Source organism: Pteronotus mesoamericanus, unplaced genomic scaffold (assembly GCF_021234165.1).
Source record: "Pteronotus mesoamericanus isolate MK-2021 breed Mesoamerican mustached bat unplaced genomic scaffold, CSHL_Meso_final scaffold_174, whole genome shotgun sequence".
Taxonomy (NCBI): Eukaryota; Metazoa; Chordata; class Mammalia; order Chiroptera; family Mormoopidae; genus Pteronotus; species Pteronotus mesoamericanus.
Window position 1 is genome coordinate 27,071,891 of NW_026555309.1, and position 72,089 is coordinate 27,143,979.

The following is a 72,089-nucleotide window of genomic DNA, read 5'->3' on the forward strand; positions in this document are numbered from 1 at the left end:
CTTTCACCCTTATCACTTGACTGGTGAACAAATTCTGTAAGCTTTAGTCAACCTACTTCAATAGTTTCTTCTTCATATTTCAGGTATGCTTCATTGCATGGGGTTCTTGATTTTGTGTGGATGAAATGAGCACAGTGCTATATAATGGACACAAAAAGTACTGACTTGTATAATATATAACCTTTAAACACTAGACTTGGTATTATATATTAGTATATATAATATATACTTTTATATATTAGTATTAGTACATATAAAACTTATATTTTATATAAATATATACCTTGTGTACTATAGTTAGAGGCACTTCAGTATCAAATTGTGAAAAGCCTGGATCTATAATTCTAAAACAAAGAGAAAGTGAAGATTGGGGGAAATGAATCACTCTTCCACAATTAGTCTAGAAATGAGGAATCAACTCTGAACTAGAAAATTATCACTCTTAGTGTCTGCTTTACCAAAGTATCTCACAGGAAAGTAATAGATCAGTTGTTGTACATGAAACTACTTTGCAGCTTTAAGGCATTATTCAAATGTAATTTAGTAAATGTATGCCTTCAAATTAAAACAGAATGAATGAAAGAATTGATAAAGAGCATTATTATATCTATCAGTATATTTTCATTTAGTTTTCTGATTGAAAAGAAAATTTATTTTTTATTATGCTTACCAAGTTTTTTTTATGGTTGCTCAATTACAGTTGTCTCCATTTCCCCCATTACTTTCCCCTGCCCTCCCACCCTCCCCCTCCCTCATTCGTGGGTCTTTGTCCATGGGTCCTTTATACATGTTTCTTGACTTGGCCCGTACCAGTATACTTTCATTTAAATAGTAATCTTGAAAAGATAAGTTAGAAGTAACCCAAGGGAAAAATGTTTGCAAGAAAACTGGATTTATTATATTCAAATTGCTAAAAATCAACTTCATTGAACTGCAGTAAAATTAAATAAGAATCTGTCAGTTACCCTGCTTGGCTAATTACATTTATCGAATGTACTTATATTACCTGCCTAATTCCTAAAGCTTCATTTCACTGACTACTATGAAAACCCAAATATGGCACATTCTATTTTAAAAGGCAGAGAAAAGTTACACTATGTCAAATAACTCTTTAGAGAAATAGCCCAAGGTTATATTGACATGCAGAAAATGAAGTGGAAAATTGAGATAATTATTTAGATAAATCAAGTGAAAAATCGTACTAACCTTTATCCCAATTGTCTGAAAATTCTGGACAATTAAAATGAGTTCTAAAATGCCAGAAGTTGTTTTAAATCTCTAATACAATTTCTGAATAATTTATGCCAAAATAAATTATTATTTAGAAAGAAAAATATTGTATTCACTGTTTGTGGTGCCATAGGCCGTAATTGCTAAGCATAGTTTCCATTTTACTTTTCTACTTTGTTTCTATTGACTTGAGAATATTTTTCCCAGAAAAAAGATCCAATTTAAATATTTTTAAAATCCTTGCCTCTTAGAATCTCGATACTTAAAGGAAGGATAGGGGCAGTTTTACTACTATTAGATCAGACTCATGGACTGCCTTATGTTTTACACTTTGGACTGTGATAATACATAATATATTAGACAGATAAGTGTTTTGTAGACTGAATCAATGAGATTGTGCTTTGAGACAAAAAATACAACACCTTATAGGCAGCCCATCAAACTGGAAAGCAGCTTGAAAATACAGTTCACCCATCATGGTATAGTTTATATATGTGGTAAATTGTGCAAATAGAAACTAAAAGACTACTTCCAAATCATGTTCATTTAACAATAATATCTAATGTACATTAAGTAATATGAGTCTGCTCTAGCACTATTTGCTTTATAGGTATTATGTTGTTGACTCCTTCCAACAACCTGATAAACTAAATTTAATTACAACAAATTTTCACATATGAAAAATAAGACAGATTGATACCTGTTAAAGGGAAAACAAAAACAAAAACAAAACGCTTTCTCTGTTTACAACATTTCTGACATGAAATACATGAGTTTTCCATACTAAGCAATTCTCCAGTTCTCTGTGGATACAATTTGGGTGCCTATCGTTTAATTAATACTGACACCAACTACCCAGGGTTAGTACAGGCACCACAGGCTAAGGGCTCAGTCCCACAAGACTACCCACCACTTTGGAGGCCAATTGAAAGTTGTGGGTCCCTAAGCTATTCACATATCTATCCAATCAGGGGGTCCCATGACACCCTTCTGAGATTTGATAATTTTTTATAAAGGCTAATAGTATTCAGGAAAACATTCTCCTGATTACAACTCAGGAAGAGATGCATAGGGCTGGGTATGGAGAAAGAGCGAAGAGCGTCCATGCCCTCTTTAGGCGCATCCCTCTCCTCAGAGCTTGATGTGTTGCCCTACCTTGGAGCTTCCTGAACTTGTTTGTCGAGGGCTTATATGAAGGTTCCAAAAAGTAGGCACAACTGATTAAATCATTGACAGCTGCTGATTAACTCTGTCCCCAGCTCCCCTCCCCTTGGGTGCCGTGTGTAGGGCTGGAAGTTCCAACCCCCTAACCACAGGGCTGGTTCCTGGGTCGAGCCTCGCCCTGAAGCTACATAGGGCCCCCTTCTGCATTACCTCATTAACACAAACTCAGGGAAGGTTTTAATGGACTTTCTTATGATTAAAAAAACACACCTCTCTAACCCTCATCACTAAGGAAATTCCAAGAGTTTTAGGGGCTCTGTTATAGGAACTGGGAACAAAGACCAAATACAATTCTTATTCTATCGCATTATCACAGCTGTCCAAGATTCATCCAGTACATAAAAGGAGGAACCCTAATAATGTTCATCTAGAGCCTTAAATTCAATTCCACGTGGTTTCTTATGCATGCATAGGAGTTTGGAAGGAGCTAGATGACACCACCAAAATCGTTTTCTTTTGTTTCATGCCTGGAATTAGAATATTTGGAAACTTTACTGAGATAAGAACTTGTGTGCTGGTGTTAGCTTATTTGAAAAGCTACTCTAGAAAGCACAATTGAGGGAGTGGGGCAATGAGAAAGGAAAGGAAGAACAATTTTTTAAGTTGTTTTATTAAACTGACTTTTGCTATGCACAACTAATATCGATACTTAATTCTATTGGATATTCTCCTAAGAACTTTGTTGAATGCATGTCAGACTTTTATCACCAAGACATGGGAAGCCTGAGGCCTTTATCCAGGGAACCCCCACTTTCCCTGGTTGAGGTTTAATCCACAGGCATTAAGTTTTCTGAACCTCTAAGTTGCAACCATGTGTGGTTTAAGCAGCATTCCATGGCTTAGGAGAAAGCCCTGAGGTACAAAAACAAAGCAGTATCAAGGCACAACACTTGAATATGTGATGTTGATAACATGCATGAAGTGGTATCCTCAGCCGGGCTGCAACCAGGTGGACTGAGGGCATCATGTGCACCTGCTATTGTCAAATTTTCAGGATGCTCAAGGGTGACCAGAGAGGAAACTCACAGAGGCACTCTCAGATATTTTAGATTTTTCAAGAGAAAAACAGTGACATTTGTTGGACACTACTTTACAACCTACTTATGTGTGTTATTTTAAAATAGCTACTAAGTTTTTCAGATAGAAATACTTATTAAGATGTTTATTAACTACTTAATAAACAGAGCACCATGAACCAAGGCATTGGGAACCTCTTTGCTACTTTATTATTACCTGTGGTAGACCACCCTGACAAAGCAATAATGACCCCCATCAAAAAATTTGGTTCAGATGTCAAGGCTGATGGTGTCACATAAACAGCAAGAGGGAATGAAAAGTTTTGTTGCATAATAAGGCTTTCTTCAGGGAGCAGGTTGAGTCCAAAAATCACTAGAGAGAGAAAGGACAGAAGGCTGGCTTAAAGTTTTTATGGCATCTGGGGGATGGGAACAGCATGAGTGACCACCTTAGCTTGAATTTGCCACTTGTGCCAAAGGTGGGAGCAACTGGGCTTTTGTTTTATCAGCTTACCCAGATGTGAGACAGAAGGGGAAGAGGGAGTATTGAGGCTTGAAAGCTGTCAGTAGTCAAGTATCAAAAACGTGGAGTCAGACTATCACATTATCTAACTACATAGTACTAAGCAAGGTGGTTCTTCTGTTTGTGTTAGCTATTGCTGTAGTGATTATTAAAAAAAAACACTGTAGTACAAAAGGCCAAGGAAGCTAGTATAAGATTATAAACCTACCTAACAACAACTTTTCTATTCTTGTTTTGCAGTCCAGCCAGGTGTAATTCTGATTCTCACATAAAGAAACTTAGTATATATTGACAATTTAATTTGCCAATTTGCTGTCAAAATCCACAGTAGTGCTGTCTAATAGGACTTTTCATGATGATGGAAATGTTTAATATATACAGTAGTAATTTGTGGCTTTGATTTCTGCATTTTAGTTACCCATGGTCAAAAGTGGTCCAAATATGTTAAATTGCATGGCATTCTGAGGAGCATGATGAAATCTCATGCTGTCCTACTCCACCTGCCCAGGACATGAACCATCTCTTTGTCCAGCGTCTTCAAGCTGTATTCACCAACTACCTGTTAGCTACTTGGTAGCTGGGTTGTTTATCAAGTCAGCTACTGAGGTATCGCAGTGATTGTGTTCAGCTAACTCTTATTTTACTTAGTAATGGCCTTAAAGCCACTCATATAGATTTTATTACAATATAATCTTATATTTGTCCCATTTTATTATTGGCTATTGTTAATCCCTTACTGTCCCTAACTCATAAAATAAACTTTATCATAGGTGTGTATGTATAGGAAAATCATAGTATATAGGGTTCAGCACTAACTTTGTTTTCAGTATCTTAAACTGTATCCCCCACAGATAAACCAGGACTACTGTACTCTGTCCAATATGGTAGCCAATAACCACATACAGCTACTGAGTATTTAAAATATGGTTAAGGGAACTGAGTATCTGATTTTCTTGTTAAATTTTAATGAACTGAAATTTAAGTAGCCACTTGGTGCAGGTGGCTTTCAAATTGAACAATGTCAATAATTCACTCTGGTAGCCAAATTAAGGTTAATTATAAACTTATTTCTATTAACGTTACTATAGGTAGTTAGCTAATTAATAAGAAAGGGACACTAAACTAATTAGATATTGAGCTTAATAAATTGGGGAGTAGAAGCCTATTTGACTCACCAGGAAGCTAGAGCTTCACTCCCCAGTGTATCATAACATTTCTCTGCCAAGGGGATTAATACCCCTCCCTTATCCCTCCAGTACCAGATTTTGGAAGGTGGACAAGGGTGAGGCAAACACATGTGCAATTGAAGTCAAATGGCGCAGGGGTCGGTGCTTGACCATAGAGGCCTGTCAGTTTAGTCTGGGGAACAATGGATTGTCTAGAAGGTGGACCCATCAAAAAGCCCATGAAAGCTTGGGAAGCTGATTAGAGCTTTTGAAAAAGCACTGGTCCACCACAAACCCAAACTAATGTAATCCCAGGGGAACAAAGAAGCTTTCTTTCTCTCTCATATCTATATGACTTGTGACTTGCACTCACCTGTGTGGTCATGCATTCTCTCTCACCTGGGAGCATGCTACCATGTGGGTTTAGCAGCTCCCAGGACCAGCAGCAGATGGTGTGGGCTCCAAAAGACTAAGCTTTAATATGAAGCAGAAACTCAGGACCTTGGCTTTTATTTTGGGCTTGCTGAGGACACCGTTGGACTTTTTTCCATGGTGGGACGAACGGAGATGGGAAGTTGGAAACCCAGGGGGCAGCTTCTATTTTCACCTAAATGAACCATCTTGCTCCACCACAGTCTTCCCTGTGTGGGTCCTTGGATTACTTTCTTTACAATCCCATGGAAGAGCTTGATTTCCACCAACAATGTTACCTAGTGAAAGCGTCAGTTCTGTGAGTCTTTACCTTTCTCATTTCTTGACATCTCCTAGGGTTTAAGACCAAAGGAAGTATTAGTAGAGCTGCTGTTGTAAACTGGCCCTGTGTGCAGATAGTATGCTTATGGATTTAGAGGTCCAACTGTGGGATGATGTGAGGATCAAAACAGAAAATACATGAAAAGAGAAGGTGAATAAGATTATTACAGACAGCAAAAACAAGAGCTCATAGGACTGGATTGCTATCCAGTAAAAAGTACAATTATGCTGTTTCCACATGGAAATCAAAGGAAAGAAAAACGTGCTTGGCTATGTCTTTTAGATACAGAATTGACTAACGGCTAATGATGTTTAAAGAAATCCCGCTGGACATGTTTTCTCCAGGAAAAAAAGAGATTGAATTCATGTTTATTTTCAAATATTTTCTAAAGACTCTATGTGAATAATGTGTAGAAAAAAAATAATACTCTTACCCCTGATGACTCAGTGTATATGAAGTTGCCTGCAAGTATGTCTAATTCATGTTTTGTATGATTATCATTCTGGTAATTTATTACCAAATTCATTTATCATTTCAGGTTTTTTTTCCTTTGAGAAGTACGCAAAACTTTTATTTAAGATGCAATTATTCCTTACCCACCCAAAATGTTTTCCTTACTTTCATCCTCCTTTCTTTATTATTTTTTAAGTAGAAAGAATTTATTCTGAGTGACTATCCATTGTGGATGTATAAAATATGAACATCGGGTCACAAGACAAAGAGAAGCTTTGAAGTGACCATCCTCAATTTCTGCTTTACAGTCTTTATAATCAACTATCTTCCTACTATTTATTCCTAGATCATACCAGAGTGATTTAGTATGTTTGATGTATACTTACTGATTTTAAAATCAGGTGCAAAAGAAATCACTCTAGACTATTCATTTTCAAACTTTTATCTCTTGACCTAGAAACAGCTAAATGTTAAATGAAAGAAGTCCATTTCTTTATGCTCTTCATTTGTACAGTTAAACTTCAGTTCTTGAATACCTTGGGTCTCGAACAATTTGGCTCTTGACCAAGTTGTTCACTGAAAAAATGTCTCCATTACTAGAAAAAACAAAAACAAAAACAAAAACTTCAGGTCTGATTCTCTACCTGAAAACCCTTTCATGCTGATACCTGCATGGTCACTTGCGCATCTCTCAGGCAACAAGTAAAAGAGATATGTTTTCAAACTAATTTCTTTTCTAACATTTTCTGGAACAAATTAAGTTCGAAAACTGAGGTTCCACTGGTACTAAAAAAAAGTTGGTATGCTAGAGCTTTAGAGAGTGTCTGTTAACCCTATGAATGGAGTTTTAAAATGTTTAAACTGCAGTTTTCTGCTGAGCAGATCCAGAACAATAAGTTGACACACTGATAGGCCTTAGTTTCTCCATCTTCCAGCCCGATGTTCCATGGTTTGCAGCAATGTAACTAATGAATGCATACCTCTGTCTTCACATGATCTTCTTTTTGTTTCTTTATTTTTATAGCGTACACATTTTTATTCGCTTTTGGTGGAGGATGACATTGGTCGCATGATAGAAATAGAGTCAATGATTATAATGACTTGCTGTATGGTGGGAAGTAGATAGGTTTTGGCATCAGAATTTCCAGAGTGTGGATGCCTCCACTGTATGCTATTGACTGCATAATTTCACATGGTAAGTTATTTACATATTCTGAGACCTAGCTCTCTCATGTCTAAAATGACAATAATGCCCTGGCAGGGTTGCTCAGTTGGTTAGAGCATCATCCTGATACACCAAGGTTGTGGGTTCAATCCCCACTCAGGGCACCAGAACATATATAAGAATCAACTAATGGATGCATAAATAGATGGAACAACAAATTGATCTCTCTCTGTCTCTCTCTCCCCCCCTCCTTCCTCTCTCTCTCAAAAAGCCAATACATAAAAAAATTAAATGATAATAGCAGTACTCCCTTCTCATGGTATTATTCAGTAAATTACTATTTGGAAAAGCCTCTTTGTTGACACATAACTGGTTGTCAAGTAATGATTGTTTTCCTTTCCCTTTCTCTCTCTTTAGTAAGTATACTACTTGTCTAATAATGTTTTTAGTTACTATACAAAGTAATCAAACTATTGAAACACACTTTTCTATCCCTTGACATCAATAAAGGCTATTTTATTAAAAAAGATTTATATTTGAACTATCATTGCCCTTGCTAAAGAAGAAACATTGGCTAATATACAGAGGAGCCCACCATAAATTTTCAGCTTTGATAGAGATGTAAAATATGACAATTACACTTTAATCAAGTATACAGCATGCAATGAGTGTCAAGAACTATAAATATTAAACACTTCAGTACTTTGTTATATGCTCTATTTATACTTTTTGGGTCAGAAATTTTCAAAAAAGAATATTGCCTCTTTCAATATTGCCTTTTCAAACTTTGTCAGGTTATTATTTTAGAGAAATCTAGAGAGAGCCAGCTGAAAGTAATTGCCTGATTTATTGCTGAGTGGCGGATTTTCACTGAAAATAGTATAAAATTCAAACAAAGCACCTGATTTAGAGAGGATACAAACCTCCCTACTCTTAATGTTTATTTGGAATTTTTTATTATGTATGCATCCAAAATCCTTAAATACACCCAAATTAAGCATTCCTTATTCTAAACAAATTAAAACATTGTTCTGAATTCTATACTTCATATTGTTGATTAAAGCACAGTTTGAAAATAAAATTAGCACGAGCACCGGTTAGCTTCATTTCAGCTTTTTTTACGTGAACATTTTGTTTGTGGTCATGAGCAATTATAAAAACATTCTTTCAGATAATTAGCTAATTTTTAAAGAGAAACCTCCTTTTCTCATGTAAGTTTCAAATCATTATGTTATATAATTACAATGCTCAAAATCATTTTGGGTTAATATGGATAGTACGAAAAAATTTTAGAATACATATTCTTCTTTCTTTCATCACTGAAATACAACTTTGTTATTACTACACTAATTCAGAAATCAGAATGTAAGAATCTTGATTTTAATACACATTTTAAACCAGAAGCAGTTAAAAATTACTTTCTTACAAGGAATAGTACACTTTCATGTGGAGCATTGTAATATTCTAAACTCTTTTTCATGCCTTATCTCTTCTGATCCTTATAGAGACCCTATGATATCTGATTTTACTTGTTTTTATTAAACTTCTATGAGACTATGATAGAAGTATCATAGGACTTTTTTGATTTGTAGAAAGATTGTAAGGATGATCCAGACAGTTCCCATATATCCTGCTCTAAGTTTCTGCTGTTATTAATGTCTTATATTAGTATGATGCATGTTACAATTAACAACCATATCAGTACATTTTTGTAAACTAAATCCATACTTTTTTTAGATTTCCTTAGTAAGGCATACTGTCCTCACCCTGTCTCAGGACCCAGCTACCGCGGCATATTGTTTATCGTCTTGTCTCTTTAAGTGCCGTTAGCTGTGATGGTTTGTCAGTCATCTCTTGTTTTTCATGACCATGACAGGTTTTAGAAGTACTAGTCGTGTATTTTGTAGAATGCTCCACGATGGGCATGTTTTTCTCATGCTAAAACTGAGCTCATAAGGCACTGGGAGGAAGATCAAGAGGGAAGGTGACATTTTCATCACACCTTATCAACTGGGTATGCTATCAGCATGGTTTGTGAATGTTGAAGGTCACCTTGATGACCTGAGGTAGTGTTCATCAGGCTTCTCCAGTGTCAAGTCAGTCTTTTTCTCCCTTTCATTACTGTACACTTTCAATGGGAGTCACTATGCACAGCCCACACCTAAAGAGTTAGGAGTTATGTTCCCCTACTTGAGCGCTCGATACATTATGTAGCACTATTCTGCATGGAAAATTTATTTCTTGTCTGCATTTATAAATTTATCCAATCACTCATTTATGTCAGATTAGATTTATGAATATTTATTTTATACTTTGGTTTATATATAATCTAATACCACATGAATTATTTTTACCTCGTTCTCAAATTTACCACCTTTGGCCATGGGGAGCTTTTAATTGGCTATTGTGCTGCTTTGAAATAGCCCCATGGAAATATTTTTTAAAATTATTTCAGGGGCCTTAAGATGCTTAAACTTCATTTTGTATAAGTCCTGTCCCAGTCCTAAAACAAGCCATCTGTTTCCTTTTATTGGAGAATGACATTAGAAATCAAAATAAGGTCACTAGGTATGCTAGTGGTTAATGGGGTATCTTTTGTTTCAGGCCCTCTCAGCTGAGGGAGGGTTAATGTATCAATGGGGAACCGGTAGTCCCTCATTTCTAATGGAGAAATAATGTATGTGTTTATACACACATATACAAATATTTCTATATGTATCCATTTGTATCTATATTAACCTAAACGAGTTCTTTCTGTCCCCAAATTTAATCTATTACTATATGGATCATTTTATGGTAGCTTCCTCCTCTTGCTTATCTGTGAATTTTAATTCCTTCAGTGAGAAACCTGGATTCTACCACTGGCCCTCCATTTTCTTAACCATTGTATTCCAGTATACAGTATAGCATTACCACAACTGTTAACCTTTGCCCCCATGCAAAATGACTTTACAACCTAAAGTACAGTGCTTATCAGCAATTCCCTTTGCCTTTAGAGTATTAGTATAAATTAAGGGTTACTCTGTTCTGTACAATCCTGTGGGGTTTGACAAATACACAATGTCTTCCATCCACTATTGCAGTATCATAGAGAATAATTTTACCTTCCTAAAAACCCCATAGTCTTTGTCTACTCATCTTTACTTCATCTCTCCTCCACCACTGTTCACCACTGATCATTTTATATCTCTGTATTTTTGTATTTTCCAGTATGTTATATAATTGCAATCATAATATATAGCTGTTTAATACTGGCTCCTTGTCATTTATCAATATGCATTTATCTTCACATATTTTCATACCTTGATGGATTCATTAGTGCTGAGTAATATTCTATTACATGGATGTAACACAGTTTATTAATTAAAAGATGTAACAAAGCTTATTAATGATTAACACAATTTAGTTTTGAAAGATCTCTTGGTTTCTTTCAGGTTTTGTAAATTATGAATAAAAGTGCTATAATTATTTGTATATTAATTTTTTGTGTGAAGATAGGTTTTCAAATTAATTATCAAAGTATGAACACAATTATTGGGTTGCATGGTATTACTAAGCTTGGCTTTGGAAAAAGCTGCCAGAGATTTTTTTCAAAATTACTGTCCCATTTGGTATTCCCATAGCAGTGAATGATGTTATTCATTGTCCCCAGTACCCTGCAGGCTCATCAGCATTTGGCATTGTCATATGTTTGGATTTTAGCTATTCTAGTAGGCGTGTAGTGATATATTATTGTTTTAATTTACTATTTACTGTTGACTGATTACATTGAACGCTTATACACTTTTCATCCATATACAGGCATATATAATGGTGAGGTGTTCAGATCTTTGACATTTTTGTTTGGTTTGTTTGTTTTCTTTTTTTTGTTTGTTTTCTTATTGTTTAGTTTTAAGGGCTCTTTGTATATTTGGATACAAGTCACTTATCAGATATGTGTTTGCAAATACTTTCCCCAGTCACTGGCTTGTCTTTTGATTTATTTTACTATGTCTTTTACAGAGCAGACATTTTAATTTTAAAAAATTCTAATTTATTTTTTCTTTCATAAAACATATGTTTGGTATTTTATCTAAGCATTTATCTAAGCACATAGATTTTCTCCTATGTTTTCTTTTCGAAGTTCTGTAATTTTTAGTTTTGAGTTTAGGCCCATGACTCATTTGTGTTAATATTTTCGTGAAAAGCAAAATCTTTATGTCTAGATTTAGTTGTCTGCAAATGGACTTGAAATTGTTCTAGGACCCGTTGTTTAAAAGACTACCGTTTCCCCATTGATTCATCTTTGCTCCTTTGTCAAAAATCAGTTGATTATATTTAATACCTATTGGCTTGTTCCGAAGATCCATTTCTTTTTGTGTATATGTGTAGTTCATATCTTTCAAGGAATTTACCCCGTTCACCCCTGTTATTACATTTGTGGACACAGAGTTGTTCACGCTTATCTTTTTTTTCATTTTGAGCTACATGAGATCCGTGGTGATGACACACTCTTCAGGAAAAATATTGGTGCGTTGCCTTGTCTCTTTCTCCTTTTTTCCCCCCTTGGTTACCCTAGCTAGACATTTGTCAATACTATTTACACGTTTAAAGAACCAGCTTTTGGTTTTACTGTTGTTCTCTATTTTTTTTTCTTATTTTCATTGATTTCTGCTTTGTTATTATTTCTTTTATTTCTATTTGGTTTAGATTCAAGTTGCTACTATCTCACTAGGTTATAAGATAGAAGTTTAAATTATTTATTTTAGACTTGTTCTTTTTTAATAGATGCGTTTAAATGCAATGCACCCACTGAACATTGTTTTTTAGGCATCACGCAGATTTTTGATATGTTGCATTTTCATATTCAAATAGTAAAAATACATTAAAATTTCACTTAAGATGTCTTCGGGGAGAGTACAGAAACCTTATAACTATAATTTTTAATCCTGGATGACCTTATTATTTTCCAAAATATAACTAATTTATATAGGTATTTCCAAATACCACTTTCAATGTTCATTTTTTTTTTGTCTGAAATACATTTTTTAAAACTTTCCTTTAGTGAGAGTCTGCTGTTTGTGAAATGTCTTTGTCGTTTAGTTTGAAAATGTCTTTGTTTTGTCTTCTTTTTTTGTTCAGCACATTTCCTAGACCTAAGATTCTAACTTACTGGCCATTTTCTTTTATATTGCATTTATCATTTTTTTTCTCTGTGTCTTTTCTTCCTTATGAGAAATTATCCATTATTCCACACATAAACTTTTTTTATTTCCTCTTAACTTTTCTGTTGTCTCTTTGTATCTCTGTACCAGATTTTTGTAATTTCTTCAGCTTTATATTTCATTCACCTAATTTTCTCTTTAGTTGTGTGTAATAGATTACTGAGAGTTTCATAATGCCTCTTTATTCCCCTAGAAGTATTCTTTGACACTTTTTTAATAATCCATTTATCTTTACTCATTTTAAACCTATATTTCTTGAGGCTTACTTATTTTTATTCTCTGTTTTATCAGTCTAATATTAGACTTTGGGTTTACCTATATTTAATTGTTTTTATCATTTTTCATTTATTATAGTTTATTTACTTTTATGTTTTTCCGAGTTTGACAAAACTTCTCATTTTCTTTATAATTTTATCCATGGTACTCTCTTGAACCATGATAAATAGTTTCCCTTAAGTGAATTTGCACTTGCATTTTTTGACTTTTAATTATGATTTTATTTTTATAGAAGAATTAAAATCTCACAGCAAAATTGAGAGTAAGGTATAGAGATTTCTCATGTATACCCTGCTCCCAATACATGCATAGTCTTTTAAATTATTGACATTTCCCACCACAGTAGTACATTTGTTGTAACTGATGAACCTACAATGACCCATTATAATTACCCAAAGATCACAGCTTATATTATGATTTCCATTATGATTCTCTCCTGGTATTGTATATTCTATGAGTTTGAACAATTCATAGTGACATGTATCCATTATTATGGTACCATCCGTAGCATTTTCACTACCATAAAAATCCTCTGTGCTCTGCTGATTCATCCCTACCCTGCTCCCTATTTTGTCTTTATTTTTTTATTACTTGAGTCTACTAGTAGTTTAAGACCAACTTTTAACTGAGCCCTACAGATTACTTAGGCAGTTAAAATTTAAGCTACAGATCCACATGAATGCTGAATAAACTTCCTTCTTTCTTTCTTTCTTCTTTGTCTTTCTCCTTCCTTTTTTTCCTTCCTTCTTCCATCCTTCCATCTTCTTTTCCTTTTCCTTTAACACCAAAGTTTCAATAAAGCAAATTGTCTTTCTCTTTATCTTTGTAGTTCATACTTACACTGAGTGTGTAGTAGTTTGCGGTTCATCTCTTATTGTAACTTCCAATCTGAGATATAAGCTAAATCTTGTCCCCTAAGTCCTGCAAGGCCATACAAATTTTGCTAACATTAACTTAATTTAGTAAATGCTCTAATGTTGAAAGCTCATTTCAAGCTCCATTTATCACCCTAATTTGCTCTAATTTACTTAGTATTTAGAGTATTACTTTTAATTTTTAATATTTATTTTTATACTAATGCGATATTCTGAATTTCAATTTTTTTCTGGGAAAGCTGAACTAAGTAACAAGTTGATATACTATTAGCAACAGAGTGCTTTTACACTCACCTAATCACTTCTTCTTTCTTTCTTTCTTTTTTTCTTTCTTTGTTTCTCCTTTTTGTAAACAATATTGACTTAATATGGCTGAATTTTCCCCATTACTTACACTGTGATGTAGACTTCCTGAATTGAAATCCTAGCTGTGCCATTAACTGTCACAGTAATTTGTTTAATTAAGTAGTTTATTTTTTACGCTCTGATTCCTTCATCTATAAGCTAGAAGTGATAGTAATGCCTTACTTATAGGGTTTGTATTAGGATAAAATGCACTGATGTATTGCATAAAAATATAGCTCTATCACATAGAAAATACTATTTACTTGTTTACTATTATTACTCCTTTAATTGCTTTTAAACTTATGAAATATTTTATCTTTCAGTGTGCTAATAAATACACAAGCATGTCAGGTTGTCTATTCAGGGTTTTACTCCTTGATGTATAAATATTTGATTAGTCCATTCTTCTATACATTTGTTGAATATTTCTTATAAAAATTTTTCTGGGGTTCAAAGTTGTCCTAGGTTATTTAAGTTACAGAATGTGATATCAGATTGCACTTATTTTTTGACTTGGAAATCAAGGGGGACTTCAAACACAATGGAGCAATATCTAAGACATTGTTAGAATTTTAATGCTAAGAACAAAGTTAGCCTCAGATTTTTGACCTATAAACTGAACAAGAGGCAAAATGAAAGTGAGAGGTCCTCAATTCCTGATCTTATTATACCTTACTCCTCCTTATTATCCTTAATGTGTTAAAATAAACACAATTATTTGGAAAGTCATAGTGTAAGACAAAATGTCCCAGGTCTGTGCAGTATTAAATTTGAGAGATAATGACTTTATTGTTACCTTATGTATACTTTCTTTTTAAAGATTTTTTATGTATTTATTTTTCAAGAGAGAGGGAGGGAAAGAGGGAGAAAGAAAGGGAGGTAAACATTGATGTGTGAGAGAAACATGGATCTGTTGTCTCTCCTGGGTTCCCAAACTCAGACGGGACCTGCAACTCAGGCATGTGCCCTAACCACGAATTGAACCAGTGACCTTTAGCTTTGTGGAGCAATGCCCAGCCCAATGAACAAAATCACCCAGGGCCCTTATATACTTTTTCGAACTCTGAAAAAAGAATAGTCTCTTTTTGGCTCATGGTTAGTATTTGAGACAAATAGTCATGATTCATTCCAAATCTAAATTGTACTTCTTAATTAAGTAAATTTTTTTCTCTTAGTTCTGATTTTTCTCTGCTGACCTTTAAAAAGTATGCCAAGACATTACATAATTTAATTATGAGGGCATTCCCTTTCTTGGATATAAGAGTTGACGACACGTTTCACTTCCAAAATCATTCATAAAATCATTTGTCATGCCATATTTGAAAGGCTTGTAAAGATATACTCAATTTCTATGTTTTGAGCATATTTTCTCCTTTTAATCTGTCACTTCAGTAAAAAAAAATATCTTTCTTATATTTTTTCTAGGCTTATAGAATCAGACTGAATAATTCCCCAGAAAATTGTCCATAGTTTGATGATAATAAGGATAAATACTAGGTTTTAAATATGGCAGTTGTTAAAAAATTGACAGCATGCAATTATACTACTTCAATAATCACATGTGGAAATACAAGATGAAGTGATAGCAACATGTGACAGTATGTCCTAGGTGTTTGCTGAGTGCTATTAATTATATAAAAAATATAAAGCATATATAAACATAAAACTATCCAAAATTGAGCCTTTTTATATTTTTTATAATTCTTAGAGTACTTAATTATCCTTAAGATAATTCAACAATTAAGAATTTAAACCCTTTTAGAGTTCTTTCAAATAAATGCCAAAAGAGAAAATTTAGCATATAAAATGAGAATATAGAAAGAGAAAAATATCTAAAATAATAAAAAAGTAGCATAAACATGAATATTCATAAAATTGTTTAAATTATATTTAGAAGGGATAGTGCTTTCTTGTTGATTATAAATAATTTTCAATCACAAAACTGTTTAGAAATGCCTAGATATTTCAGGTGGGTGGAATGAGTAAGTGTTCATTATTCTTGAAAAAAGTCTTGATGTTCATAGTATTGCATTTACACATTAGAATTTGACTATGCATTTAAGTTTCCAAATGATATATCTTCTTTTCAAATTCATTTTCCCAAATGAAAATCTAAGTGTTATTCTATAATACTAAAATACTTTAATTTCAAATAAGATGAATCACTTTTGTTTAAAAATCAATGTGCATGTTCTGAGGGAAATTGTATCATTGCTGCAATTCACACCTGTCAAAAATCACTGATTTCTTTGAAAGAAAAAATAAAGCTGACAGATTGAAGACAATTTCTGTATATAAATATTCAACTTTATTTTTATGTTGACTGTGGATAATCATCTGTTATTTCAAATATTTAAATACATCAGCTTGTGATTATTAAGCACAAGTATGTTAAATATAAATATACAAGAAATGATATCCTTCATAATTCTGAGAAAGCATACATATTTTATTCTTGAAAATAATCTAAAAAATGAATTAATTTGTTATAAGCTCAGTTCTTATATTAGTAAAAATACTAATTTTTGTAATTATTTGTGTTTGTTTAAATGAGAAATCTAGATATTTAAAAAATCTATATGCTAGATATAGCAAAGGAGAATATAAAGAACTTCACTTCAAAAGTGAATTTGGAACTTTTTAATAAAATACTTTCTTAATGCAATGCATCTTTGGTCAAAGAACGCTGTAAACCTATCACCATTTTTTAAAATATAAAATATACTGACAGTTTCCAAAACAAATGGTATTTAGATAACGGATGTGTTTTTACAGTTACTAAGAGTAGACACCCTTGATTTAGACTTTGCCATTAAGAATCATGGAACAAATTCCACAGGGGCTAATAAACCACCGTCGTTTCATGGATACATGCATTTATTCTAATCAATACCTCATGTTGAAACTTTTTACAATGACACCCAATCATAAAACGCTTGGGAAACAATAGGCTTACCACCACACAACTGACAGGCTACTTGTTACATTCATAGTGAGGGACGGAGTGGGCAGCCATCTGTGTCTACACCTTAAGGGCTCTTGCATTTCAGGCGAGGCGCTGCTGACGCCCAAGGCTTCCAGGATGATGAGTAAGTTTTCATAGCTAACACTCAACAGCCTCAGACTTTGAGCTGACTGCTCTTAACACAAAAGGAGAGATTTCTCCTTGCTCCTGGGAAGGGTATAGAGATCATACCGCATGCAGAAGGATAACATTGAAGGTTAAGTTCCTTATCATATTTATTCATGGATCACGGGAAAAATCTTTTTGAAGAGCTGGGTAGAATAGTGTTGCTCCTGTGGATTCAAGATCCCTGTGGATTTGTCCCTGTCAAGAAGCAGGGCTCTGGAAGCCGAGCCAATCGCTTTCTTGGAAACTCAATATCATGTGCTATCTAATATTGTTAAGGGGAAACACGACCTGCGGTTTTCAGGTTTTTGTAATGGACAAATAACAGCAAAGGCAAGAGGAGCTAAGCCAAAGTGAGTGCAGCTGCATCCATATTTCTAAATATGTGCCCACCCAGCACCCAGCAGCATGCCTGCCCACTCCTGACAGATTTAGCCAGTAACATACAACAAACCGCTTTTAGGTTCAGACGGCTTACTCTTTACACAGCGAGCCAAAAGACAAGTAGCGCAACAAAAAACACTCTGTTTTTTGTCTCACACACTGAAAAGGATGAAACTGAAATAAAAGGGGCCAGATGACAATGCAATGCAAGTTGCAGGACACCCGGCCTCTGACGAGCCAATTCCAGCTGTTACTTTACAAACATTGTCTGTAGCCCATAATTATACTCTAAGAAGCATAGGGCAGAAAGTCTCAGATCTCATTGGAACTTGTGAGATTGATAAGACTCTTAGCTTCCCAGGGAATATAAGGTGGTTAGACATTGGCTTCATAGCTGCTTCTCATGAGCTTTCCAGCCTTTTGTGTTGCAGGAGAATCAGAAGATTTTTCACAAAGACTCAAAAAAGCTTTTGTGCAAACCTTTGCCTCTCTGGCCTGTGTGAACACATGCAAAGCCATCAGGGTGCCATGGTGCAATTTCTTTTCCTCTACAATAGGAATAGAATATATATACAAGTATACAATTGAATATATATTCTATTGTATAGAAACTATTTTGAATTGTGTACTTTCTTCCTAGGGCATGATTTTCCTTTTTGCGATATGTCATTCCTTCCTCTATTACCACCACATATGCACACACGTATGCACACAGATATATGAAAACAAAAATAAGGAAATTGGTTGCAAAATACTTAGGATATTAAATACTAAATATGAAATATGAAATGTAGTTAAATATTAAACATACTTAAAACTTCCATGGGGTGAATAATAATTTATCCTATGTAGATTAGTATATATGACCTTAAATCCTCAAGTTTATGAATGCAGACAAATGAAATTATACTAACACGATGCAGTTTTAAGACCAAATCTTGCTGTAATAATTTTTCATCTTCTGTGCCATTATTGAGTAAAAAAAAATGGTCACAATTTTTTCTTCTATCTATTCCTGATTAAAAATAAAACTACCATATGATCCAGCAATTCCAACCATGGTTATATACCCAAAAGAATTGAAATCATGGTCTTGAAAAGATCCCATGTTCATTGCAACGTTATTATTTACAATAGTAAAGATGTGGAAACAATGTAAAGTCCATCAACAGACAAATGAATAAAGAAAATGTATATACATGCAATGGGATATTATTTAGCCTTAAAAAGAAGGAACTTCTACCGTGTGCATTAACATGGATGGACATGCAGACATTATGCTAAGTGAAATACATCAGTCACAGAAGAACAAATACTGTATAATTCCGCCAATGTGAATTATCTAACATAGGCAATTTTACCGAAGCAGGGATTAGAATGGTGATGGCTGGGGAATGGGGGGATGCAGACATGAAGTGGGTATAAAGTTACAGTTATACAAGGTGAGTAAATTATAGATGTCTGCCATACAAAATATATGTATTGTATTCCTGTTTTTAATAATATGTTGTTGCACACTTAAAAGTTCGTTAGATATAGCTCTCATATTAAGTGTCTTACAATAACAATAAAGCAAAAGAACACAAAATAACTTTTGGAGGTGATGAATATTTTTACACCTTGATTGTGGTGATGGTGTGTAGTAAGTGTATGCCTGTGTCCAAATTCTATACATTAAATGTGTACAGTTTTTGGTATAGCATTTATACGTTTAAAAAACTTCAAAAAGTGGGTAACCGAAAGAGGACAAGTCTATTCCTTCCACCTTGTAAATAGGTTCTAAAATTTGGCTAGAGTTTCACTAATTAAACGTATCAGAAGACATAGGGTACTAGAGACCTTGAATGCTTTTTTCTCTCTTTCTTGTAAACTTAATTAACCTAGTAAGGTATGGTCTGATTTGCTGTGTGGTAAAATGTAACTGACACTAACATAGATCCATCCCAATAATAGAAACTCTATCAAGGAAAACCTTTGGGGTATGAAAGGGTTAAATGTATTTGCAGCTAATTATCTGAAAGACTTCCCAGCTTTTCATGTATGTTCAATTAGAGACAGTCTTGTAATTTTCAAAATTAGTCACTCCAAATGAAAAGAAAAGGCTTAACAAGTTTCTTCTTTTGAATGTAAATATTTAGTCTTCATTTTATCTTTTTATTTACATGAATGACACTCCAGTACTGCAGCAATGATCAAAAGAAGTGCAAGAAGTATAGTGGTGATTTTATTAAGATTCATACAATGTACTTGAGTACACTTAATGACTCTAAGCATCTCAAGCTGTGACTTAAATAACAAATGATAGAAATGTCTACTCATTACTCTTTTATTTTACAATGAAAGTCAGTGACCTGCACAAAATAATTTAATGAATTGATGCATGGATTTATTGGTGATGGTATAATTGCTTTTGAATTTTCCCTTTCATAATTTTAATAACAAGATTATACTGGATCTTAAGTGAAAGTGACATATTTGTGTTTTAAATTTTATTACTTAATAATTGCAGATAAAATGTTAAGTGAAACATATAGTATATATACTTTTCTAGGGATTTAATATTTTTAAATTAATTGAATCATTCATTATATGCAATTAAGAACAATATTAAAGTCCTTGGACAAATAGTGCTTTTACTTTCAATATGTGTAACCCATGTAACACTGACAAAAGGCATATATTTGAATATTAAAAACTGTAATATCTTTGGTTACATCTATTATAGATCTATGTATAAACATATATAAATATATATAGATCTATATCTATACTATGAAGATAAATAGAAACTATTTTATTTCTAGTATTTCCACTTTAATATGTACCATGTAATTCTGGCTAATTGGAACACTGTTTAAAAGTATTTAAGAATATGTCTTTTAACTAAGAAACCAGATCTTGTTCTAGGCAATATTAAACATTTCAACAAATAATATACCTAATATTAAATAGTAATTATCTTTTAAAATATAATGATGTATTTCAGTGAAAGTATATATATTTAATATAAAGAATTCAAGTAATACACACATTTACAAAAATGAAATGAAAACAAATAAAATCTACCACTAGAAATATCAAGTGACTATCATTCTAGATATTCCTAGATACACACACAGATCAAAAGATTTTATCTATCTATCTATCCATCCATCTTTCTACCTATCGTCTTTTGCTTCTTTATCTCTCTAAATATACATAAATATAACATATACTTATAAACAAATGTATATGTATATTTGAGTGGGTAGAGGAAATGTATGGTATTTATTCTTAGTTATTTCCAGACCTGTTTTTAATATCCTCTAATGTCTTCTACTTTCAGATTACAAGGAAAATCTAACTTCTCAGTTTGTTTCCCTCCACATTGTGGTAAAAATTTTAGTAAGAGTTTTCAGAATTTTTATTTTTAATTTTATTTATTTCCAACAAATTGGTAGGTTTGTAGGAAGTTATTTTAGAAATCTCAGCATATTTTTTCCACAATCCTCTGGTTCTTTCACAGCCAACATTGTTCAACATGGATGGCATTAGGTCAAGTTCTTTTCATTTATTTTTTATGGATGACTTTTGTAGGTGGGACTGTATACGATTTTATCAAGTATCATCATCAAGAATATTTTAATACACTTTCAAATCAGTTTAAATAATATATAATTGAATTACTTCCTAATAGTCAATCAATATTTATTGAATGTGTACTATTTACAAGGCACAATGGCAATAAAAATGAATAACATAAAGTCTTACTCTAGATAAAAGCATAATCTAGGCTTGTAGTTTCTCAGAATCAAAAAAAAATTGTTTACATAATTAAGAATGTATGGAATGTGTGACTTATAATATGTATTTAGAAGACCATTTGCTTTCTAATTTGGTTCTGAGGTTACTACAACAAATTGCCAATTTATGGTGTTATACTCTTTATTCTTTACATTTTTAATTGTTGTAAATCTTATGGAGAAAACAATGCTTATCTTACTTTGAAGTGGTTTAGTATTACATAGAGAGGAAATCGAACTGAGCAATTGCTGTCAGCCATAGCTAGTTTGACAGCAAAAGTTCTTTCACAAGTGAAGGATTAATTGAATAATTTCTTCCTGTTAGGCAAAAAAGAAATATGAGCAACAGAGTAAAGTAACTGAAATTGAACATCCTACATCCCTATATTATATCCAGCTCATTCTGACTGATGAAATTAAGTGGCAAGGCAAATAGCTAAGCTAAATCTTTAATTTCTGAAACACAACTGGATTTAAAAAAAAAAACAAAAGTTTTTCTCTATTTGAAGCACATTTAGATTTTATTCCTTGAACTTGTATTGATTAGAGAATATATGCCACTTATGAGCTATCTGAGATACCAGAGACATAAATGACTTTCTTTCAATTATTATTCTTAGAAAATTATTTAGTTGAAGACTTGATTATGGATGCAATCACAGAACTTTTAAGAACTATGAGAATGCATCAAAGAACTTGCAAAAACTGTTAAAGGTCTAAGGGTTTACCTTACATGCAAGCTAACAAGTAATCCTGCCACAGATTCGCGGAGGTTGACAGAAGACCTGGGCCCCTGGGTCAGAGGTAAAAGACTTTATTATTCACTCGATAACCAAGCAACACGAGCTTCCTGTTTGTCTTGCCTTCTCCCATTCTCTTGAGTTCTTAGGGGATGACATGGAAAATTAGACCACATAAGTTCATGATTTTTGAGAGTTCTAGTTGCTTAGGATGTCAGTTTTCGGATCTTATAGAAAAATCTCTTATTTTGGTGAAAACCATTTGTAAAATTTTTATTCTTGATGTGCATCATAATGATTCAACAAGTTAACTTTCTCTGTGCAGACTGTATCCATAATATTCACGTCCCCATCAACTATGTAATCTGGTATGTGATATCATAAGAATAAACATAATTTATTTTAATAGGTAAATTTATCCTCATGCAAATAACTTGGAATCTTTAGTGTTGAAATTATTCTTGAGGAGTTTTCCCTGTGTTTATTTATTTATATGTTTAACTAGTTCGTGGGATTGCTTTCTTGTTTTTGGTTTTTTTTTTAATCTTCTAGATGGTTTGTGAGACTCATTTCTTATGAAACATTATATATATGGTTGATTATTCAGGCAGGAGCAAGAGTTTAGAAAGTACAGAGTTTTATTGTTGTCTTTATTGCTTTTTAAAACTGGGTAATAGCTTCCAAATCATCCAAAATTCTTAAATCTGCCCCTGGAATATGAACTTCTAGATTTAATTGTTGGTAAATTCATGGTTATTTGTGGTCTCTTAGTTTCAGATTGACTTTCAAGTTGTTTGTTATGGGAACTTCTTAATATATAAAAATCAAACAAACAGGTCTAAATGCATGAAATAACTTGGACTTGAAAGATGTATTAATAAAAGTGCCAGATGATCACTCTACCAATGCTTCTGAGTCCATCTGTCTTGGTGAAAAAGTTTTAAAAAGAAATTGACCCCAACTCTGTGAAACTGTTTAGAAATATATTGTGGCTTTTTTAAAAAACTGTTTTATTAGAGAATTAAGCAAAATTTAAATCTTTAACTTGTCTTCATTCAGTTATCTCTTTGTATTTGAAAGAACCAGGCAGTAAGAAAAAAAGAAAAGATACGTAATTACTAAGTTCCAAAAAATAGGGCTTTAGAAGGTTTTTAGTCTACATTAAATCAAGCAACTATAGAGTTGTTTAAAATATATTAATTGCATTTTAATATAAGCATTCTATCCATTTTTGTTAGTTCGATCAGGACAATGTTAGGTCTGCCTCTCTCTCCTCTTTTAATGACATCATATCTGAAAACACCGAATGAAGCTGGTGCTCACAAACAATTCAAAAGTGTATAACTCACGCAAAGCATAAGCAAAGCAGGGGAGTTCTTGGCTGAGAGGCCTACCATGTAGTGCTGACTCTGAGAGTCTGATACCCCTGAGGAGGGAGGAGAGGGAGAGAGAGGAAGGCAGAGAAAAAGGAGAAAGAGGGAGGGAAGGCAGGAGCGGGAAGAGAGACTTAATCAATGAGATGTTTATGCTTATACATATGACAGAATATAACAGACAGGAATTATAAAACTGCTAAACAGACTAATTTCCCATAGCCAGTAGGGTTTGGGGGAAAAGGGAGCAGGCAGGACCGGAGACCTTCTATACAAAAGTGTTCCTTGTCCAGACTGGCAGAAGTTTTTTTTTTTTTTTTTTAAGTATATTTTATTGATTATGCTATTACAGTTGTCCCATTTTTTTCTCCCCTGTATTCCCCTCCGCCCCCCCTCCCTCCCCCCCATGTCCAGAGGCAGTACATATAAGTCCTTTGGTCTTTCCATTTCCTATACTGTTCTTTTTTTTTTTTTAATTAATTTATTTACTTTTTAAATACATTTGTCTCTGCCTTCCCCCCACCTCTTTCCCTTGCCCCCCTCAGCTCTCCAGACTGGCAGAAGTTGAGTAGGTGCTGGGGAGTTGGATGGTGTCCTCCCTGGCAGGAAGTAATACGTTTACTAATTTATCAGTGATGTAAGTTTAAAAACATAGAGCCTTCCCTGATTTTCCCCCTGTTACCTCTTTTCTCCAAAAAAGTTATGAGATCCCCTGGCTGATATGTCCTAAATAACTTTCAAATCTGGACGATTCTATCAGTCCCACTTCAATTCCTAAGACTTTGGCTTCCTTGTTAATTTTCTAAACCTTCAGTCTCTCCCCTTCTCCAATTTATAGTTTCCACTATACTTAATTTTTTCCTGAAACAGTTTTTTTATGGTTCTTTTTAAATATATGAACATGTAAAAGTCATTTGCCTACTGCTCTAAAATTTTTTTAAAGACTTCATCTACTTATTTATTTATTTATTTTAGAGAGAGGGGAAGGAAGGTAGAAAGAAAGGGCAAGAAACATCAATGTGTGGCTGCATCTTGCATGCCCCCAACTGGGGACCTGGCCCACAACACAGGCATGTGCCTTGACTGAGAATTGAACCAGCAACCTTTTGGTTTACAGTCTGGCACTCAATCCACTTAGCCATACCAGCCAGGGCATAAACTTCTGATATTTTTTATATCATGTAAAAAATGCATAGTCTGAACTTCTCAGTCTTGAGACTCTAGCCCCAAGAAATTCTTCTGGTCCATCTTCCACACACAACCTTGTACCTCCAGCCACGTAGGACAAACTTCTATTTTCTATAAATGGACATATTTCCACAATTCAAGGCTTGTTTGATTTCCTGGAACATCGTCCTTTTCCCCTGCATTCCATTGCCTACTTTGTTCTTATTAAAGACCCAATGTTTTACATGCCAGAAACTGTCCTAAGTGATTTATATAGACTATTTCATTGAATTCTTAAAATAACACCTTGCATTAGGAACTACTAGTGTCCTGATTTACAGATAATGGGACTTTGACGGTTAAATAATTGTGACACTCCCAACTGGCAAGCTGATCCTTGACTATGTGAACTTAATCACTATGTAACATTGCCTATCCTATAAACTCCTCAAGAGAAGCTAGCAGGAAAACTATATTGCATCCTTATTTAAATTCCTAGCACCATGCCTAGAGCCTCACACAGGGTTGCTCAGTGAATTTTGAATGAATTAGCCAGGTTAAGCAATTGCAGCCTCTATAGTGGGGTAAATCTTTGTCCAAAGGAGTGAGGCCTCTCAGTTAATGTTTACAAACATAGTTTACTTATATGCAAATTAATAACAAAATAGTAATAATATATTGTAATCATATAATAAATAATACACAATACATTCTGTTAGTGAAAGAGTCAAATATTGTGATTTTTAACTAAGCTTTTAGAATTGATTTCTAGCATAGAGTGGGCACTCAAAATAATTTTCATTGGTTTTCTATCTTAACATCATTAAACATATTGTTTCCAAGTATATCTGTATATAGGCCAAGGCAGTCTGATTGCACAGGGATGGGGCAAAAGTAGGTTTATAGTTGTTGGGTATGTGAAATACAGAGTTTATTCTTGTATTCTTTTTAATTAATTATTTATATTACAACTGTAAACCTTCTTTTGCCCATCCCAGTATTGTAATTCAGCATAAACTTGTATCTTTTTCTCAGGCTGGTTGCAAATATTAAGGGGTCTAATACATTTCAAATTTTTGGCATAGTGTTAGGTATAAAGTAAGTACTCAGTTGGAATTATTATTACTTAATTTTTCATAGTAATTAAATTTGATGCTTACTCAATAGAATTGTCACAAGGAGTTAATAACTTTAAAGTATACAGAGAAATAACTTAGCACATAGCCAGTGCTTTTTAGGTGTTAGTGATTATTATCAATTTACTTTCATACTTTTCCCCCTCAGGTTTCCCATTATAATTAATTAAGAATACCCAAAACAAGATTTTTGTTTCTCAGGTAATCTACCTTTTTATTAGGAGTGATCAAACATGAGCCAAGGCTTCATAAGAGCAGTGCTTTTACCAGTCAGTTTATCTTCTTCCTTATTCAATTTTGTCTTTTACTTGTTTTTATAGATTTTTATTTATTTATTTAACAAACAAGCAAACAAACAAAAAAACTTCATGTAGAATTTAGCACTTTCAGTTTGCTTTACCTAATCTTTGTAATATCCTGGGAATCTACACATACATTACAGAATACATCAAAGTATGTTCTACATAGTATCGGGTATCTTACTTTTTTCTTAACTTATATAAAACATTGCACATTTAAGAGCATTTACTTGCAAAAATCTTCTCCCTTCCATTCCATGTAAGTGTCTTATATCAAACTGTGGTAACTGAAAAATGTAATGCTTGTAGAATACGTCGACAATTATTTTAGTGCAGCTTTCTCCAGAAGCAGAGCCTGAGAAATATTCTAGGTCTCCAAATCTAACCTGGACACAGCTACTTCCGTCACGAAATTTGTTAATCAGGATTTAGGGAGCGGCCAGGAGAGTTATTCTAGCTCAGCATTTTAAAAAACAGGGGTGCTATTTAGGAAGGACAATTTCAATAGTGTTCAACCTTGGTTTGAACATTGCTGGAGAGTTGCTTTTTAGGCCCCTGCTGTATAAATGACAGCAGTGCCTCACGTGGTCATTCTGACACCACCACATACACACACACACACACAGCTCATGCCACAAACACTTCCTGGTATCTTCTAATCCAGTAGTCTAGACAACAGTCAATACAAAGATAAACATAGAGTCAAGAGAATGCAGGCCCCATCCTAATAAGTCTAAGCATTCATTAATGGCTAATCATGTATTTATTCTGTGCAACTTTCATTGCTTTAGAATACACAGTCCAGCACAAATAATATACCTTTTTTTATTACAAAATCATAAGCATGTAATTCTGTAACGTAACAATATCACACTCAAGCACACCATGTGACATTTTAGGTGAAATATTCAAATTAAAACTATAAATTATTACACCCATATTATTACCCTACCAACCTCACTCAAGCAGGCGTTACTTCTGCTGGACCCTGTATATAAGTACAAGTATATAAGGGATCATATATTCAGTTTCTATTACTAATCTAACATAAGCTGTTTAATTATTAATTAGAGATAGATTTATTTATGGTATTTTTAGAAAAAAGAATACATTAATTCTAATCAAATATGAATTGTTTTGTTAATATTTAAACTTTCAGTAAGTACCCAAATCTTTATTAATTTATTCTATAACATTAGTGAAAACACTGAGTTGTGGACAAAGATGGAGGGTCAAACCATGTTCTTTTCACCAGTGGATCCAAAAGATGCCAGAATTTTTTATAAAGCACCTCAACCCTACTCAACAACTTAGGTAATTCTTCTGTTGAGGTGAAGATGATTTATTTGTAATGACTGATCACCTGGACTATTAAAGAGCCTCACTATAACCACTTAAAATGCACATGTTGAGGTTAGAAGAGGTAATAGTAAACACTGAAAATTTATCTGTCAGATGTGATTACTTAATACTGTTAATTTAAAATTAGAGTGGTGAACCAGATTCAGCTTGTTTTACTATTTTTTCTTAATATTGAGTGGTCAAAAAATTGCAGTGATTTCTTTCTTATACCAGATACTGTTATCAAAATTATATTATCATGATGTTTGCCTTCTTTTTTGTTAGGTATCCAATACTATAAGCTTTATAATAAACTTTATGTCAAGAGAAATGGCTGGTTATATATAATTCTTAGCAAAATACATGCCATTTCTACCTCCTCTCATACATAAACTCCCCTACATGGTAATTTTATAATGTTTGCCCATTCAAACACAATATATCTTTTATTTCACATAAACATGTCAACAATACCCATGGGTAGTTCTACAATAATTAGAAATGTAAAAATTATTGTGCAAATATGGAACAATGTAATTGAACATTATATACAATCATTTATGTGTATTTTTATCTTCTTAAATATTTTTTTATAAAATGTTAACTTATTCTAAAAGAAGAAACTCAATATTCATGAACTAATAACAGTTTAGCTTCTTTATTTCAGAGATTCCTAAAATAAACAACAAAAAACTGAGATTCATTAAGGACTTGAGTTTCAAGCATGTGAAGGAGCATGCACCATACTGCAAATAGAATCAGAGTTGGATTCATTTCCACATTTGCCTGATTTAAACATCTGGATAATTTTCTCAGACTGTACGATTCCCTTAAATGCATTTAACATATCTGATGTCTTTAAATGCCAGAATAAATGATAGGATCTTTCACTTTATATCTGTATGATTAGTTTTACGTAGACGCAGTCTGATTTCTAACTTCTCTATTCACAATTTTCGAAGAGGATAAATACATTTTCATTGTAGACAACAAAAGCATTATTTTAAGAACTGACATCCATTCTCAGAATAAAGCTACTAAATAGCTTTGCCCACAATATTTTAGCCATCATTATCACCTATCAGTTATTGAGTACCCACAGGCGCTGTGCTAGACATGAATAGAACACTTTTAATGTTTCTTAAGCTTCAGTTAATCTGTACTGATTTATTCGAATGACATATATAGTAAAATACTTCTTATGAAATATGTAATACACCATCTTTCAGGGCTTATTCCAAAAACAAAAACAAAAATAAGTGTTTTTTCAAGTCAGCTGACTCGGAAACATTGTAGAAAGCTAGAAACATAATTGCATTCCTTAACTACCCCTTCATGCTCTGTCACTTTCTAAATGAATTTGGCAGAAAAACAAAATTAACAGCTAAAAAAGACTGAGAGAAGGAAATTCTTGAGAAAAAAAATTAATGTTTTTAAATACTTTCATGGTGAATCTGCAGTCTTTTATTGTTTTTCTTGCTAGGTTGGAAATGGCATCATCAAACCACAAAAATAATTTTAATTTGTAGTAAATTAGGAATGTGTTGTTTTTCTAAAGAATATGTGGAATTAAGATAAGTGAACTCAAAAATCTTTCTTAAGCATTATCAGAGTGCATTTTCTTGGATAATATGACTTTTAGTCATTTTGTTCTACTAAGCAGTTTAACAACAGATATGAGAAAACAAATCTATTCTTTTAAACATTTTATGTTTGAATTTTTGCCATTACTTTGAAAAAATGACCCATTGGCTAAATATGTAGAGAGTGATTATAAACCTTTGTCATAATGAAACAGGAATAAAGAAAATAACAAGGTAAGTTTAATTAGGCATATCTCAATATTACAATATCTTATTCTCCTTAGTTTCTAAGAATACGAGAGATTTGTATTTCTGCACCTTCTTAAACTTAGATATGGTCAACTGACCTCAACTGAGTATTGATGTATAATCAGGAGTGGCACATTTTATTTTCAGGTGGAAGCATTTAATTGGTGGTACCCAGCTTTCCGGCCTGCTCATCTCCTCTTATAATAATAGTGAAAACTCCTGCTGGTATGGAAACTACACTCAGCTGTCCTGGGAAAGTTGCTTAGGCCTGCAGTAAATGTCGCTTGAGGGAAAAAGAAATTGGTTGTTTTAAGCCAGTGATATTTTGGAATTTGTTTCTATGGCTGAACTGAGCTATTCTGATGGATATGAGTACATGTACTAGGTATAGGTTAAAATTGCACATTCTTCACATGAAACATGATAGTTTAGTTTATATTTAACCTGCCAGTGACGACCAGTAAATTTAGAACATCAGAATTGAATGTTTTAATTTATAATGGTATTTCTTTTCTTTTTCTTTTTTAAAAAAATTTATTTATTTATTTATTTATTTATTTAGGTAATAAAAGCCTCACAAAATCAACCCTGAATTGGCTATTAACGTTTTTTAACTATTTGGCTTTAGAGAGCATATTTCCTACAAAATATGTGTGTGTGTGTATTGGGGTGTATCTTTGGTCTTATTTGCCTGTCAACATTGCTCTATCCTTTCTTAAAACCTAATTGAGATCACTTCTTTCTCAGGATTCTGCCACTCCACAGTAATTTTATTTTGTCTTTACAACTGTAATGCATGGTTACATCTTTAATTTCTCAGTCAATTTGTTAAAAGTGTTGAATTTCATTATGTTCATACCTCCAAACTTATCTAAGGGTATTCTAAAAAGTGAAAAACATTAGTCTCTCACATATTTACTTTGTGAATCTCTTCTATTCTATCTTCTGAAATCCATATTTTTGTCCTGAATGACCTCTTGAGGCGTCTTTTTGGTTTTTATTCTTCTATTGTCTTTCCTGGAATGAGAAGTAAGAATCTGTCTCTTACTGGAACTCAAATTAAGTTCGTGTGGCCTAAAAAGCTCTACAATATGTTTTCATTTTCACTGTAATCACTTTTAATTACTCTTTGCCATAACTCTCAATTTTTCTGCTCCTTTCCTGGTTTTACTTTGTTTTACCCACTTGGCAAATTAAAATCATTGCTATATTCTACTATCTCCCTCCTATCATTATACCTTTACCAGCACAACTGTTCTAGGGGGATCCATCTGAACTGACTTCTATTGATGGCACTAGGTTGCCGCATAAGTTCTCCTAAGGATAGTTTATTTCTGAGACTAACTTTCCCTGCCCTGCTCCATCAGATTCACACCATAGACACCTGCAGAGGACGCCTGTTCTCCTTCATAAGGTAGAAAATAGACCGGGTACTATAATCTGTAATTTCTTGGCAGAAATTGTTCCCCACTTTGCAATTTTTTCAACATCACTCTGGCTGAGTAACTTTTTGTTTTTGTGTTTCCCTAATTTCTATAAATTGAGCTAAGATCAATTGCATACTAAGCCAGATTCTTCAATATTTCACCATTTACACTGCAAAACAGACATGGTTAGTTACCTTGCATTCTTTCATGTGACAAAGAAATAAGGTTAATGATCAGTGGCAAAATTCCTGTCAAACAGAAACCATGTTTGGGATATAAAATAAAAAAAAATCTTTCAACCCCAAAACTTCTCCATAAAGGTAGTAAATAAGAAAACACTTCCATTATTGAATAAGCATTAAACCTAAATGTGATGCACATCATAGGTAATGCACTAAAAGATTGTAAAGAAATCTTATCCTCTTATCAAACTGTCTTTGTCTATTTAGGCTACTACAACAAATACGCCATAGATTAGGCAGCTAATTCCCTGACACCTTGCTCCTAGCTGCAAGTTTACCTTCTGTCATGAAGATTGGAAAAGTTTGATTTCCTCTTAATAAACCCCATCAGCAAACACAGATAGTTACCCCAATTACCAGATACTGTTGGGATGAACAATGTGTGACAAATGGCACTGTCAAGCCTTCCTATTTGAAGACTAGTGATGGTTTATCTTAAGAACATGCATTGAAAGGGTTGTATCTGCTTGGCTATTGTTATAAATGGAATGTTTGTGTCCCTCCCTAATTCAAATGTTGAAACCCTTCTCACAGTGAGATGGTTGTAAGAGGCAGAGTCTTTGGCTGATAATTAGGATTAGATGAGGTCAAAGTGGGGAGTCCCTCGTGCGTGGGGTTACTGCTCTCATGACTGAGCTTGTCTACCCGCTTTGCCCAGTGCTATGTGAAAACACAATGGAATGTCAGTGGTCGTCTGCCACCCAGACGGGGGGTCTCATTAGAACTGGCACTCTGCTCGCACTCAGACTTCCAGCTTCCGGAGCTGGGAGAAAACATCTCTGATGCATGTAAACCGCTTCGTCTGCAGTCTCTTCAGACCAAACGGGCTAAGACAGCTCTGTAAGGCAATGAGATTCCTTTCAGCCTCTGAGGGATTGCCAGTGATGTGCAATCACATTCTGGTTTAATGCTGATTCAATAATAAAGCAGTTTTCCGTCTCTACTACTCTTGTGGAGAAGTTTTCTGGTTGGTATAAAAATTTTAAAACATTACATTTCCCCAAGAGGATAAATATTCTATGTCACAGTTTCTTAAGTCAATTCCCCAAGGAGTCATGGTTGGGTTGGTGATATGAAAAGTTGGCATAAGTGGAGCCAGTTTAAAACGTAGTCAAAAAAGGAAAAGGGACGTATGGATGTGGACAACAGTGTGGTAGTTGCTGGGGGCTGGGCGTATAAGGAGACTAAATGGTAATGGAAAAAAATACAATAAAATTCAATGTTTAAAAATGTAGTTAGGGCAGCCATTCCAGAGGAACTGCTTTGGGCATCTCACTCCTTCGGTCTTTTTATATTTATAACATAAAATACATACTGATATTTTAAGACAGTACAAAATAAAAAAATATGAATAGCTTTAGTATATTGATTAGATTCTGAAAGGATAGTATTTTGGATATGCTGGGTACTATGAAATGAATTCCAACTGTTGCTTTTTATTTTTTAATTTGGTCACTTTGAAAAGTCAATTATGTTAAAGCTCCAAATTAGTTGGTGACAGTGTGTGATCTCTGTGGGACCCTGAGAACTTCTCAGAAATCTGTTAGTTTCCCAGCCTTGCTCGCTCTCCAGTGTGCCACGGCAGGTAATTCAAATCCAACTCACTTTTTCAAGTTTCGCCTCCTGCCACCTCCCACTCAGTCTCTCCTAGTCACCACATCTCCATTTCCTCACTGAGAGAGAAAAGTGGTTAGACACTCAGACTGGCAATGCTATCATCCCTTTGTCCTTTCCTTTGCTCACAGTGGAAAAAGACTCTTCCGTCTGTCCTTACCCAGGATCATTTTTTTTGAACTTCTGTCAACCTCCTCAAAACCAATTCTTTTTCCAATACTTCCAATGTCTCCATATTTAGACATTATTACATTTATTATTATAATATAAGAAACATAAGCCATCAATCTCAACTTCTCCTCCAGCTATTGACTAGCTCTATCTTCCCTTTTATGGTCATGAAGTTCACACAAGAAGACGAACTCACCTACCAATTCATGCTCTAGTTTTTGACAGCTGAATTAGCCTTTGACATTATAAAACAGTTACTTCCCAAAGTAATCAAGTACTCCCACGGGCATTTCTCACTTCTTGACTTTCCAGAATAACTTGGGATCACTGACTACCATGTTTTTCTTGGCTTCTGGGATATCAGTCTCCCAACTTGCCTCTGACTCATAGATTCATGATTTTTCACATAAGCATTGTTGATCTTCAGTTTTGTCTTGCTTTCTTTTGGTTTTATGACTTCCTTCTAAGTAATATCATCCCATTTTGCAGTTATAATTAGAATTTATACACTGCTGATTCTGAAATAAATATCTTAAACTCAGATAATAATCCTGTAATTGCGATCCATGCATCCAAGTTATCTCTGGGTCAAGCATTTGTAGCCTACCTATAGCGTAATGTGATTATTCTACCTGGACACTGGGGTGTTGGGGATTGAGGCCAAGACCTCAGACACAAATAATGGTTTCACACTTTTTTCTCCTCACTTATATTCCCATGCCAAGAATTTCACAGAATATGGGGACTTTGGAGGCAATTATTTGAGTATTTTTTTTTTGTCTACTGGGCAAAATAATCTTAATATAACTCCTTTAAACACATTTTTTATTGAGGTGAAATTAACAAAGCATAAAATTAATCATTTTAAAGCGAACAATTCAGAGACATTTAGCAAATTCACAATATTATACACAATCACCTCTATTTCCAAAACATTCTCATCACTTGAAGAAACCCTGTAACAACTGAGTGCCTACCTCCATTCCTCCCCTTTTCCAGATTGTAACAAACCCTAATGCTGACTCTTTTTCTCCTAAATTAATGAAATTAAGAGACAAAGATAATTAAAATGCCTTGGCCCATTTCTTTAATTGAGATTGTATATCCATGTCACAATTTAGTTTTGAAGAATAAATGGAGTAACATACGAAGGGTATCGGGCAAAATACCTGGGACATTGTAGACTCTGAGTAAAGGAATGCTTTTCCTTATCATAGTTTTTAACATCTATTTATTATTGCATATTGAACAGAAGATTCTACTCTTTGCAATACACTGTCACTTTTTAGCTAGGAATATATCACGACATATAAAGATTTTTGCAAAGTATGTAATTTATCCTTTAATGTGGAGGGCAAAAAGGAAGGAGAAGAACAAAGAGGATAAGAATGGAAGGAAAGAAGGGGAGGAAAACAGAAAAGATGATTTGATTTTTACACTAACAAAAGGAAATTCAGGGCCACAGAGTACATAGGCTGAGCCAGACCCAGGGCAGGAGCCTTGATTCACTGGCTTTCAGCTCTACCACTTTCCACTTGGCTACACTGTTGTAATTGAGTCTAGACAAAGGCATCCCTAAAACATAAAAGAATGCTAAAGAGGGTGACTCATGGGGGGAAACTGCAATTTCCCAAAGAACAGTCTCTCAGTCCCTAGAAAGTCACTTTTTAAAGTCAGCACTGCACAGCAGGGAAACCTTTAAGGCCTTCCATTTACTTATAAATGAAAGCCAGAGAAGCAGAATGAGCAGAAAAGACCTGGAAAGTTTGAATGCATAGTAAACAATGAGGCAGTGAAAACCAGGTTTCCTGAGAAAGAGAAGTCCTTGGAAGAATGCCAGGGAATTGAATAATGTGAAATTGGAAGCTATGGAAAAAAAAATCCCTGTGACTTCAACTGAAAATCTATTAGAGAATATAGGTGTGTGTGCATGTGTGTATGTATGTGAGTGCATGTGTGTCTCTTTTTTCTTTAACTGTTAATTCTAACCTTTAGATAATACATATTAGTAAAAGTAAAGTACAACACAGGTAAAAACTGAAGGATTTATATATTTTCTTAAAGAAACAAAAATAAACAAACTGCAAACTAAATTATGAATGCACATGTGTAAAAATAACTAGTATGGTAATGATATTTTAGTAATCACAATTAATGTACTTAAACGTACTGCCTTGAATGCTTTTAATAAAATGGTGATATAAATAAATTATTGTAAAAACTGTTATTCCATTATTTTTGTTTAAGTGTTAGACCATTCTCAGATATTTTAAATTGTCATTTTTTTCCTAAAAATAATGATTGTAGACATAAAAATGATAAAGCAATAGAGCAATAAACTGAAACAGGGAAGGAAGACATTTTCCTCTACTTTTAGGTTATTTCTGTTGGTCTAATAATTAAACCAATATAAAAGAGGTTAACAAAAGAAAATGACCAAATTTCATTTCGTATGTACATACAGGAACTCATATACATGGGTGGTTCAGAGATAGAAAGTTAAAATGAGGTACACATGGCATTCTGAGCCAAGGATGAGGTGAGGTGCCATGGGGCTTTGGAGGGGCGGAGGGCAATTCACAGAGGATAGGAAGGCCAGGTGTTCACTAGTTAGAAGTTAAGCCTGCCATTTAGATAGGTCATTAAAAATTATTTTTGGTAACTGTTATTTAGGCAAGTCCCTTACTTTAAATTCCAGAAGTGAGAGGTAAAACTTTCTGGAGCCTGCAGCATCTCAATTGCTTTCAGTTTAAAATTATCCATGTGCCAAAGTAGTGTATTGTGGGGAGACCTATTCTAAACCCCTTCACCAAGCAATATATATTTTCCTGAAAGAACTTAATAACTTAACTTTTGGATTTGAAAACAAGACTTTTCTGGAAATTTTATTACATGAATTTCACTATTTTTTCATGTTTTTTTCTGGAAGTAGTTTTTTTTTAAAATTACTCTTGATTCCCCAAAAGTATTTCTACTAAATACCTAAGCTCTCAATATCTATCAAATGCTTCTCTTCAAAGCTTTTGTTACAAGATTGTTCTCAGACTCAGGGTAAAGTTTATAGGTTAAATCCATACAGAATGGGGGTGATAGGGTGATAACCTTCTGACTAGTGTAAATGGTGCTAAAAGGTGCTGATCAGCACTTCCTCCATCTCCTCTTTTGGATTCCATGCACAATGTATGAAATTGTGAGTAGTTCCTTAATCAGTTGACATTAGACTTTGAGAATGAACCTAGAGGAAAAGACTGCATATACTTTAAATTATTCCAGCCCTAGAGTATTTTTTATTGCTTCATACTCAGTCACTGAAATGACTCAGACCTTGTTTTGAACTATGGTATACCATTTTTTCTTTACTGTTTCATGTTTCTAAAAATAGTTAAGAGTATCACTAAGAGAAGATTTTCTTTATATCAATTTCATTATGAAATAAAGCTGGACAAATTCATGTCATGTTATCAATGATTGCATTAAAATCCTATTTCTAACCATCAAGCTAGTTTCTCTTTTCCTTCTTAAACTTACCTCACTATTAATTGGTAACCTGGAAATGGAGGAGGATCTCTGGCTTGTTATTTGGAGAGGTTGCCATGCTGAACAATGGTATAGACAAATAGGTACTTAGCTTCCTCAGGAAGGAAGTTTTATTTGGAAGTTGAATTTTAAATTAGAACTAAATTAAATTATCTGAGGACAGGTGTTGGATGCATCTAAAGTTTTCAAAGAACATTTTTAAAGCAACAATAAGCAAATTAAATTCTTTAAAAATATAAGAAGCAAGGGATAACACTATTATGTGTTATATATGTTAAGATTGTTAACTACATAGCCCCCAAAGCACTGATCTCTTCAAATGCCAAACTATTTTTTTAGAAAATGGGGTGAAAGGAAGACATTCATTTTATTGTCACCTATTTCTGAATTTCACAGTCTCTAAATTTCAGTTTTCTTGTTGAGAAATGAATAGAAATCTTCCCATTTTATTCCATTAGATTATTACCTGGAGTTACAAAGCAAGATAGCATTTGATGGTAGGTATAAAAAACATGATCAAGGAATAGGGAAATGGTCACATTATAAAATATATATGAACAATGTACAGACCTTCTTAAAGTAACTTTTGCTTTGCTTTAATAGGCAATGTTTGAATACCTGTCTAAAGACAAATTTACATAGGTCTCATGAAATATACTATAGATTTAGCTTCCTCTCTATTATCATTTTTTTTTACTTCAGCAGAAAATAAAATACAGGCTTTTCCTAGCTTTGCACAAAATGTCATGAAGTATTAAGGCCACTTTGTATAAACTGAACTAAAAGGCTCATTTACTTGGGATAGCCTGGTAACTCAAGAAAATTTTCAGCTTAAATTGCTTGGATAACTGGTTCAATTTTTCATTTTTTATCACAGTTGCACATGTTTAAAAGAGTTTTATTATAACTTACTGTACTTGTCCTTAATTTATTTTAAATTTCAGAAATGATAACAAATTGAGTAAATATTCAATTTTAGGAGTAAAAGCATACTACTGGGTTTCTCATTTATATTAATGATATGTAGGATACTTTGGTTATATTAATGATATGTAGGATACTTTGATTATTTTTGTGTTCTACACAAGTCTTTCTGTAACAAGTATATTTGTAACTTTTGAATAACTGAAAGAAAATCATGAAACTATTGTTAAAACTCCAACTATTAGGTGACTCTTTGTTACCTCTAAATGACGCAAAGACTCCTATATTTTATATATAAAAATTCCTTCATAAAATAGAAAAGTGGAAAGATAGTAAAACAAAAAATCTAGTATTCACTTATGAAGATAAAAAATGAAACTGAGTAAATGGTTCGAAGGCATCTGTTGAAAAAATTAGTACTTTGTTATACATTAAAGTTAAATAAAACTCAGAGGTATGTATTGTGAAGAATTATGTTACTATTTTAGAAGAGATACATAATTATTGGTATTTAACCCTTTGGAGGTCAAGGTAAAAAAATTACAACATAGGTCACATGTATTGAATATCACACACCCTTATGAGACACCTATTATAACCAAATTGGCGGCTTAAACTTTATAGCTTAACATTAGTCATATGCAAATGCACAGCTAGTCCTGACCTTGAACCTATATACCTGATATATGTAACAACACGTAAGAAAAGAGTTTGTTAGTATCTCTCAGATTAGCCAGACCACCACAGCAATGTTAGATCACTAAAAGTGTACATAGGTGGTATTAAATTATTCAATTATTTGACATCAATCAATTTAGAAATCCTATATCCAGTTATTTTTTAATATTCTTTTTGATCCTGTCACATTCAATGAGCTGTTCTTGTTTCTGCATGTCTTATTTTCTCACATCCATGGTTGTGCTCATTTTCTATCCTGAGCCATCCACTGAACTCTTTAGTATTCCCTAAGCTGTAACTAAACTTTCTCTTCTACAAAGTCCATGAGAAAAAGAATTGTATTTAAATTATCTATTTGAGTCTAAGGGGATATGAATAGTTCCTGACATCCAACGGTTGCATGTTGAATGACTTGACACAAACTCTACTCACCCAACTGTTACGTTACTAGATTACTATGCTTAAGATATGTTATAGACCTATCGATACACTTTATCTTGATGATTTCTTACAGTGGAGCTGTGTGGAAGGGAAAATTACTACACTTTATAAATGAGAGCAATTCATCTCTGAAAGACTTACCTAGCTTGGTGTCAGGTCAAGTTATTGTAAAAGCAAGTTGTATACATTTTGCTAAACCCATTCACGAATCCCTCTACTGCAAACTTCCACTGTTTCATAAATAAATGGAAAGTTTAGCTACGACACATTAGCTAAATGTTTTGGGTGACTTTTGAGTACCCTATAGCAATACTGAAGCTAATATAGACAGAAATGGTCTTGTCCTACTTTTTTTATTGTATTTTTTCCATCGCCATTTAGTCCTCTTATACCCCCTGCGTCTATTTTCTATTAAGTGATGATTTGGGAAGACATTTTTTTTTATGTTTAATGAGAACTTTTACTCTCTTGTCACCAATTCTCAACAGGAATTTGCTTAGGATTTAAAGTAGTAATCCTCCAAGTATTGTAGTGAGTAATGTGTTTAGTGGTATGTTCTCCCAGGTGAAATAAACCTGGAAATCAGTTTTATGTGTTCACACAGGTAAGATAGCAAAGATAAGATTTAGAGTATTTCTAACAATAACATCTGTTCTACTTAGTTAAATTAAGACCGGCTTTAGTGTATCAATTATCTTAATAAGCTAAAAGCAAATTCTTGAAAAAGACAAAGTATATCTCACAACCAAAAGGAAGAAAGTATATATATATATATATATAGTGAGCGTGTGTGTGCACACTTATGTTTCACCATACAAGGGGAATATTTGAGTTTTATTAATATAGACAATAAAATTTAAACTGAAGCACCAAAGAAACTTACATTTCCTTCAGAATTCTGTTAAAAATGGAGCATCTGATATAATTTTGGCTTGGCTGTTTGACAATTTCAGCTTTACTAAGATGAAGGCTCCAGAAGGAAAACTTTCTGGACTTCTCCCTGTCAACAAAGTACAACATCTGATGCATTGAAAGTAAGGGGAAAGTTGTGTAAAAAGTTACTTGGTTCATTTTAAGTTCACAACTGGCAAGTTTGACAACTTTTCCAGTCTAAAGGAAAGCGAATTTAACAAAAAAAATTTCAGTGATAGGAATATGATAACATGTCTAGAAACTCTAAAAGAAGAATCAGCTCTAAAAATCAGAATCTCACTTAGTTATTCTAAAGAAAATAAAATTGATAGCTTCTCAATACAAATAAATAAGAAATATAAGAATTTTGATTTTTTCAAAATTCCTTTATATAATTTTAATGACTGTACAAATCCTATGACATTCTTTTATTTGTTTATTGAATTAAACTGTTGAGGGAATAAGCTTTGATAAGAACTAGAGTTCAAAAATGGTATACCCTAGTCCCTGACAAAAAAAAATATGACAGTATTGATATGGATGCTTACAAGTGTATGAAGATTAAACTATGATTATTAAGACAACTTTAATAAAATAATGCCTGCATTACAACAAAAATGTTTTATATTGGCTTTGCTGGGTTATCAGATGTTCATTACAAGATAATGTGAAAGAAATTTCTTGCATAGGGAAAAATATAGATATAGTATTTCAGAAAACTAGCTTGATAGACTGGACCAAAGACTGTGACACAGGGACATGGAAGAAAGTATATATAGATGTTTAGATTGATTATGAAGAAGTCATAAGAAGTCTCTAGAAGTCAGCACACTGTATCTTACAAGCTTTGGAAACATTACTTTTAGTTTCTGTAAGGAGCACGGAGGTGATGTTGTGAAGACTAAATGCATAAAGAGCAGTTAACAATAGTTAGGCTTATAATAAGGTAATGACAGTGGCTATGAATAAAAGAGAGAAGAGAACTACTTTGGATATGTGTGTGTTACAGTCTTTCAGTAGTTACTACCGGAATCAATAGCTTATTTAGAAGCATAAATCCTTCAAAGTTTTTTTTCTTTCTTCTCTTAACATGAAGTATGGAAGCAATTGTTTATAAAGGAATTAATAAATTCTTTTTATTTTGTTTCATCAAAGAAGCAAGACCAATTCCTGCATTAGAAGATGATATAAAATGGAATAATATCTGTTTCTTCTTTGTTCACAGAAAACAAGACAATTGCTGACAAAGTAATGCCTTCAGTCATTTGACATAAAACCTTTTAGATTCAGGTTTTGTATATGACTCATTTTTCCTTTGCTATTCAGTGAAATTGCATAATGATACAAATTTAGTTCTGTACAGCTCAGCAAGATAGTTTAGCATTTAGGAGGGAATGTGGAAGTCAAATTTAAAAATATGGTTATAGACATGTGTAGCTATTTTCTTCCTTCAACTGGTGTTCTTAAAAATGTATATGGCACCTCAATGGCACTGCTCTGGAGGCTGGAAACATAGATGCAGATAAAACTGACCAAACTTCAGCTGCCATGAAGCTTCTTTTCTACTGAGAGGAGACAAAAAAGCACAGAGTGAAAAACTTTATTATGTTAGATGCCAATGAAGAGAACTAACACATGCATGAAGGATAGGATGTGCTGTATTGGGATTTCAGATTTTAAACCTAGAGAACATGGAAAAGCTCGCTGAGAGGATGGCCTTTGGGTACAGGCCTAACAGAGGAGAGGAAGTCATTCATACTCATATTTGGGGATGGAACACTCTGGTTAGAAGAATTAAAGGCAATGCGCTTGAGACAAAATCATTCCTGGGGAATTTGAGAAATAAGTGGAAGACGGAGTGGCTGAAACAAAGTGAACACGAGGGAGGTAGGGGATTAAATAAAAGATATTCAGGGATTGGATCATGTAAGAACTGTAGGCAATTACAAGAACTGCACCTTTTCTTTTGAGTGAAACATGAAGCCCTTGTATGGTTTTGATGTTTGGCATGATTAGATATACATAAAGTGAGAATAAACTGTTGGGAACAGATGATAGGTTGGAAAATCAAAACAATTATGCAGGTGAGAGATCCTGTATAGTACACGGTTCTAGTGAAAACACTAGAATTGCAACACCTAAACCAATTTATTTAAAACTGAGAAGGTCTATTCTTTGGGTGATCACAAAAATGGAATTATTTGAACACTCCTCCCTGTAACTGCCCTACAGTGGTACCCATATAAAATATTCCCATGGTTCTGTTATTTAGCTATGAGAGAATATGACTGTGAGACAGACATTGGTCCATGAAAAGTGATGGATTTGTACTGAGCATCTCTTAAACATCATGGGCTTAACTTCATACTAGAGAACACCTTTGCTGGAAAGACATGCACTGTCATAACTCCATCTCATGTGCATGGCTAAGTCCTTTTATCTGGTTAAACTCTGGCTACAACCATTCAATAGTGTTTCTTAGGTTCCATCTCCACAAAGTTGTTAATTAAAATTTGGGTGTGATTTCCCATAGTTTTGTTTTCTCCTTGAGAGCTGCTCATTGGATATGTCTGACCTAATTATTACTAGCTCAAATATTATATCTTGAGGATAACCAATTTGCCAAGAAATGAAACATTCGCATCACAAGGTGCGCCAATAATGAGGATACTTGCGGTTCATAAACCAGTTTGAAATTCACTTTTTATTTTTCATCTCACAAATTGGGACAATCAACATGAAGGATTTTTGGGATATTTTAATAAACTGCTCCACTTAACTATGCTTAATTAGAGTTTAGTTTTAAGTTGCATTTTCTTATTATCATGGACTCAAAATAATTTTGTAGATTCACTTTGTTCCAAATGGAAGTATCTATTCCAAATCTCAGTCATGCTATTATTGCTTTGCCAAATTTGGGGGTTTATATGCTACTTACTTCTGGTCTTTACCCATTTCATCTCTATCCTGAGGAAACCTTTGAAAGCATCCCTGTATCCCAACATCAATATGTCCCAATACATTTTGTTTAATTTGCTCTTGCTGTTTTCCAGGAAGCCCTGAACACTAGTACTACATTACTGTCAGGGTACATTATAACTATTAGTGAGTATGGCAAAACTTGATCAAGTTTATTTTATTTCAGGATTCTTCAATATGTATTCAATTTAGAACTAATATTCCTAAACTATTTTTTCACTCTACTATTAGACATTCTCAGGTTAATTTGCATTAGCTTTCTTATGAGAAATTTCAGTATTTTCTTTTGTTTCATATGCAGTTTATTTGTGTATATTCAGTATATCAGATAAATATTGTCAAAACAAACTCTGCTCTGAATGGCACTGGTGCCTGAAGTTTTAGAACCATCAATATTCAAATGACATATCATGTTTGCATATCCAACATACCTATGATCTTCATGCCAGGTCTGTTTATTTATTTGTGTGATTAACAAATACTTTCATAGCTTCTAAGATTTTTCTTTTTACGTTTACATTCATGGAAAAGTTAAAACATATTTTTGAGTAGAGAGAATGATGTAATGAACTATCATTAGCTTTAACCAGCATCAGCATTTTGTTGGTTTGGTTTAATCTCTAAGCATATACTTCCACCCCACATTCTTATCTATTATTTTGATTTTATATCCTCCATTACACTATATTATTTATATATATTTCAGTATATAGCCCCTAAAGTATTTTTAAAACCAAGCATAATAGATTATAAGTAAAAACCAATCCTTTCTTAATTTAAGAAAAGAACTGTGTTCAAATTTTCCCATTCCTCATTATCGTAAGAGTTGGCTTGTTAAAATAGATTCACATCAACCGTAGATTTTAATCAATGCTAGACTTTCCTAATAATTCAAGTGATGAAACTGAAAGCTGACATAGAGATAGCTAGCATTCCTCTCTCTTGAAGGTAGTGACATTCATATGTAATTTCCTAAATGTCCCCTCTTCATCAACACACACATTTTAGTTCAAAAGTGCAAGATTATAAATTTACTAACACCAAGTATAGTCAGTATAAATGGGGGTTGGGGTGGAGAGAATGAGAGACAGGTCTTTAGGTTGGTTGCCTCTTACCTATTACTCAGGAGTTATAGGTTAATTAATTATCCAGAGATAAAGAGATTAAAGGATTATATGACTAGCTTTACATCTCTAGGCAGCTAGTCTACTCTCTTTATTTTCCATATTATATATATATGTGGACACACACACACACACACAGGCTAGTTATATCCTGAAAAAGTAGAGGGTTCTGGTAAAGTCAACATTTCCCAAAGAGATAAATCAGAGTTAGTTGTAGGTTACTCTTAATTCTTTCTTTCTGTTCATATATGTCCTTACAGGTATTTCCAAATAAAATCCCAATATTGGAATTGTTGGATTATTTTCTTAAGTTTATCTCTTCCTTTTCTCTAATTTTTCTCTTCTTGCAATTGTAAGTGAGCAGGTATTTGTTATCCCCAAAATATGTCTCTTTGGCATGAGTATTATTTTAGGCTGATTATTTTAAGAATAAAAAGGCTCAGGTAGCTCTGACTGGTGTAGCTCAGTGTATTGAGTGCTGGCCTGTGAACCGAAGTGTGGACAGTTCATTTTCCAGGCAGGGCACATTCCTGGGTTGCAAGCCAAGTCACCAGTAGGGGGCACACGAGAGGCAGCCACACAGTGATGTTCCTCTCCCTCTCCCACATTTCCCTCTCTCTAAAAATAAATAAATAAAATCTTTTAAGATTGGCTCAGAGAGAGCTTTTTACCACCCTCTCACCTGCTTAAAATAATTTGGGTAAAGGACCTGGTCCAGGAAGAGTGCTCAATCACTCAATATATATTTACAAAGAATATGGGCTAAGTATGGCATGGTGAACTGGGGCAAGGTTTGGAGACTGAAGTCCTCTCTGTGTCCCATTGCCACTGTATGACATAGAAAACATTTGGTTATCCAGCTCCATGTGAATTGCCTTTCTTCCCTTTGAAGTCCCAGGCTCCTGTCTCTTCTCCTTAGTTCAGAATGGTTTCTGACCATAAGAATGGTTTGAACATTCACTCTTTCATACACAATTAAAAAATTCAGTGATGCTAAAATAGACATTTTTTTGCTGATTACCTCTTTAGCCATGACTTATTCTCAAATAATTTGTATCTACCTTCCTCAAGATTTAATAATACTACTTCTTGTGAAAACATATTAGTTACAGAACAAATTTTAGTGCATTTTTTAATGTAAGAATAGATCCTTATAAAACAGTTCTGGAATAGTTATTAGTATATTCAGTTATCAAACATTTTTTCCCTGAAAATATTTTTGGATTGTCTGTGGTATATCAATACATCATAAGGTAAATATTTTGTATATTTAAAATATTTTGGAATATGTTTGAAGTAACACATGTACACAGAACGTGTACATGTCATGTGTCTACAGTTTGATTCATTATATCATAGTGAATATACTCCTGTAAATATAACAGAGGTCAGTAAATAACAATATTTACATATTCTCCCCTCTTTCCTTCTTGAAATTTACCTCAGATTTAACACTATAAATTAAGCTTGTTTCTGAACATTTTATAAATTGAATAATAAATATGAATTTTTTGTTTATGGCTTTGGTTTATTTATGATTTTCACTGCATTTTATTATCCCATTTCATGAATTGCTTTAAAAAGTCTAATGTACTGTTGATAGATAGATGGTTTACAATTAGACCTATTATGAACAGTGAGTGTTGTTGCAAATATACTCATACTCATCTCTTGGAGCATATGTGCTTGGCTTTTTGACAGACACATTCTTATGAGTAGAATTGCTGCATATGTTTGACTTTAGTAGATAATGCAAAACATGCTTCAAAATAAGTTGTAACAATTACACTCCTATTAACAATATATGAAAGTTTCATTTTTTTTGCATTATGCCAACACTTTGTATTTTTTTTTAAATTATTCTTTTTCCATTTGTAAGCTTAGCCTCTCTGGAGAGTGTGTAGTTAATCGTATCTACTTATGTGTTTAATTTTTATTTCCTGGAATATTTTTAAATTTTCTTTTTATATACGTGGTACCCATGTTGATACTTTTATCGTGAAGTTCCTGCTTACCTCTCTTATATATTTCATATTTGTATCTTCAATCCATTTGGCTTGATCTGTATGTATGATGTATAGTATGAGTCAAGTTCTACAGTTTTCCACATTAATATTCATTTACCCAGCAGCACCTTTTACGGAAAAGTCTGTTCACTTCTTCATCGGGATGTAACAAAACCATCTTGTCCTAAGTTAAATGCTTGTTCCGGACTTTCTATTTTTTCTATTTGTACGAATAGCCACACTAATTAATTAAGTAATTAATTTCTTTTTCTTTTTCTTTTTAAATCATGTTTATTCTGTTACAGTTGTCTTGATATTTCCTCCTTTGCCCTCCTCCACCCATCCCTTCCTGCCCCCAGTTCCCACAGTCAATTCCCGCTCTGTTGTCCATGTCCATGGGTCATTCATACATGTTCTTTGTCTAGTCCCTTCTCCTTCTTTCCTCCATAGTCCTCTTTCCCTCTCCCCTGTGGTCACTTTCAGTCTGCTCCATGTTTCCTTGCCTGTGGTTTATTTTGCTCATTAGTTTATTTTGTTGACTAGATTCCACTTAAAGGTGAGATCATATGGTATTTTCCTTTCACCAACTGGCTTATTTCACTTAGCATAATACTTTCCAGTTCCATCCACATTGTCGCAAAAGGTAGCAGTTCCTTCTCTTTTTCTTTCTTTTTTTAAAAATGCAGATTGATTTTATTTATTTTTTAAATGTCAAAATCCATTATAAAATATTAAAAAATTTAAACCCATTATAAAGTCTCAGCAATTAAAACATCATGACACCAGCACAGAAATAACCAAGTAGATCAATGAAATAAAAATGAGCATTCTAGAAACAAATGTATATATCTGTCTAACAATGTAATATATGATTAAATTGATACTTCAAATCAAAGGGGAAAATAAGGCTTATTCAACAAATAAAGTGCATGAACCATTATTACTTGAAATAAAGCAAATATAGAGCCCTATTTCACACATTATACAGAAAACATTCAGGTGAGTTAACAGTCAATATGTAAAATCCAAGGAGTTGTAGGAGAAAATACAAAATAATATTCTTCTTACTCTGAGTAAAATATTTAAACTCAGATGCTATAAAGTAAAATATTGACAATATGACTATTTTAAACATTTAAGACTATACAAAAATATACGTATATAAAAAGTTAAAGGATAAGTAATAGAATAGGCAAGTATTTCTAACACATCTAAAAACAAGTTCACATTATTTTAATTATTTTGGATATCTGGCATGGAATGCCTTCCCCTCCTTGTTGAGGGCAAGGATGATTTACTTTTGCTTCTACCAGGTACCTTAGAAAGATTATTGATCCAGCTTCATCTTAATTCAATCTAGGGATGAAGTAATTCAGAACTGAGACTTTCCTTCAGTGTCTAAGGGTTTTACAATCATTTTTCTGAAATTAAATTTTGGTCTTCTTGGAGTCTTGATTTTATCTAAAATGTATCTCAACCTCTCAGCCTTTCTGCCACTTCTCAAATAATCATAGGATATCAGAGATAAAACAATGCCTGAAGGACATCTCTGATTATGGGATACATGGGTATAAGTTCTTCTCATTTTAATGGCATAACTGCTGTTTTGAAGACAGACAGATGTCCTGTAAGAGTGGACATTTATTGCAAGTATCTAAATATGCTATAATCCTGTGGGCTATGGTAGTGATAGAGGTAATGAAAGATGTTCAAAGTTGTCATGCATTTAAAGAGAGAGCTGCCAGAAATGACTGAAAGACTGAGTGAAGAATGGGAGAGGATGAAAGGATTCTGAGTGTCTGGGCAGAGCAAACAGCCAAAATTGGGTAAACAGCGGGAAAAGCAGATGCGGTGGGGCTGAGGTTGGGCATCAGGAGCTCAACTTTAAACATGTGATGTTTGAGGATTTTATGAAATGAGAAATGTTGAAGTGACACTTGCATATAGTAGACTTTATTCTGGGAGGTCGAATTAGAGTGGCCATTTTTATAGCCATACAGCTTGATGGTATTGTCAAGGGGTGAGTGTTGATTGAAAAGAGGGAAGATGTCTAAGGAATGCTTCCTGAGCATTTCTTAAGGAGAAGGGGAGGTGAGAACGAATTTCGGGAAGGAGATTTGAAAAGAGTTCTCTGTGAGGGAGGAAGAAAATCAGATGTGCATTGTATCTTTAATAAAAATAAAGTTTTTGGTTTTATAAGCAATAAGTATTGAGTTTCTCAAAGACTATAAATGGGTCTAATAAAATGAAACTTAAAAATACCCATTACGTAATAAATGTGAAGGCTACTGAAGACCTGGATAAGGAAAGTATGGAGGGATCGTGGGGAAAAAAGTGCCTTATTTAGTGGGGCTAAAAGAAAATAAGAGGAATGGAAACATGACTATAGACAACTGTTTCTGAATTATTGTGTCTTTTCTTTTTTATATGTCTGTTTCTTATGGTCGGCCAGTGATCAGATGCAATATTGTTTTAAGTCTTATTTCACTCTCTTTGGGAAAGTGAATAATTATAAAGTAAACTTTATCAAAAGGAACCAAAATTATAAAACACTGAAGTTAATTTAATGTTCCAGTAAGTGACTTTTCCTTATTTCTCTGTCTTCAGTTTAAAAATGTGTCATTGGAGAGTAACTTGAAAGGTCAAAATTTGCACATGTTGTGGTTTCCAGGTGATACAGACTGAAAAGGTTTTAAATCATTAACTGTGAATATATGCACGAATTTCTGGGAGACCATACTGCATTAGAAACTGATATTGGCTATGGTAAAAACCCAAGTTAATGGTTTTATACTATAGAAAAATGTGTAAGTCAATAGTGCAATGATGCAAAATGTCCTGTCATGTCTTAAGACAAGTAATTTTATATGCATTTAATATTATAATGATTCATATAATAGTTGATATTTTTTAAACTGTCACAGTTAGGTATTGTGTCAAAAAAGAGATATATCCATAAGTGCCTTATAAAATATGAAGGTGGTAGACACATCCTTTGTTAATCTTGTGGCTGGGTTTTCAACTTACTGAAATTATTAAATGCACTTCACCAATAGAAAATTAATTACAAAAACAGAAGAGTGTGGTATATTTTATATTATATATGTTTGGGACATATAATTTTATGTAAATCTATTTAGCAATCTTAAAAATTATAATAAATTACCTTAATAAAAGAAGAGTTTGAAGCATAAGAAAGCACAATGAGAAAATGTTACTTGGCCAGTAATACTCCATTATGCTATTTCCCATCACTGTATACAGAGCAACCATTGTATCATCCCAATGTGACGATGATTTTGCATTGTCTGTAGTATATTATCTTCTGAGTTAGCAAGGTTTTTCATGTTTTCATTTTTAGAATTGGGAATATAAGATTTTACAAAGCAAGTATGACATTGAGCATATCTTTTTGCAAACATCTACTGAGAGCATTTAACTTAGATCCAAATGAGGGTTTTGTAAGTACTGATATGAGTAGTGATCTAGTAATACTTATTCAGGGTATACTATTATGTCTTATTGTTTGCTGTAAAATTCAATTTAAGGGCTGATGTGGGTAGTTTGATAAATTCAGGGCTTATGAGATACTACAGTCATGTATGCTAGAGATCCTGCTTTGCATATTTGCTAATCATTATTAGAGCTTGGTGCATGATAAGAATTGTTTTATTTGGCTATTTGGTCTTTGTAAGGACTCAATCACAATAAAAGAAAACATATTCCTGATTCTTAATCAGTGTGTAGTCTGCTTTTTTGTCAGATATTTTATCCTTTTATGCTAGTTAACACTGCATTACATTTTGGCCTTCAGATCCAATTTTTTTTAAATTTTATTTTAATATATTTTTTCAAATACATTTGTCTCTGCCTACCCCCCACCACTTTCCCTTTTTTTTTTCCTATTTTTTCCAACATTCCAGGAAAGCTGTGATTCTGCATATTGTTTTGACACTGTTTGTTAACTTATTTACTATATCCCATTACAATTCTAACATGGTTGATAAATTGTTAAGTACAGCTTAATCAGTTGTCATTTTGCCATTACAGAAACATGACAAACCTTTAGGATTTCATCAAAGAATAAGAGAGGCTATTTTAAAATAAAACCTAGACAATATATTTTGAAACTATTTAGATTAGAACTCTGTGCAGACCTGCTTTCTTATAAATCATATTCAAAGGCAAAATCCCAATTTACCCTATCCCTATCATAGAAGCAGAATGTCTTCTTGTCTATTACAATGATATTTTCTAGCTATACCCAGGTTTCAAAGATACTACTTTCAAGGTGTCTGACAACCATAAGAGAGTGAATACTTTAGAATCAAGGGTTCTTTCCTTTTAGTCTGCTGATTCTAGGGACTTTATAACACCCTCTTTAATAATTTGCAGTGGCAGAGAGAAATATCATCAAAACTTAACATTCTTGTTCATATTTCCATAAACATTTCAGTTTCTCATTTTAATGTTTTTAGAGCATAAATTTTTGTTCACCACTCTGTTTCCAGTATCTAAAAGAATATGGTAGAGAAAAGATTCAATACACAACAATTGAATGAATAAATGAATATTTAATGAGATATCCAAACCTCTTGACAAGAGGTTTGATGGACATATTTTCCTAAATTTGAAAATTACCAGGTTAAGTTTCTCAACTAGGATAGTGATTATGACCTAGGACATATTAAACAGCAAAACAAAACAAAACAAAACAAAACAAACAAAACACAAAAACTTAGACATTATCTAGGTCATTAATCTCTGGTATTACTTGATCTCTCTCCCATATTGTTAAAACGAAGCAAAGCAGTGGCCCAAGTTTTTGCTAGATATCACTCACACTCATGAACTTCTTTTGAAGCTCCCTTTACTATCAAGGAATGTCTGTTCAGTTTCCAAAAAATAAAAAATGCACACTGCTTTCAAGAACCAGATCTTCCAGGGGATTTTGAGAATACCCTTCTCTACTGACTATTTATTTTCCCACTTTCATTAATGGTATCTGCTATTTATACAGACTTTTCTTCCCATAACTACCTCTCTCACACCACATCCATTTGCAAAATATTAGGTCACATTTATATTGAAATAAATTTCATAAGTAATATCATAGCAAGTTTTTCTTTTAAGTTTTCTTACTGGCATATCAACTATGTTTATTTCCAATATGGTCTGAAAAGTTTTTTTTTTTCTCATCACTTTTATGTTACAGCATTATCATCTTGTGGTCATATAAAGGCACTGTCCCCAACTTTTTTGGCAACAGGGACCGGATTTTGTGGAAGACAATTTTTCCATGGACTAGGGTTGGGGGCATGGTTCGGGGACGACTCAAGTGCATTACAGCATTACATTCAAGCTCATCCGCTGTTGCGTGGCCTGGTTCTTAACAGGCCCAGATGGTACTGATACACAGCCCTGAGGTTGGGGGCCCCTGATATAAATGATATGCTGTAGAAGAGCATTATGATTTGAATATGAAAAACTATATAGCAATAAGATTTAGTCCAATATTTTCCTATTCTATTCATTGTTTCCTTCACGAATCTGAGTAACACATACGCATATGAATTAAAAGCTTTCACACAAGTTATAATCATTATATCAGGGACTACTACTAGCTGAAGTTGTATAATTTTGTAAAGAGGTGGAAGAATTTTTATGACAACTAATTGACAATATTTAAGACATATAACTAACTTGAGTCATTTTATTTTCTCTCAGCTCTATTGCCACCGGTTAGAATAACTTCCAGGAGTAAGGAACTACTATATAATTCAATGATTATTAGTGTAGAGGAATAACATTAATATCTTTTTTAATGTTTAAAGGAAAAATGAACTTTTACTAAGTTCATTAAGTCATCATCAATATTTTAGATATGAATAATTCTACTAAAGTAATAAAATAAGTATTTTGACTCTGTCTCTGCTTTTCTTTTTCCTTCTTTTTTTTTTTGTTATTCTATGTGGAAAGTAAAATGGTCTTCAAAACAGAAACCTCAGCTAAGAGTTATATAAATTTCTACATAAATATTGATGTATTAATAGTTTTCTACTTATGCAGGACGTTTGTCAAAATTCATGGAAGTAATTTATCACATTGATCTATGGTTAACCCATCTGTAAATTTTATCGTCCTATAAATTTCACATATGCCCAATTATTTGCTCACAATAGTGATAGTCTATCTTGAGACGCTCAATTAAAAAACATTCACAGGAGGCTGTATACTTCCTGATTGCAACAGAAAGAAACAAAAAAACGAATATTCGGAGTGAAGAGGGGAATATTGGGATATGAAAACTCTTATGCTTATTATTATTGCTATTATCATTGCAGCTATATACAGATCAAAAAATATAATATGGGCTTCAGAAAGAGACAACAATAAAAGGAGGGAAAGATTTTAAAGATCATTTACTCCCACTGAAGAAAGTTACAAGTCTTTCAGTCCAATTGCAAATCTCAAAACAAGTATAGTCTCAGCTCTTGCCTTGGTGCAGGAACCTCTTTAAAAAAAAAGATAAAAAGAAATCAACCTCAAGAAAGTTCAGGCACTAATGGAAACCAACTGGCTAAAAAAGAAGTAAGTACTGAACAATAATTCACATTCTTCCTGGCTACTTAGAGGAATACAAGATTGAGAAATGCTTGGTCGTTCTGGGGGGTCGTGGTGCGTCAGAGGGAGCCCCCTGACATTAAATGACAGTACCCATCAAGTAAAACTTCAAAGTGCTCACTTCTCTTATCCCATCTTTAGATAGATGAGAAGCTTGGGATAGGTGTCATGGTTTCTGGTAGAATTTTAAAAATGTAATTTTGTTGAAATAGCTACATTGATGATATGGCTTATAAAGGAGATGAAAATATGCCAACCTCAAATATGCCATTCTGGCTGGCATAGGGATTAATTGGGGCTTAAGACAACTGAGAATCAACAAATGCAGAAAGGAACTTTCTCTAAACTTCCATTACCTGCCAAAAAATATACCATCCCAAAAATTCAATTGTCATAAATTCTCTCCATGGGAATTGTATCAGCCAGGAGAAGATGAACTCTTATTGAAGGAAAGGAGATAAAAAATTGGTACCCAGACATTGTCCCAAACATCACATCTCCAATTTATTTTCCTAAGGGCCCATTTGTCTTTCTTAAAAAAATTATTTGCTCTTCCATAGGTAGCTTTTCTCCCTTTCCCTTATTAAAAATCAATACACTTGTATTTCTTTCTCCTGATAATTTTTCCATCATTAGTTTAATTCACAGGCTCTTCAGCTACTAAACCTAAGAAGATTGAGGAAAAGTTTTTCCCCTTCTACAATTTGAACTCTAAAAATTGGTTAAAAGTGAATAAACTGTTTACACCAGTAAATGATAAATCATTTGTATGAAAGCTTTGCATATAAATTTTGTTTGCATTTGTATTTTCTTTTCTGAATAATTCTGCAAAAATAACTACAGACAGCACATCTTGTATTACTTCTGCTTTATGGAATAATGATTTTCAAGTGTAATCTAATTATTTCATCTTAATGACTTCAAATTTCTGTACACCTTTCACAAAATAGGAATTTCAATTATAGTAGTATTTATGGAAATTTAGTTTTATCGGGCTTATGCTAAATGATTTCCTTAATTATGTTTGAGTTAACCACATGCTCAACTCCACAAATAACACACTAATTTCGTGACAATACCATTTGTTCTAGAGGTCTATGAGAATTAAGCAAGAGAGGCAACTTTGAAGGAAGAAGAAGACCACCTAGCTAAACTTCTATTAACACTACACATAGCCAATGCCAATGAATCCTGGAAGTAATTTAATCTGTTTTCACTAGCGAGTATTAATACCCTGAATGCAACTGTAAACAATTCAGTTGAGCTTTTCAAATCTGAATTTGCCTGTGTCTATCTAAATTCCAAAATGTCTCTTGCCTAAAGTACTTTTTCTTTCACTTTATATTCAATCATTCTTTTAAAATTATAATTAAAGATATGAAATTCCCCTTTTAAGTTCTGTGAATAAGATTAAAAAACGTATGAGTGTTCATGTAAGTAGTATATAAATAGTATAAGACACACTATCACTGTCAAAACACCAGCTTTGAGGACAGTTAAATATAGGAAGCTTTGTAATTTGCTTTATGTCATCATGGGCAAACATCCTAATCATTCTAAGACCACATTGTTTTAATCTATAACTGAACTAATCATCAAGGAGCAGAATTCCTTATACAATGTTGACCATTATGATTATTACCAAGAATAAATGCATTAGAGATAATAAATTCAATTCTTATGTATTCATTTAACTCATATTCTGTCATATATTTATGTATTTATTAGATCGGGTCTACAATCTGTTATTTGAAAAACACTAGTTACATTTTGGAATTAAAGATTCCAGCTTTGGTGATACCTCCAGAGGGTCTGAAAAAATTCCGTGTCAATCCCATCAGTATTTCTGAATAGAAACATGACTCTTTATACTAAAGCAAAAAGTTGCCTCATCTCTTTTTAGGTTACGATTTATACACAATGCATTTGCTACCAAGTTAAAAAGAAAACACCTTTAATACCTGGGGGCTTTGACTTTCATAGTTATGAATAAGTATGGCACCTACGTAAGTTCCTGCAAAGTGAGACGCTCTTGAGTGAAAGTGCGCACCATTAGTGCCCGGGCCGGGGCCGCAGTTGGTCGCTGGCCGTCCCAGGTAACCCAGGATGGGGGGTCACATATAGCGCCCGGTGACATGTACTGGTAAAGCATTGTTCTTGCCATTTTTGGAAGTAATAATGCTAACTTACATGTATTTTTTTATTTACTTTGCTGTCCACTTATTTATTTCTACTACAGCCTGGTTCCAAAATAACCTTTTTTGTCTCCCTTGCTTATCAGTAGGAATAATAGCTTCTCAATAAACCCTGATGCACAGGAATTCAATTCTTAGGTTTTCTAGTAATATATTCTAATCAACTGAGCTAACCCATAGCAGTTCCAAATCACTTTACATTTCAAATTAACTTTGGACTCTATTGATTTGAGTGTCTTCTTTTGTATAAAGTTTTCCATTCTCTAAGATATACTACCAAATTTCAATATGTATGTCTTCTTCCCCCGCATCTAATTTTTGATTTTCTCATTCAAGCCACTCGGTGTGGCTCATATGACTCATGTCTCACTATAAGTTTGAGAATGTTGTGAAAAAGACGTAAGTGGGGCGACTTGAAAACAAAACCGGAGCAGCCAGTTCAGAGCAACTGTGGCGTCTTGCTCCTTGAGCCTTTGGAATGATTGCACTGGGTCAGACTTTTAGATGGGGCCAAACTCACCTTGTCTTCCAGACAACTATTCAGCAGGCTCACAAGAAAGCAGACATCCTGACTACAAGAACTGATGATTAAGAACACTTCTTTCTGAAGATAGAATCGGTAAGTAGCCATGTATAGTTAAAGCAGAACTCAGCTTTCTAGCACCGATAGGAATCTCTTTACTCTATTTATATAATTATTTACATCATTAAAAAAAAAATCCCTTGCCATCTTCATGCAATCAAAGCATTATTTGGATTTCTGTCTGAATCTGTGCTACACAAACTGCAATTCTTTGACACCAAATAAATGTTTATGATTCTCAATTCAGCTTTTTTATTTTTAGGTTAACAATACTATGTTTGATTGATTGCTGGGTATGATTATATAAATGTTGAATGTAATATTTCATAGAAATATTTTAAATTAATTCTATGACCATTAACTTTTGGCTTTTTATTAATCTCTCTTAAAACTGGTTCAATTCAGTGGGGAAATTTCAATATTTTAAAATATCAGATCATTGATTAATATCATTTTTGTAGAGGTTAAAATTTCCATCTTAATGGTCTATGAAACAGAAGTTTGCAACACCAATCTGTCAAAAAAGACTTGCCAGGGGCAATTTTTTTTTTGAATTCCTGTGCTGTGATTTTTTTAAAAAGCCTGACCTCATTGGCCCTTGCTCTTTACATTTTATAACTCAAAAGTGTTTTGAGGCAGAGTTTACAAAATTGTGCCCAATTATTCCAAAGCAAAGGAGTAGTATATTCATTGCTTACCTAGGATCCTATAGAAACCATCTCAGAAGATAGGTTTTGTTGGGTTCATGTGCAGTAAGATGAGTCTAACTTGCTGCTTGAAACTGACAATTCTGTGCCTAATTGGGCATGTAGTTACACTTGAACACATTCTAGCATTCTTCTGTGAGTATCTTACACAGTATAAAGCCCCAGGGCATTGAACAGGATAGGAGCAATGTCAGGAAATTTGGCAAAACCTTGAACGTCTTCCTTGACTATCCACTCTAGGTATTACTCCAATTCTGCATTTTCTGCCTTTTGTTTTATATCTGCATATTATTTTCAAACAGCAATAAAATAAAGAATAATATAGGAAAATAATATCTTCTATTTGCAGAATAATTAATATTAAAGATGTATCTTTCCATATATTTTCTCATGTTTTAAACATGTAAGATGGACTCAGAAGTGTGCATATAAAATTTGGTGAATTTTTTAGGCTCTTGATAGGTAGCGGTAGCAGAACTGGTTTGCATGAAAAGAAAGGGAAGTTTTATTTCAGTTTGACTCCAAGACTGACAATCTGAATCTATATATATGCCATTTGACATTTAGAGTTATTTGTTCAGTGTTATTTGAAAAATCACAAAGCATTTGATTATTCTCTGCAATCACTTTGATTAAGTATCTTAGTTCACTGGAAGAAAATTATAATAGCTATTATATCTTCCATACGTATTTAGCTATTTTAAATTTAAAGAAAATACTGCTCATTATACATGCAAATTAATCACAAAATACTCAATAGGTTATAAAATTTCACTAAAATATGAATACATAAAAATAATATAAATCTTTATGGATGAAGAGAAAGAGGGACAGATGAGAATGAATGGCAAATGTCAAAACATTTTTGAAAGCTAGAAAGCAGCTAGATCATTGGTAACTGGCTTATCATGATGAAACTGCTGCAATCCCAGCGTCCAGCACAGAAGACAATAGCAAGGAGGAGAAGGCTGGTTCTTTCTGTAGAATCCCAGAAAAGCTCAGCAACGAGTAACACCAAAAACCTTAAAAGCTGAGGATAAAGTGTGCTTATGACATGGATCATTGCATGGAATCTCTGAAAAAAGCAGCTAAAACTCTAAATCTCCACCCCCTATCCTGCTGATTCATTGAGCTACTACTTAAATGGCACCCATCAAACCATCCCAAAAAGTCAGAACACTACTCCTTAAAAGTAATTGATCAAAATAAACTTAGAACACAGGGAAATCAGGATCAAAAGAAGTGTTTACATGAGTGCTTTTGTATCACTCATGGTGAGACTGTTCAGACTAATTTTATTCTCTGGCTATTAGAATATTAATCTAAGGCAAGGAAAAATTGGAGATTTTTCTTTATAAACCAATGGGAAGAAGATAAGTAACCACTTCCTACCCCCTGATAAACAGGAGCAAATCAAACCTGGAAGGGGATAGCAGACATTACAGGATTTTCAAATGGAAGAGCTAGTCAGGGGATTGTAAAACTTTTATCGGAGAGGGCCAGATCATAAATATTTTAGGTTTTGAAATTCAAAATACAAAATAAAGGCTATTATACAATTACTTATGTATGAGGGAAAAAAATGTCCACGAAGTCTTAATAGGTGAAAATCCAACCTGAAACATCTTTAATTTTATTAACAAATGTCATCCCAATAAATTCAATAAAAATCTAATAATAATAATATATGCATACAAGGTTGACAAAAGTAAGTTAATATAATAAGCACAAAATTGATAAATAAATAATAATAGCATAATAAACTGTTTTGCATAGTTACAACCATAAACCTACCTTTGCCGACTCCTGTATTTATATACACATATATATATAACTTAGACAGCGATAAGTGAAGCCATTTAAAAATAGAGCTAGGGCAGCTATTCTAGAGGAAATTCCTTACATGTCTTATTCCTAAAGGCTTTGAAAAATTTGAACTGGGAAAAATAACCTTTGGACTGAGGTAAATGAACACTGTATTCCAAACAATAGGAAAGCAGACCTCCTGACCACAAAGATTGTTGATTGTGGACATTCTGTAGAATTCACACCACTATGCATAGTTAAAAAGTAACTTAACTTATTTGCACCTATAGAAACTCCTACCCTGCTTATGAGCATGAGTAGAAATTCTTTCCCTCTGTATGTGTAATTATTTTTCTTCCCTCTCTCAAAAAACCCCATAATTAAAACTCAGTTTGGGTTTTTGCTCCAATTAGTGCTTCCTAAATAGCTATTTCAAATAAGTGCTTGTTGCCTTTCACTTTGGCAATTATTTTTAGGTTAACAATATTTTTTGTAACACACGTCTGCTAATGAGACGAATGGGATTCATTTCGGGGAGAAAATAGTTCCCTATCATTCAAATCTATTGCAAAAGTTCATCTAATACTAATCTCTAATGCAATTTTATATATTTCATTTTTGAAAATGTTATCTTACACAGATAGGTATTGCCAGTCAATGATACCAATCTACAACCCTATGATCTGTAGTATTTTTATTTTGAAATAATTATACCTTCACAAGAAGTTGCAAAAATAGTATAGTTTCTGTGCATCTTTCTTCCATATTCTTCTTATAATAACATTTACATAAGTAAGTACCATATCTAAACCCGAAACTTTACAGAGATACATGGAAGAGATGTTCATGTATCACCAGCATTACATGTATTCACCTGTGTGTGTATTTGTGTTTTTCTATGCAGTTTTGTCATCTGTATAGATTTGTGCAGCCACCTCCACAACCAAGAGACAGAATGTTTCCTTCATTGTATAGCACCACCTATATCCTTTCACTTTCCCATGTTGATTCCTGCTAATTTCTAATCCGTTTTCTATGTCATGCCAAGAATGTTACAAAAAAAGGAACCCTAGGTGAAAAAAGGGATTCTTTGAAAAGTAACCTCCCAGGGTGATCTTATCATAAATTTCTAAGAGGACAGGTCAATGGAATATTAACCACAAGAAAGAAAGAAATCCTTTTATTTGCATCCACATAGATGGGCTTTGAAGGCATCATGATGATGCATGAAATAAGGTCAGAGAGAGAAAGACAAATATAGTACAGTCTCCCTTGCATGGAAACCTAACATGCTAACCTGTGGAAGCAGAGAGTAGAACAGTGGTTGTGAGGGAATGAGAGTAGGGAAAATGGGAGGTGATTGTTAACAAGTACGGCCTCCAGTTATAAGACAAATAAGTTCTAGGGATGTAATGTACAGAGTGGAAACTATAGTTAGCAGTACTGTATCATGTACTTGAAATTTACTATGAGTGAATTTTCAATGAGCTCAACAGAGCAATAACAACAAAACGGTAGTTAAATGATGTGAAGAATGTGTTACCTAATGTCATTGTGCTTATCATTTCAATCTATATGCATGTTTCAAATTATCATGTTGTACACCTTACAGTGTCACATGTCAATTATATCTAAATCTCAAAAAAGGGAAATATTGAAATATGTGATCATTTTATCATTATAGAAATCAAGACTTGGTAAGGAAAAGGATCTTCCTATTGATAAAGAAAGCCTATGGAAATGAAAGAATTTTAAAGAAACAAAGTTTGCCTGATTTATAGAAATTGAGTCAAAATATACAGTTGGACAATTCATTTCCAATTCTGCATACTCTCTCTATCACATATCATCAAAATAAAATAATTCTCATAAAAAAGAAAGGGAAACATTATCCACACTGATGATAAGTACTAGCTTTTCAATGCAAATTTTATTCACAGTTTAATACTTGAATTATTGCTGAGTTCGATTCCTGGATGACTGGTGAAGCTCAGATCCATTATAGAGCTTTTAGGACACAAAGGATTCAACTACTTGAAAAGGAAGGATTGGAAATAAAAGTGTGAAGAAATAGTTGTGGATTAACTTCCTATATAAAAGAGAAAATGATGACAGTCACCTTTAAAAGTATACATGTCAGAAAAGAAATGGGGCTCTTCTGTATTTAAAGTGAAGAAAAGGATATGTGAAAACTTAGAGATGCTTTAAGAGAGTAAGCCAAGTGTTGAAAGCAACCTAAATGCCCATCAGTAGATGATTGGATCAAAAAATTATGGTACAATTACACAATGGAATACTACAGAGCAGAAAGAAAAAGAGAACTATTTCACTTCAAGACAGCATGGATGGAACTAGAAAGCATTATGCTAAGTGAAATAAATCAGGGAGCAAAGGACAAATACCATATGATCTCACCTATAAGTGGAACCTAACTAACAAAACAAAGATGCAGGGAAAATAAGACCAGCAACACTGAAAGAAAAAAGAAACCAACAGAGACAAGAGGGAAGGAGGGAGGGGTGGGCAGGGAAAAGGAAGGGAAGGGTCATGTCAAGGAACATATAGCAAAGACTCATGGACAAAACCAAAGTGGGGAAGGATGAGGGAGGGAGAGAGGGGAGGGGAGCAGGGGAAAGTGGTGGGGGGAAGGAGGAGACGAATGTATTTGAAAATAAATAAATTAATTAATTAAAATAAAAAACTTTTCCATTGGTAAACAAAAAAAAAAGAAAGAAAGAAAGAGACTAAGGAATTTGAGAAATTATTTTCAGTGTCTGGCACATACGTGGCCCTCCATGTGTATTTACTGAATGATTTCAAGAAGGAAGCCAAATTATTATCTAAGAATTATGAAAGAATTACTATTTTTAATAATTCTGTTTTAAAAACATATTTGAAAATAGATGCATACTCTTTATGGTGTGTTTTCATCATGTAATTATTAAAGTGGTCATGGTCAGTCAGTCTTTAGTTGGTGACCCAAGGCCCCAATGTCTGCCTCTTAGTAGCTACATAATTTTTACTTGGTAACTAGAGACAGGGAACAGCATCTCAGTGGTTTGACTAACTGCACAAGAGTAAAATGTTGAGTAAGGGAGATAAGACTTAATTTTCATTAACTGTATGTTGAAGTTGACTAATAAAATGTATGATTTTTTTACTTGGATGTTCCAGTTCTACAGTGTTACATGTCCTTCTAGGCTTCATTTTTGTTGTTGTTGTTTGTTTTTTAATTCATGTGATATTATGAGAAGGGGAGAGAAAGACAAAGAAATAAAGAAAGACCTAGTGATAGGGAGAGAATGGAAGAGGGCAAAAGAACTCAAGGCTGTAGGAGAGGCTTCGAGAAACTTCCTTAAACACAATCTTAAACATAAGTATAGGAGGGGGTTGGGTTCATATATTGTGATGTGTGCTTACTAACCTTGATGAGTATCGAGTATAAGAAACTGAGGAGATGTGAAAAGAAAATAAAAAGAAAGAATAATTGTCTAAGTGCTTCATAAACAGATTTTTTACAAAATCTCAAGAGTTGTATTTCTATTAAAGGACTTAAACTTTAAATGTAAATCAATTTTATACAACATTTAAAACCTATTAAATAAATGTCTCAAGCTTCAGAAATTATTCTTATAAACAATTATGTAGAATCCATGGTTTCACCATGTCAATTTAATTATAATGTTTTACATGTAAAATAAAAAAAAATTTGATCTTGCTTCCATGATAATGAAATTAATTATTTTTTTCCTAACCAGAGTATATAAATTGCATTGCAATCATTTCCCTGTTATTATAAACTTGTTTAGCCTCACCTACCTTCTCCGCTTATAAAGTACAAAATTGGATTCTCTAATAACAAAAATAAATTGTATTGACTTTATACAGTGAATAGTAATCACTTGTGTGCAGCTCTTGGCATCCAAAATTTAAGATCAAGTAAAGTGACTACACTGTCATGGAGTTATTAATTAGTATATTTGCTCACTTACTATTCACATGGCCCAAGCAGTTTTGATTTCAACCATTCTTCCATAGCTGAGTAGTTCGTCTACCTGGGGCATGAACTACTTCCTTAAAGTGTTGTGCATATGTTTCTGAAGCAAGACAGTAGGTTGGATTTAATATAACTTTTCCAAATATTCTCAAATCAAAGAACAAGGCTGCATCTGCCTGATTTATGCCTTGGCTCCTGTCCTTTAAGCAATATTTAGAATGGTGTCTTAAAATTTAACAGACACACTTTCATTTGAGCATGTCTTTTTTGTCTATTTTTTTCTATATATCAAAAGTGGTGATGGAATTGGTGATATTTAAAGTGCTTTGAACCTCTTATGATTTGTAATTCCAGCAATCTCAGCATATCTATTATTTTTACACTGCCATGTTAACCAACCTGCAAGAGGTGGGAAGACCGAGGAAGTGACATTCAGTATTGCTATAGAAACTCCAAGTCTTTATTTTATTTGCATGAAATCTTGTGCTAAATTTAGCAAAAAGGAAAAAAGGACTCATGGACATGTGATGATTGCTGGGGGAAGGAGGGTGTAAGGGGACTAAATGGTAATGGAAAAAATACAATAAAGATTAAATTAAAACTATTAACAAACAGCATAGTATTATATCTATATTTCTCCTAGGTTTCTGAAGCTTATTCATGCTTTGAAAGTGGTGCTACTAAATAATTAATGTCCAAAATACCATCAAGAGGAGGGATAAAAAAATCAAAGGAAATAAAAGCATTTATCAGTCAGTGATTACATATCGTGAACTGGTTTTTATCTATTGAACATATTATTATCATTCTACAGAAAAACATGATGGCTTGCAATGGGAGCCTAATGAATGAGAGTAATTTAGTGATTTGAATACTTTAGTTTTTATCTCCATCTAAAAACTGAGAAAATAGAAGAGCAGTTTATATTGTAAATTATCTGAAAATGTCTTTGTTGTTAGTTATTACAGGTTCTGATGGATAAAAAGAAAAAACTTTTTTGCATTGCAGTTTGCAATTACAGCTTTCTTACTTCCAAGAACTGATGAAAGTCCAGATCGAAAACACAGCAACAATGAAAAAAACATAAAAATATTGTGTGTTGGAAGCTTATAGAGTTCAAAGATCTATTAAAGGATAATGTAATTCCTTTCAGATCCTGACCTTTTTAGGGTCAATCATTATTCCAATTCCAGTCATTTTCCAGAAAAGAATAATTAACCTGTGTTTTCTATGAGAAGCAAAGGAAAAAAACACACACACATATTATGACATGAAATGGGCTCTAAATTATATTCATTGCAACATTTGGCTTGAAACATTCTTTCCCATTTTCTCTAAGCTCTTAGCATATTTTTACATATAATTTATGAGGACTGATTAATGATCTAGGCTTCACCAGAAATATTAATAACTGGTTTTCTCTCCATATCTGGCACCAACAGATTAGTAGACAAAGACTGATCAATTGTTTTTTTAAAGATTTTATTTATTTAGTTTTAAAGAGAGGGGAAGGGAGGGAAAAAGGGAAGAAGAAAAACATCAATGTGTGGTTGCTTCTTGTGTGTCCCCTACTGGTGACCTGGCCTGCAACCCAGGCATTTGCCCTGACTGGGAATCAAACAAGTGACCCTTTGGGGCAGGGCAGAACTCAACCCACTGAGCCACACCAGCCAGGGCCAAGCACTGATTAATTAATGGCATTGTATACGTTCTAGGGAAGGGATTCTTTAGCCTTGGTTGTACCTTAGAGCTATGTAAATAGATTAAAAATAAAATAATGATTTTGGCCAACTAACCAGACAAATTACATTGGGAGCTCCTGCCTGGGGATTGGTGTTTCAGCTACAGAGCCTGGTTTCAGAACCACTACACTGGGATAACACTGCAAAGAGTTTTAATATAGATTAGATTATTTCACTAGTCTTTTCTAATGAATAAAGGGATGCAGTTAGATAAACTTTGATAACAGCTTAATCTTGGAGTTAGTATGATGTAAGAAAATATGTGTATGTGAAAAATACATGTTTCTCCAATTCTAATGCTAGACACCCTAAAAGGATAATATCAGCAATTTATTTATTAAAATGTGTTTTTAAAATTATTTTCAGATTAATGAATTAAAGATATTACACATAAAAGGGCAACTCCCAGAAGTAGAAACTTATAAAATATGATATTTTTCTCAATTGCTACTTAAAATCCTATTAAATTGATGACTGTAGTCCCATTTGTTAGATCTCTCTTTAACAATTTTAAGAAAATTGTATGAAAAAATAAAAAAGTAAATCACATTAAAAAATAAAGCTTTGGGCCTTTTATTGATTTCTGACTGCTATAAAAATAGTATACATGGTTACAAATGTTTCGGGGGTTTGATAAAAAAACACAGTCCTTGACTTCTGGAAATTGACCTGATGCTCACATCTAGACCTCAGTGTTACTACAAATTTATCCAACTCTTACAGCTAGGCCGTATTATTCTCCTGTTGAAGATGAACAATCTTGCAAAGCATTTAGTTCAGACAAGGGCACTAAGGAACCCACAAAATAGCAAACACGTCCCTTTTTCACTAAGTGAATAATTGCTGTTTTTTTCTATTACAACTTGATCCTTCTAGTTTCTTGTGCTTATAGAAAAGAAATATCAGCTTCCTGTTGAACACAACCTAGTCAGCATGACTGTTAATTTTAATAGTTCTGATTTACTGGTTATAAAGTGGTACATCATTGCTGTTTTAACTATCATTGTATAAATAACTTATGGGGTGGAATATTTTGCCATATGTGTTAATTTTCTTTCCTATGCTACAATATTTTTATTTGTTTGCTTTTCTAATTTTAATCTTATATATAATTTGCTTTTTGATGTAAATACTCAAACATTAAATTTTTGTAAGGAAAAAAAGAATTATTGAGATACACAGTGATTGACTTCCTCCAACCTTCTGACAATACTCAAGCCAAAGTGAAACCCTGTTTCCTTAGGCCCTTCCAGAAACTACCTAACAAAAGCTCAATTTTTTAATAGATTCCTGATGATACTTGCTTACTGAGATGTCCCATGGTTCCCTATGGTTTGGGTTTTCCCTCATTAAAATGAGAAATAAACCCACCTTGTTTAGCCACAGGCATGCACCTGGTGCTCTTTTGCTGGAGGATGCGGGCAAGTTTCTCTAGGGGTGCATGGCTGACTATACGCTGGTCTCAGCAGATGGCATCACTTAATAAGTTCACTTTTAATTTTGCAAACACAAAAACCAGAAAATTGTTTCCTGGAAAAATTCATTTTTCATTGGATGCATTCTTCACCAAATGACAATCTATGACAGCTAAAGGTAAGATGAGGCACGGTACTTCCAACTGAGCAAGTTTCGATGGAAACAATACTGTTAACTTTATCTAGAAGGTGTTTCGATAAAGCATGAAATACTACCCAATGGAACTGGGAAAATAATGAATTAAACTTTTAATAACACCAAGATAAAAACAGTCCAAACAGTAATAGTAAATCCTTTGGATGGAGGACACTCTTCTTTAGACACTGCTTGAAAAAGAACTGCCACTCATATGCTAAGACTTTTCTGTACCTAATCCTGTTTTTCTTTCTCATAGGTATTGTTTTTCTTTAGATAGTAATATATTAGTTCAGGTTAATTCAAATATCACTATCTTAGAGCTATTCTACTTCTCTTGGAAGATTTGTCTCTCTCTTCTGAAAATCATTATACATTGATTTACAGATTTAATATCAGTAAGAACATTGTTTCTTTGAAGACACCTAATTTTTCCACCTCTCCCCCTTTACTCCCTACAGTTGAAAAGAATTTTATGCATGTAATAATGCAGGATAACTTAGGTCTTTAGTGTTGTTTTATTAGCCTGATATTTCATAGACATTTACATAAATTTTCTCTTCTAGTGCATATCTCAAGTATGTCAGATGCTAACACAATCGGTTCTTTGAGATTGTTTAATCAGAAAATATATTACTATATATATATATGAAAAAGATGACGTGTTCCTTATTTATCTTTCAATGGATACAGCTCTAATGTCCATCACTTCTCTATCTTTCTTTCATCACTTATTTTTTATAAATCAAAACTGGTATTTATTTATTTTTAATAATTTAATCTTTACTGTATTTTTCCATTATCATTTAGTATCCTTATACCTCTTGCCCCCAGCAATTACCACACTGTTGTCTGTGTCCATGAGTCCTTCTTCCTTTTTGCTCAATTCCTCCACCTCCTAACCTCCCTCCACCCCTGGCTGACACATTTTATTTGAATATCTGGACATAGTAAGCCTCCTTACTATGTGACTGCAAAAATAAAAGTTAAAAGAGTACACATTCACAAGAATCACAAAAGAGTATGATTTCAAGAATGAGTTGAACAGTATGCATATGAAAAGTCAAGCAGGCATGAATTTGGATTCTAATTTTAATACCTGTGGTATTTCATGTGTATAAGACAGGTATTCACCAAACTCCAGTTTACTCATCTTTAGCCAAGGCAAATTATATTTATAAGGTGAGTGTGAGGACTAAGACATCTCTGTTTGAGAGAGAGAGAGAAAGAAAACCAACCCAAATAGAGTGAATCAGAATCTTCACAGTGCTAGGGAATAAGTATCTTTTCTAAAAAGAATCTTCTCTGGGTACCTCTATTGCATGGAAAGGTAGAAGACATAAAGTCTGTTACATGAAATAGTCTTAGTTAATTGGAGCTCTCATTTATTTCCCCATCCTTCTTTCCAGATGGCCCTTACAAACTCTGTTGAAAGTATATAAATGTATAGACATTTTCTAAACTGTCATTATGTATGACACTTTGGAACATCCTCCTAAATTTTCATAATGCACTTTCTACTTTTCTAATATGTTGCTTTGCAGTATGGGCACGTGATCACAAATTAAGAGAATATCTGTGACAATATTTTTAGCAAACTAACCGGGAGTCTACTCAAAGTCTCAAGTCTTTTAACAGCTAGGTGCTTTAACAATTAGGTTACAATTATTTATAATTAGCAAATTCAATGTTAGTCTGTAAATGAATTTATTAAAATAAATTTACAAGCTCTTGGATAGTTTTTGCCCTTAAATTTCAAAGAATTTAAAGCTTTTGCTCTTTAAATATTTTCCACTGGTTAGTCTCATATACTCTTGCCTGTCAGAGTGAATATTTTTTGCCTTGTACTTCTCTCCTCATTTTCTTCCACAACCAAAAATAAATATATAAGAAAAAACACGGTAATTATGTTGAAAACTGTCCAATTTATATAAATATATATTTAAATTGAACCTCTGATTGACCGTCTTAATAAATCCAGTAAAAGTAATAACCTAAGTTGTCAAAGAGTTCAGCTCCATGTAGTATTTCCAGTTAATGAGTTCAGCTGAATTTGAGTAATGTCTTAAATATTCTATTTTCATGGTGAGCAATAACATCAAATTACATGTGAATTAACTTTATTGTATATTTTAACATATGGTTCATCTTTAACTTTTGACATTTTTAATTTAACCTCTTCATTCACTTCCTATTAAATAATTAGTAATATTTTACTTTCCAAATCATTACATATTCATTTCTAAATTCATAAAGCAGAAACCTCATGGGTAGTGACTTTGAAAGGCAGTGGCAGAACTAGATTGTGCAAAAGTCAGATACAGAGCCAAAGACTTGAAAGTTTAAAGTACTTACAAATAAAGTGTGGTTATTAAAGTGATTATGAAAGCATAGAAAATGTATTTATTTGTACTGTTTTAAGACACAAAGATTATTATATAAATTTCATCTTCTCTATGAGACCTTAGAACATTTTGGAATCTATATTTCCCAAGAAACTTTTATATTCTAGATATATCAGAACATCAAATATACTGCATTGTTTATACATACATGTGTATTATATGCATATATTTGAAATATCGGCATACACATGCTTAAATGCATTTATAAATATACATACCTACAGGGTTCATTAAAAGTTGCACCATATATCTTGCAACTATCATAAATATAATTTTTATTACATTTAGCAGAAATTTACTTATAGATGCAAAGCTCAAAATATGGTAACTCACATAAATTTCAATCATTTGCTTTAAATACCAGTTTTCAGTGAAGAATCTGAAGCAAGATTCATCCTCACTATGAATAAATATTAATAATATTCATAAAAATGTTATTATCAGATAAGAATTTTACATTTCTGTAGATATGGTAACAGTTCAGCTGCTGGCATTACATTTAAAGCAGACAAAAGTGAACATTACTTAGGTTTTTAAAAAAGCAGATGACAAATAGGTAAACATTATCTGTAGTCCTAACTAATTGTACATTGATTCTAAACTTTATTAGGATGTTTATATAGTCCTGCTAATGTTACAGGACATAATGCTACTGAGATCAGTTTACTTATGACTTGTTCGTCTAGTACAAAAGTTCTTACTGTCATGCCCGAATCGTCTTTAACAAAACCACTTCTACTCTATCACCTCATAAGTCAACAGCTCATAATATTATGTCACAGTTTTGGATGTGACATTTAATCTATTTTCTGATAGGAAAAAATAACTTAAATGAATAGCAGTATGTTAGTTTTAAAAAGTTTACAGAAACTTGAAATAAGACAGCTATGATCTTAATAACAGAAACAAGTATAATGTGTATGCTTTTAAGGTGGCAGTAATGTTTTAGATCACAGCCTGGATAACTGTCATGTCGATAATTAAGGGGGAGGGGAGGAGGAAGAAAGCAAGCTACTGCCCACCAGGAGTAATTGATCCCACTTTTCATTTATAGGATAAGTGATACCTTTGACAAAATTTTGAGGAAAAAAACAACAAACTACAGCATAATAAACATTCTTATGTTGTTTAAAATATCATATAATAGCATACATACATCCTTAGAATATCATACAATTTTTACCATATTTTACAATGCAAGTTGATATCCAGACTTTTATAACTTGGATTAAATATTCTTCTAAATTGCTTTTGTGATAAATAACCTCTTTATAGCATCGCATCAATGTAATGTTGCCAGAAATGCTATTGATGATTTTAGTTTTGTGCCTTTACTACTGCTAATAAACATATGACTGACGACTTAGATTCTTTCTGCATGTTAAACACACGCACTTCTTATAGATAGCTATTTTAAGTCAGGTCTCTTTAGTACATGCACGAATTCCCAGGTGGGTCTTTTTTCAGAAGTATTTTTGCCATATTCGGTATGTTAACATGGTACATAGTATACAACTGGGAACAGTACTTGCTATTTATGTTTCTTGTGCTTGCTACTATGAATATATCATTCAGGGTTTGTTGAGTTTGCTTCCATGGCTGAGACCGTAGCATAGACAATTTTGTTAAGAAGCTTATTACCTGATCACCATGAAAGTGTTTATCAACACAAATTCCTTATTAACACAAAACACTAATACCAAATCAGTGAGAAATAATAAAGAGATATATGAGGAAAAGAATAATTAGTACTACAAAGAGACCTGAAGCAGAATGGGATTAGTTGAACAAAAATTAAAACACACACACACACACACACTCAAACCATATGTGCTTTATGGTACTATAGTTTAAAAGCAAGATCATAACTCTATGGGACTCTTGAGCCTAATTATTTATAATTATCTGTTGTGTCACCTGTGATTTACCTTTCAAAAGTAAAGGAGAAAAGAAGATTCTCTCAGATAAATAAAAATTGGAATCTGTTGCCAGTAGACCTGCCTTGCAAAAAATGTTGTTTTTCAATATAAAATAATATCAGTTAGAAGCTCATCACAGAAAGAGCGTCAAAGAAAGAATAAGATAAAGTAAAATAAAAAGTTAGTTTATTCTTAATTCATCTAACATATAATAGATTGTCCAAAAACTAACAACAACATTGTGTTTGATTTTTGTATCCTTATGTACATATTGTAAGTATATCAGACATATATGTATTAAATATATACTTATACACATGTATGTACTTCTATATAATATATACTTATGTATGCTTATACATAAGTGTAATGAATGACAGCAAAGATACAAGGGACTGGGGAAAGAAATTAGGTTATTTGATTATTAAAATTTACTGTGTAAAGATATTGTACTATTTGAAAATAGACTCAATATCAACTGTAAATGCAAGTGTTAAGGAAACCACTTCACTACAAAATGTGGAAAAATAAAGTCTAACAAATATGGTTAAAAAAAGGAGAGAAAATTATTTACAAAAAATGCCCAATAAAAACCACAAAAGGCAGAAATAGAGTGAAAGACAAATATAGAAACAAAAAAACAAGGGTGACAATTATAAAGCAGTAATAAGTGTAATAAACATTAATATATCAAAAATACTGTGAATGGCAATGCTCTAAATATATCAAGTAAAAGAGATTGTTAAGTACATCAAAAAACAATGCCCAACCTTATACAATCTACAGTAAAACCATTTGAATCCATAAATTAAAAGAAAATTAGTGGAGAAAAGTATACCGTGCCAAGAATGGTCAAAGATAGCAGGAGTAACTATATTATTATTACACAGAGCAGACTTCACATCAAGGGAAGGTACAGGAATAAAGAAGGGCATTACACATTCACAAAGGGGCTGATTCTCCAAGAAGACATAACCGTCCTTAAAATATGTGACTTTAGCAAAAGAAAGTCAAGTCATATGAGGTAAAACTAATAGAAGTACAAAAGGAAATAGATCAATCCACTAATGTAATTCGTAACTTTAATATCCCTCTATCAGAAATGGACAGATCCAAATGTGGACTGAAAATCAGTGAGGGCATAGTTATCAATCAACTAAATATAATTGACAATTATAGACAGCTTCATTCAACAACAGCAGAAAACACATTCTCAGGCGCACATGGAACATTCACCAAGAGAGACCACATTATGTCCATAACACACATCTTAACAGATTTGAAAAATGAGAAGTCATACACTAACAGTTCTGGCACCACAATGAACTAGGATGTGGAGAAAAGGGAACCCTTTTGCTCTGTTAGTGGGAATGCAGACTGGTACAACCCCTGTTGGAAAACAATACGAGGATAACTCAGAAAATTAAAAATGGGTCTGCCTTTGGCCCAGCAATTCCATTTCTGGGAATATATCCAAAGAAATCCAAAAGACTATCTTGAAAGAATATAAGCACCCCTGTGTTTACAATCAATTGTTATTTACAGTTGCCAAGATATGGAAGCAGCCTGTGTATCCATCAGTAGATGAGTGGATAAAATAACTATGGAACATTTACACAATGGAATACTACTCAGCTGTAGAAAAGAAGAAAATTTTACCTGTTTTGACAGCATGGATGGACCTGGAGAACATTAGTCTATGTGAAATAAGCCAGTCAGAGAAAGAAAAATAACATATAATTTCATATATGGAATCTAATGAATAAACTGAACTAGCAAGCAAAATAGAGACAGACCCATAGAGAACAGGATCGCAGCTAAGGGGAGGTAGTGGGCGGAGAGATAGAGCAGAAAGAACCCATGGACATGGACAGCAGTGTGGTGATTGTGAGGGCGTGGTGTATACGGGGACTAAATGGTCATGGAAAAAATACAATAAAGATTAAATTAAAAGAAGAAAATCAACAACCAAAAATTGTTTCCTTTCAAAGACTAATAAAATCAGTAAGCTTCTAGCTAGTCTAACTAATACTAGGTTAGTGGTTCTTTTCTATCAACACTAAATATTGTATTTCATTCCACTCTTTTTGCTTGCATGATTTCTGAGAAGTAGGATGTGATACTTATCTTTGTTCTTATATAGGTAAGATGTTCTTTCAGGATTGTTTCTTTATCTTTGGTTTTATGTATTTGGAAATAGCAAGTTTAGATATAGCCCTTTTGGCATTTTTCCTGCTTGACGGGATTTTAGTTTCCTGGGTCTGTGGTTTGGGGTTGACATTGATTTGGAGAAAGTGTGTATTATTGTTTCAAGAATTTTTCCTGCTCTCTCTCACTTTCTTCTCTTCCTGGTATTCTTATTATGTGTATGTTACAACTTTTTTAGTTATTTCACAGTACTTGGGTTGTCTGCTATTTTTTTCAGTTTTTGTTTTCTTTGCTTGTTTACTTCAAAGAGTTTATTGATATATTTTGTAGTTCAGATTCTTTCTTCATCAGTATGTGGTGCACTAATGAGCCCATCAAAAGCATTCTTTATTTCTGTCACAATTTTTTTTAATCTCTAGGATTTCTTTTGGGTTTTTGTTATGATTTCCATCTATTTGCTTATATTATCCATCTATTCTTGTGTGTTGTTACTTTATGTATTACAGAACTTAATTCCTTCTTTTCAAAATATTACTATTGAAATAGTTCTTAATAATCTTAAATTATTTTTGCTTATTCATAACCCAAATGGCCATTTTACTTATTTATTCTTGCATATTATAAATCCAATAAGTATCTATTAAGTTCCTCTCTCTTTTTTAGATATAATGTAGTATACAAAGGTAAAATTAAGATACACTTAACAAGCTTCAATAGGTGATTGTGACATAAATTTTATGAGACTATTTAAAACAAAATAGGAATACAAAAACTAAATTTTCTAGAATGAATTATGTAAATAATTTAGAATGTCCAAGATGTTTCTATATGAGAAAATGAGTGAACATAAATTTCTAAATATTGAAAATTTCATTGTTCAGG